General features: G+C 46.1%; 1 protein-coding gene across 3 annotated transcripts; it reads right to left on the bottom strand.

The window, feature by feature from the left end:
• Nucleotides 1–19,955: 19,955 nt before the first annotated feature.
• SLC39A3 (solute carrier family 39 member 3) lies at nt 19,956–33,438 on the bottom strand. 3 transcript variants are annotated; one of them, XM_068271189.1, is made up of 4 exons: nt 33,232–33,438; nt 32,096–32,183; nt 21,582–21,908; nt 19,956–20,822 (listed from the first exon to the last, which is right to left on the bottom strand). In XM_068271189.1, the coding sequence occupies exons 3-4, from the start codon at nt 21,786–21,788 to the stop codon at nt 20,085–20,087; spliced, it is 945 nt and encodes a 314-aa protein (XP_068127290.1). In that variant the 5' UTR covers nt 21,789–21,908; nt 32,096–32,183; nt 33,232–33,438; the 3' UTR covers nt 19,956–20,084. The 3 variants fall into 3 exon arrangements, with proteins under 3 accessions (XP_068127290.1, XP_068127291.1, XP_068127292.1); XM_068271190.1 differs by lacking the exon at nt 33,232–33,438 and adding an exon at nt 32,904–33,215; XM_068271191.1 differs by lacking the exon at nt 32,096–32,183.
• Between the last annotated feature and the right edge of the window lie 38,651 nt (nt 33,439–72,089).

Raw genomic sequence — 72,089 nt, 5'->3', positions numbered from 1 at the left:
GGCACTATGGTGGCCTCAGCAGCTGACGTTGAAGGGCATGTTGGCTGGCTGTCCATAGGTGGCGATACATGGCGCCGGACACTGCCACCAGCTGTTTCTGAGGACGAGCTCCCCCTGCTTCTTTCAGGAACTCGTCTCCTCCTACTCCTCTCTGACTCCCCCTCTGAACTGTCCCCTTGGTCATCGTGTGTCTTAGGAACCCATGTGGGATCCGTATCATGATAATCATCATAATCCTCCAGCCCAGCATCGCTTGCCTCAGACAACTCCAAAACTGCACCAACAGCAGGTACTTCATCCTCCTCCTCCTCACACGTTACGTCCATAGTGTCGCTGCCTAACTCAGACATATGAAGTGGTGTAACTTGCTTAGCGCCTTCATCTGGTTGTAACAATGGCTGTGCATCAGTGATTTCCCCACCAAATAACTCCTGCGAAGTGTGAAATGCAGTGGAAGTGGTGCTAGAAGTAGCGCTGGTGGCTGCGGAAGATGAGGTGTTCTGTGTTAAATAGTCAACCACGTCCTGACAATCTTGGGAGGTGATGGGACGTGCCGCACGAAATCACATCAACATGACCTCGCACAGACCTGCCGGGTGGCCTTCCTCTGGGTCTGCCTCTACCTGTTTTGTCCATTGTGTCCATATCGGGGGGATGAAGTGAAAGGTATGCACTGATTTGACTAATACAATGTGCAGTCACACAGGTGCAGTTAACAGGTATGCATGGAGTGGTATATCACACTGCGTGCACTCACGTAGGTAGGTGGGTGCACTGAACACAACAGGTAGGTATATGCAGTGATGAGGTGGGTGCACTGAACACAACAGGTAGGTATATGCAGTGATGAGGTGGGTACACTGAACACAACAGGTAGGTATATGCAGTGATGAGGTGGGTGCACTGAACACAACAGGTAGGTATATGCAGTGATGAGGTGAGTACACTGAACACAACAGGTAGGTATATACAGTAATGGGTATTACAATGTGCACCTGTCACACACACAGGTAGTCACTGAATATGCTGGGCCTGGCAGTGGCACACACACAGTATGAATTATCAAGGCTGTTTATGCAACACAAGTGTCAATGGGACACACAGAAAAAAAAAAAGATCACAAGAACAAGATTAGCTCTCAAAAGAGCTGTTGTGGGGTGCTATTTTAGCAATAAGAATCAGCCAGGAGCAAGCTAAGAAGCCTACAAGAGCCTAACTAATCTTTCCCTATGAGAGTCTGCCAGCAGCTGTCCCTTCTCTCACTATTGCAGGCACATGAGTGAGTGTAATGGCCGGCGGTGCCTGCCTTATATAAGGTGGGGGGAGTGGCTCCAGGGGTGAGTGTAGCCTGATTGGCAATGTGCCTGCTGACTGTGATGTAGAAGGTCAAAGTTGACCCTAATGGAGCATTATGGGGGCAAACCGAACTTCCGGGAAACCACCCGAAGTTCGCCTGGAACTGTTCGCCGGCGAAACATTCGGGCCATCTCTAGCTGCAGCCACCACCAGTGAGCAGGGTCCTAGGCAATTCCACTTTAAAAAAAGTTTCCTCAAATAAAAAACATAAACCTCATAGCGCAACACTGTATACAATTCAAAGCTTTTATTCCAGATTTGCACTTACAAGCTCCAGGGATAGGTAGCGCATAGAGTTTTTCCCGCGGGCTCTCCACCGCTCGGCCTCCCGCTGTGGCCGAATTATATCCTCAATCCCTTTGTCTGCGGGTCCGCTCCAGCCTCCCACCGCTCACTTGTATTGGAGAAAGAACGCCGTTTGCAGCTCCGCTCAATCGATTTCGTCATAAACACATGTGGAGCACGGAGCCGCGGTGGCGCTATTGCTACTGATAACTACGCTCAGGCTCTGGTTCAGGGTGGCCCATCTCCCCTCCCCTCAACAAACTTTATTAAAAATCATGCACTCCAGCATGGTTAGAAGGGTTGTGTGCTGGTTTCCACACCAGAGTGAAGATAGTAAAAAAACATTTACTTAAAAATAGGACATTTGTCCAAAAAGTAGTTAAAAATGTAATTTTATGAGGAAATCCCCAGGAGAATTTAGAGACTATGGTCATCCCATAAGGTCAGCGGTTGAGAGCCCGCAGTTCACATACCGACTTCATTGCACTAATCCAATTGGGGTGGTGGTTGCTAGTAACAGGCATGAACCCATTGCGATCAGTTTCCGTGAAGTAACTCATAGTGCAAAGTTTTCCATCCTCCTTACAAATTAAGAGGTCCAAAAAGTGAATACTAACCAAATCATGTTCCATACTTAAAGAGATATTCCAAGTGTTGTCATTTAAACACGTGAAAAAGTTGTGTAAAGAGAGTGAGTCACCTCTCCATAGGAGGAACAGGTCATCGATGTAATGCCCCCAGAGCAAAAGTTGCCCAGGGTCCGCACATCCCATTACCTGCTCCTCCCACCGTGACATAAAGAGATTTGCCAGTGCTGGGGCAAACCCTGCCCCCATGGCACAACCTCTGTGTTGAAGAAAAAACGATCCCTTATGCCAAAAGTAGTTTCTACCGAGCACATATTCAAGGAGCTCCAGTACGAAAACTTGTTGGGTTTCTGGCATCATACCTGCTTGTCCCTTGTAGTACTGCACTGCTTCAAGGGCTAAATTATGGGGTATGCTGGTATACAATGCCGATACATCTGCTGTAACCAACCTGGTCTCCTCCTCTACCCTTAAGCCATTGACCTTTTGAATCATGTGTTGTGTGTCCTTTATGATATGTGGTACAATTTGTACCATAGGTTGGAGAAACTCATTGAGGTATATTCTCAAATGGTGTGTAACTGAGCCCAGCCCACTAATGATGGGCCTCCCACATTGGAGCGATGTTGGCTAAGATTACCAAAAGCATTAGGATAATATCCTGCAGTTATATTAATGTGGAATTGAAAATGAGTGTATGTGTAATTTACCACAAGGAACAGCTTTCTACAGAGACATCAGGATATGCAGATATAAACATATGATGAATTGATGTATTTATGCAATGAAGTCGGTATGTGAACTGTGGGCTCCCAACTGCTGACCTTATGGGATGACCGCAGTCTCTAAATTCTCCTGGGGATTTCCTCATAAATTACATTTTAACTACTTCTTGGACAAATGTCCTATTTTGAAGTTAATGTTTTTTACTATCTTTACTCTGACCTGGAAACCAGCACACAACCTTTCTAACAATGCTGGAGTGCATTATTTTTAATAAAGTTTGTTGAGGGGAGGGGAGATGGGCCACCCTGAACCAGTCCCAGAGCGTAGTTATCATTAGCAATAGCGCCGCCGCGGCTCCGTGCCCGATGAGTCATGTGTTCATGACAAAATCGATTGGGCAGAGTTGCAAACGGCGTTCTTTCTCAATACAAGCGAGCGGTGGGAGGCTGGAGCGGACCTGCAGACACAGGGATTGAGGATATCATTCGGCCATACCGGGAGGCCGAGCGGGGGAGAGCCCGCGGGAAAAACTTTATGCGCTACCTATCCCTGGATTTCAAGTGCAAATCTGGAATAAAAGCTTTGAATTTTATACAGTGTTGCACTATAAGGTTTATGTTTTTCATTTGAGGAAACGTTTAAAGTGGAATTGCCTATGACCCTGCTTACTGGTGGTGGCTGCCGCAAAGTTGGAGCAATACGTGTGGGCGAGGAGAGCCTTTGAATGCCCCACATGCGACCATTAGACCATTGTGAATTGTGGTCCAACTTAATCAGTGAGTCGCCCTCTATTAGGTGCTGGTGGTGGGAATGGTACATGAAATGCTGATTGAAAGGACTAAGGCGACATACACACATCAGACCATAGTCTTTTGAAAATGAAAGATCACAGACCAATCTTACCCCCTTCCATGTAGTATGAGAGCCATACTCTACACAGTCTTTTCTATGGAGCTGAACTCCCCATCAGACAGAAATCTTTGCAAGATGCTGCACACACAGATGCTGTACAGACACAAAAGATCAGTATCTGCAAAAGATCTGTTCCTGCCAAGAATAAATTCCTGCAAATTGCAATGATAGTCTATGAGATCTGCAGATCATCATACACACAATTTAACTGACATTCATCTGCAGATCAGATCCACCAGGATGGATTTTCAGATCTGCGGATGATTGCTTGATCTGCAGATGAATGTCAGTTAAATCATGTGTGTATGATGATCTGCAGATCTCATAGACTATCATTGCAATTTGCAGGAATGGATTTTTGTCAGGAACGGATCTTTTGCAGATACTGATCTTTTGTGTCTGTACAGCATCTGTGTGTGCAGCATCTTGCAAAGATTTCTGTCTGATGGGGAGTTCAGCTCCATAGAATAGACTGTGTAGAGTATGGCTCTCATACTACATGAAGGGTGGTAAGATTGGTCTGTGATCTTTCATTTTCCAAAGACCATAGTCTGATGTGTGTATGCACCTTTACTCGCCTTATTTTGACTACAGCAAAGCCCGAGTCACATTATATGGGGCTTTTTAGTGAATTGGAAAAGTGTTTACGACATTTAACTGGACCGATTCATTTGTATGACTCGCAGTCTGAAGTAGCTGCTGAGCCGATATTACGGTTTTAGATCATATTGTAATGTGTGTGTTTGATACATTTTAACCACTTAACGACCAGCCAACGCCAATAGGTTGGCGGCTGGTCGTTTGTAGATTTCCATGGAAACGGCCGTTTCCTGTCAGTTCACGGTGGGGGGGCTCCGTGAACAGCCTGCCAGCCTCCGATCGCGGCTCGCAGACTAATTGTAAACACCCGGGGAAGAAATCCCCGGTGTTTACAGCGTACGGCGCTGCTGTCGCAGGAGCGCCGTAAAGGAGATCGGCGATCCCCGGCCTCTGATTGCCCAGTGATCGCCGCCATCTAATAGGCGGAAGCCTATCTAAGGCGGTACAGGACGGATCGCTGTCCTGTACCGCCCATAGTTAGAAGGGGAGAGAGGGCAGGATATCGCTGCGGAGGGGGGCTTTGAGGAGCCCCCCCGCTACACCAAAATAGCCGGCGGCGATCAGACCCCTCCAGCAGGACATCCCCCCTAGTGGGGAAAAAAAGGGGGGGGGGTAAGTCTGATCGCCCTGCCTGCCACCTGATCTGTGCTGGGGGCTGAAGAGCCCACCCAGCACAAATCATAAGAAAATCCTGCGGTCCTTAAGTGGTTAACTTGGCACGTTCTCCTCAAACTTCCAGTACTTTGGGATTTTGATATATTGATCGCAGAGCTGAACCAGCCTAGGCTGGTATTTGGAGAACAAATATTAAACATGGTTATATTGAGTTAAGTTATTCCATTGCTGCGAATCCGTGCCGATTCCCCGCCCACAAATTCAGATAAATTTAAGCAGCCTATAGAAGTCTATATAAGCCATCCGAATTTGTGGCCGAGGAAAAATCTAAGGCCATCATTTTGTGCATGACTGTCCGAATTCAATAGCCGCGTATATCGCGGCTAGAGGGATTCGGCTGCAAGAGGCAAGCAGCTGTGCCGCCATCGCGTCTTGCAAGACGCATGCCAGCGCACAAGTGGAAATGAGGCCTTACAGTAATTTTTTTTATCTTAATTCTGAAGTTTTCACTTGAGTGCTTGACTGCAGTTTTTTTTAGGTTTATTCAGCTTCCATACAGACAAAATGTGACCTACTGAACTTTCTATCTATTCCCTGCAATCAGAAGCATTTTCTAACCAACAGAAGTTTAAACCTTTAATTAGTTATCAGTATGGGTTAAGCTGCTAAGAAATTGATTTATAGGCTAGGACTGTTAACCATTAGTAAGAAAAGTGGAACACAGGCAAGTTCTAAAGGTATCTATACACTGGTCGATTTGCCATCAGATTCGACCAACAGAAGGATCCCTCTCTGATCGAATCTGATCAGAGAGGGGTCGTATGGCTGCCTTTACTGCAAACAGATTGTGAATCGATTTTAGCATGAAACCGTTCACAATTTGTGGTGGTGATGCTGCTCCCCCCCCGCATACATTACCTGCTCTGGCCGGCGCGACTCCCCAGGTCTCCGCTGTCTTCTTCTCCGCTCTGGTCTCCCGCATGCTTCACTTCTTTAGTTAATTTTGCATCAAGGTATCCTTTAACTAATTTACATTCCAGGCATTTAACTTCTTAAAGCATGCCTGAAGTAATTTTTAAGACTGAAAACTGACTGTATGAATATGTGCCTCCTCTGGCCGGTCCAGTCTCGCTTTCTGCCTCTCCTGGTCCCCCACAATCCTTGTTGAATAAATTTCATAATTTTGTTGAGTAGGAAGACACAGAAAGAGACTGACCTCCTCCCAATGTCTGCCCTTTGACCCCCCCCCCCCATTCCCTGCCCTCTCCCTGGCTGGTTGCCCCTCTATAGTATGTCCCAGCATAGTCCATGAGCACAGCCATGCCCATTAATTAAGGCATCTCATGAACGCAGGTTGCAGGAGCATGCATCAGGGAAGGACATGGTGAGCAGACCCAGAGGGCGAATCGAAGTCAACATGTTTTTAATGGAGGATCTGATTTTTCATGGCAAAAAATGAGCGATCAAGGCCATGGAGAATAACAGTTTTTGATTGTAAATAACAGGGAGGGAGGGGCAATGTAATTCTATGTTTATTTTTTAGAGGGGCACATGACAAAGCGGTTTAAAACCCTGACATAATATTCAATAAAAACATGTTTACCTACTTTTTATATGCCATACGGTTATCATATTTGCTTTTGTGCATAAGTATTATTCATTTAGAAGTTATAGGTTTCCAAAAGTACAGTTTTTTGCTTTGTGAGCTGACTGCATTTTATTAATAACTGGTTTTATTCATTGCGGTTTTGCAGCCAGACAAGCGTCTCTCTGTCTCCAGCAGCTTCTATGCAGTCAGGGAATGTGTCACATGTTTATATTCATGATAACCTAGGTTTTCTCTGGGCAATATTTTTTTCAAAAATGATTTTATTTTATAAGCATTATACAGGGAAAAATTAGGTGTAAAAGCAGAAAATATAATTTTTTTTTTTAATCTGTCGTAACCTCTATGTTGTACAGATGCATTGCGAGGCAATGGCAGAGTGAGGTATCTGTACAGCATTGAACAATCACCCTAGGGATCGAATCCGATCTGTGCAGCAAGCAGTCATTAACCTCCCTGGCGGTAACTCTGAGCTATGCTCGGGCTAACCACCGGGAGCTCAATGCGCAGTGGGCGTTTTAACTCACCTCCCAGAAGTCATTCTCTTTCCTGTCATCAGAGGCTCTGAATCATTCTGGTGAGATCGCAGACGGCGATCTCACTACAGAGTTACAGTGCCACCCAGGGGATGGAGGGAAAATTGCAGCGCTGGATTCCAGGGAGGTGAGTGAGGGCACGATTCCACTTGAGCGGCGTGCGTCTGCGTGATGGCTCTTCTGGGTCTGCGGGGAAAGCAGATGAATCCCATCAGCCGTGCCATGCACGGCTATGGGATCCGCAGCCTCCCGCGCCGATTCAGATGGAAAAGCCGGCCGAATCGCTAGCGGTAGCGATTCGGCCGACGTTACCATTGCACCCTATGGCAGAGTTTCCCCGCACTATTCGCCTGCGGGGAAACTCTGCAGATTCGCGGTGGTTTCCGCTCAAGTGGAAACGCGCCCTAAGTGCTGGGGCTGCTGCAGGCATTCTGGCAGCATTATTTTTTCCTGATTTTAGGGTCTGAAATGTGCAGAATAGACCCTAAAATCCTGAAATAATCATACTAACAGGGAGGTTAAAGGTGAATAAACAGGTACAGGTGCACATGGAGTTGTAGGCTAGGTAGGGCTTAGCACATCACTGCAGGGGGGGGAAACACTTTATTTTTACAGTGAAAGTATTTGCCAATTTTTTCACTTGTTTAAAAACAAATTACTTTCTAAACCTTTTTCTAATTTCTAACGAATGATTGCTGCTAATTGCTGTAGCAGCAATAACTTTTCAACAGATGCGCGGGCATGCATGAGCTCCAGTTACTGGGCATGCATGTGGGGAAGCAGAGTGGTGGCTTTAAAGGGAAGGTTCGCGCTGAACATAAAAAAAACCTGCACTTACCTGGGGCTTCCTCCAGCTCCTGGCAGTCGATCTGTGCCCTCGTAGCAGCTCCTCTCCCTCTCGGCGTCCAACGGCGACTGCGCAGTAGAGACCCGATGACGTCCCTACACCACGTGACCCCCCACCGTGGAGCGCACATGAAGCCGACCTGGAAGCCAACCTGGCGAGCTCGGCTTCTTCGCCACTGGACGCCGAGAGGCAGAGGAGCTGCTACAAGGGCACAGATTGACTGCCAGGAGCTGGAGGAAGCCCCAGGTAAGTGCAGTTTTTTTCTTATGTTCAGCGCGGATCTTCCCTTTAAATGCAGGACGTAGATTCTACATCCAAGAACCCACAGGGATGTGGTTTTGGGCATAGAATCTCCGTACTGGAACCTTAATGGATTTTAATTCCCAAACATAACAATTTGTAATCCACAAATCCATTGTTTTCTCTGTTTTAACGTCCTACCCCATTTTTCTTTCAATGCCTCACTTACTTGCAACAGAAAGCTACAACAGTATTCTGCATTAACTGTTTGGCTCTTCTGAAGATAGTCAAGTTACAAAAATACCTTCCTCATCCCAAACCAACATTGCCAAAGCCCTTCGTGCTTATTTTTGGGGCTTGGAATTTCATCAGCCTTTGAGGACCACCAATGCATGGCCTGCTGTTTGGTCTACAAGTCTTACTGATGTGACCATGTTCCAAAACATTATCCCTAGATTACAGAAAATGCTGCAAAATCAGTGTGGAAATGTTCATTCATTTTTGTTTCTCGACAGTATTCCAACTTTTTAGCACCCATTTGGCAGTCCGCTTTTGCATACTGAAATGCTCATGAATTATTAACTTAATGTGTTCCCTGGATGCCTCTAGCTAGCCAAAATTTACCAACCTGTTAAAATCAGGTCATGAATATAATCAACAATTTCAGCAGTTTGAATTTCTGAAGGCCTCTCATATCCTGCTGCACCTTAAAGGGAACCTGAAGATACCTACCCCTGCAGCCGCCCTGTGTCCACACATACCTGGAACGATCCTCTGGTCCCCCGCCGCGGCTCACTTTCTTTTTCTCCAGTTGCCATCCACTGGGACTGCATCCTTGTTCGTGCTCCAGTTGTGGGAACGTCCTGCCATGGGCCGGGAACAAGGACACGCGCAACCAGGGCTGCACAGGTGCAGTGGACGTCGACTTGTAAGTCAGCGAAAGAGAAAGTGAACTGTAGTGGGAGACTGGAGGATTGTTCCAGGATGGCACATGCACAGGACTGCTGCAGGGAGTTGGCAGAAGCCCCAAGTAAGGGAAACTTTTTATTTTTTAGGTATCTTCAGGGTCCCTTTAACTACTTTCACCTCCTGGACGTAGAAGCTACGTCCAGGAGGCCATGTGCGCTCCCCCGGCCGATCGCGCGTGTGCATGAGCGCTCCCGGCCGCGGATCGTTAGCCCAGGAATCAATGAATTGGGCCATGGTGCCGATCACTGATTCCTCTCCCCCGCAGAAAAAGCAACGGCTTCTGTCAGAAGCCTTGCTTTTTCTGCCTCTTACGTCCCCCGAAGCGTACATGTTACGATTAGAGTGACGTCATGTAAACAAACCTAAGGTTGCCATCTTGTGGCCAAAAAGTAAAACTACATCTACATTAAAAAAATAAATAGACAGTTTTACATTAAAAAAAATTACTATTTACATCCTACCCTCCCAAAAATACCCAAATAAAATGTTTAATAAAAAAAAAAAAATACAATTAAAAAACAAACACAAATATTTACTTAAAGAGACTCTGTAACAAAATGTTCAGCCTTATTTCTTCTATTCTATAAGTTCCTATACCTGTTCTAATGTGCTCTGTCTAACTGCAGCCTTTCCTACTTGCACAGTGGCTGTGTTATCTCTGTTACATGATCTAATCTTCTCTCTTCTGTCAGATCTGTCCGCTGAGGCTGGACTGTGTGGAATGTGCTGCACTGCTTGTCATTGGCAGAAGCTATACACACCCCCTCCACACTATGTGTGAGTCACAGTCTGAGCCTATCACAAGCTGGTTAGTTTACTTGTAAACACTGCCTAAAACTCTCAATTACAAGCCAGGATTGCAGCAGGGAGTGGCAGAAACAGCACAGAGGGGCCCAGGAGAACATAAGGAATAGAATGGAATGCTTTTTTTGTAAGAATTTTAGAGTACAGATTCTCTTTAAGGATCTAAACTTTTTAAATATGCATGTAAAAATGAAATATTTCTATTTTCTTTATTATAAGCTTGTAAATAGTGATGGATGCAAAAAACGGAAAAAATGCACTTTTATTTTCAAATAAAATATTGTCGCCATACATTGTGATAGGGACATAATTTAAACGGTGTAATAACCGGGACAAATGGGCAAATACACTACGTGGGTTTTAATTATGGAGGCATGTATTATTTTAAAACTATAATGGCCGAAAACTGAGAAATAATTTTCAGTTTTTTTCTTATTTTTACTGTTAAATTGCATTTACAGTAAGGTAGCTCTTAGCAAAATGTACCACCCAAAGAAAGCCTAATTGGTGGCGGAAAAAATATATAGATCAGTTAATTGTGATAAGTAGTGATAAAGTTATAGGCTAATGAATGGGAGGTGAACATTGCTCGGATGCATAAAGTGAAAACGACTGAGGGCTGAAGTAGTAGTAGGATTTATACAAATATGCTAGCCAGCCTCTCCGCTCGCTGCACACTTTTTTGTCAGTTGGATAAAGCAAATGCCATTTACTAAGTGCTTTTGAAAATAAAGAAAAACACAGAGAATGATAACTTCTCATTTGTATGTGTACATGTACTTTAAATTTTACTATTTTCGCTATTGTGGTCCTTTAACAGTGCAGCCTTGACAATCTGGTCCAGAGCAGCCCCAGCTTTGTGTGGAACTCAGGTTGTCCCTGCTAAATTTAAATTACCTAATCCCAAAGGGATTGAAACTCTTTTTAGAAATAAAAGATACCTTATATACTCGCATATAAGCCTAATTTTTCAGCACAAAACGTTAACCCCTCAGCTTATATGCGAGTCAGTGGAGCAGAACAGATGGTGGAGCAGGTTTTATTACTGGCAGAGGAGCGTAAGGATCTTGCACTAGTGATCCCGCTCTTTCCAGCTGGCTCCCTGCTGTGTCCGTGCCCTTCATCCCCTGCAACATAGTGTACAGAGTGCGCTGCTCAAGACTACCTTTGTCCCCTGGCTTGTGGAGCGGAACATGCAAGCAACGTGTGGGCTTGTGCACACCAGAGTGGTTCTGGAGCGTTTTTTAAAATGCTTGCAGGGGGGAAAACCGCTTGGCTAATGAAAGTGAATGGGATGGTGCACACCAGAGCGGTTTGTTTTTTCCACAAACACAAACTCGGGGGCTGCAGCATTTTTTAAATTTCTGGGGCGTTTCTGCCTTAATTTTTAAGTATAGGAAAGTGGAAAACCGCTCTGAAAAACGCTAGATCAGAGCGGTTTTCCAGGCATTTTTGTTACAGAAGCTGCTCAGCAACAGCTTTACTGTAACAAAATTTGAAATCTGCTACACAAAAATGCTCCAAAAAATGCTAGGTATACTTAGAAAACATGCCTAAAATCGTTCTGAAATCTGCTTCAAAAACTTCTATCGTTTTGTAGATCTACTAGAGGTTTTTGGTGTGCACTGGACCTGTCAGCGGTGCAATGATCGGGTGCTCTTCCTGTGTGGGTATCGCTGTGTCTCATATCTATGGTGCCATCTTGTGGAGTCTTGAGACACAGCTGTATCATCCTTGGGGCACATCTAACTATGGGGAGAAGGATTGACTTATACTGGGGGCACATCTGTGAAGGGGGCTATACTGGGGAGGGGGCTTATAAGCAAGTCAATCACTTTTTCCTGGTTTCTGAGGGAAAAGTGTGTACCTCGTCTTATATGAGAGCATATACGGTAAGTGCTTAGTTAAAGGAGGCGATTATGTGGGGAAATACAGTAATCAGAGGATGTAATGGATTCGACCCAATTCATTTTTTTCTCCTACGAGATACATTTTTATCTTTGGTTTAAAATAACTTTTCAGCGCTCTGCAAAAAAAGTATTGTATCTTTGTTGACGTCAATAAAGCTCAATTGTGAAAAAAGAAAAAGAAAAAAGTACCAAAACATAGGTAAAAACGAACTGTGAAAATTATCTGATTTCTTGCCTGCCGGTGGCATTTTATTGATAAGATGCAAATTATCACTTAGGAGAAAAAGTGAATTGGATTTGTTCCAGTGTGTCTAAAATTAATTAAATATATCCTTTAGGGCCCGTTTCTACAAGAAGCATGCAAATACGCATGCTTTTATTTGGGGGGGGTGGAGCATGAATTTGCATGCAAATTTGCATACATCTGTTCTTATAAGACCATTATTGCGAAAAATGTAAAATACATGTGAACACATACAAAGAAGAAGTATGTTTTTCCCAGATTAAAATGAGCCATAAATTACTTTTCTCCCATCTTGCTGTCACTTACTGTAGGTAGTAGAAATCTGACAGAACCAACAGGTTTTGGCTTAATACATCTCTTTATGGGGGATTCTCAGCATGGCCTTTATTCTCTGTAAAGACATTCCTTGAAAAAGATTTATACAATGATGCTGGCCAGCCTCCCTGCTCGTTGCAGAATTTTTTGGCAATTGGACAGAGCAACTGCCATTCACAAGTGGTTTTGAAAATAAAGAAAACCCTGAGAATCCCCCATGAGGCGATGGGCTAGTCCAAAACCTGTCGGTTCTGTCAGATTTCTACTACATATTGAAAGTGACAGCAAGATCTGAACAAAGTAATCTATGGCTCAGTTTACTCTGGAAGAAAGCTAGTTCTCATTTGTATGTGTTTAAAAAGTATTTTAAATGTTACTATTTTTGCAATAGTGGTCCTTTAACCATTTATGCCACACGGACGTGAGCTTCACGTCTGCAGCAGCAGCTGCTAGAGCCGCAGGGACATGCTAGCCACGTTCCTGCAGTTTGGGGGGTTTGCAGGCGATCATGCGGGCAAATGCCCGCGATCGCGTTGTTACTGGTAGCAGGGGAGATTGGCTGCAGGGGACAAAAGTCCCCTGTGCCAATCCATACATTACCGCAGAGAATAAACATTTATTTTGTTCAAAAACAGTTTTTATCCATACATAGAGCCGCCGTGATCTCCGCCGGTTTCCACTGCCCGATCATTAAATTTATGAATGGGAACAAAGTTCCCGTTCATTAATCTCCCCGCCGGCACTGTGATCGCAGGTTTCCATTGAAACCTTGCATCACATCCCTAGTTACAATGTAGCAATACATTGTATACTATATAGTGTACTTGTACACTACATAGAATTTTGCTCAGCTGGGGTATCTTGTGGCCAAATAGTAAAATACACCTACTGATTTTAGAGGAAAAAAATATTAATATCATCTATGTCAAGAGGGCCTTTAATTATTAAATAATGGGATATAATTTTAACGGTGCACTAACCGGGACAAATGGCCAAATAAAATGTGTAGATTTTAATTATGGTAGCATGAATTATTTTGAAACTATAATGGCTGAAAAACGTATTATTCCCATTATAATGCATTTAGAATAAAACAATTCTTAGCATAATGCAAATTTGCATGTGTAATCACTAATTTTTTTCCATGTTTCTAATGACATTAATAAAAACAAGCACAAAAATTTGAATGTAAAAACACCATGCAGAAACTGACAAGACTGCTGCGCAGATTTTATCTGCATACAAAATGGCCCATTGAAATACATTGCTATGCGAATCTGTGTGCAGAAAATGCACACTAATTCACATGTAGTGGAAATGGGCCCTTGATTAACTGAAAACAGATGCTACTTTATGAATGACCGTTTTTTTTCAATATCAATATGAAGATATGGCAAATTATTATTTTTAAATCAACGACAGTACAAAATACATAGTAGAAATAGCTGGAAATGGATGAAAGTTTATGTAATGTAGAACAGAATCTTTTTGGTAAGCATGCCCTTTCTCATGAGGTAGTAATGGCAAAATCAACAATGTGACTGAGGCCTAGTGCACACCAAGCGTTTTTGGTTTTCAAAACCGCTGCCGCTTGTGAAAACGCTTGGCTAATGTATCTCAATGGGATGGTGCACACCAGCGGTTTGAGGTTTTTAGGAAACCGCAAACGTGGCTCCTGCAGCATTTTTGCGGTTTGCAGATGCATTTCTGTCTCAATGTAAAGTATAGGAAAGTCATAGAATTTAGCTAGGTTATTTCGGGGGTATAAATAACTTGTTCTGCCACTGGAATGTGGCAAATCAGCTTGGAATTTAATGCTGAAGATAGCTGCATAATAAAGAGGAGGTAAAAAAATTCAGCTTCAGACTGTTTAAAGCAAACCTATGTCTTTAAAAAAATAAGCGTTGGATGACCCAGAGGCTACACCAATTCTCCTGCACCCCAATGATTCTCACCTGTACCCTCTTCTTTGTGGCCATGATACTGTCTGTGTACATGCGTGGCCGCATGAAGTAAAAAGCCGTGCATGAGAGGCTCTATGCAACTGGGAAGGTACGGGCTGTGCCTGTGCAGTGCAGTTGTGCTCATACGGATAGCATCGTGCCCGTGGGAACATATTTGACAAGCTCTTGTTGAATATGTTGAGAGGGTCCCATTGCTGGATTGGTGGTCACCAGGAGTATCTGGGAAGCCTCTGGAGGCTTACCACTACTGAGGTAAGCATTCCATTTTCTTTCTATTTTTACCTTCATGTACATGTTAAAGGACACCTGAACTTAAGAGGGATATGGAGGCTGCCATATTTAATTTTCTTTTAAATACCTGTTGCCTGGCAGTCCTGCGGTTCCTCTGCCTCGAAAGCTAGCCATATATCTAGCAATGATGGGCAGATTCAAATCTCTGTCTAACTGAATCTGATTCGAGAAAGATCTATCAGCTGCCCATACACCGCAGGCCAATTCCCGATCGATTTCATGCTGAAATCGATCCGGAATCGGCCTGGCGACGCTGCATCCGACCATCTCGCTGGTTTCCCCCTATAATGTTAAGTGTCCCCACGGTGCCCTGTGCATGTTATACATTACCTGTCCACAATGCCCTGTGCATGTTATACATTACCTGTCCGCAACCTTCGCTTGTCCCCGCTGGCTCTGGGCACACTCTGTTCTACATACGTGCACTCCACGTGGTTGCCTAGTAACGTGGCCATGTGTATGATGTCTGACGTGATATGTGCACCCTTACTAGGCAACCAGGAGGGGTGTGCGTGTATGGAGAGTGTGTCTGGAGCCAGCGGGGACAAGCAGAGGAGGCAGACGGGTAATGTATAACATGTACCGGGCACCTGGTGAGGGGGGGGGGGGGGAAATGGGGGACACGACACACTTAACATTAGGGGGGACAGTGCCGGGGGTTTTGTCGCATTCATCCCGAAATTGCATGCAGTTACTGCCGCACACCCGATCGAGCAAGTTGGCCCAACATCTTGCAGCATGCGCGATTGACTTAGGCGACCAATTTCATCCTGAAATTCGTCGCATTGGCGGTCGGGCATACATAGTTACATAGTTATTTTGGTTGAAAAAAGACATACGTCCATCGAGTTCAACCAGTACAAAGTACAACTCCAGCCCGTCCCCCACATACCCCTGTTGATCCAGAGGAAGGCGAAAAAACCCTTACAAGGCATGGTCCAATTAGCCCCAAAAGGGAAAAATTCCTTCCTGACTCCAGTCGGCAAATCAGATAAAATTAGGCATAGTCTAGTAATTGTAGCCATGGATGTCTTTCAACGCAAGGAAAGCATCTAAGCCCCCTTTAAATGCAGGTATAGAGTTTGCCATAACGACTTCCTGTGGCAATGCATTCCACATCTTAATCACTCTTACTGTAAAGAACCCTTTCCTAAATAAATGGCTAAAACGTTTTTCCTCCATGCGCAGATCATGTCCTCTAGTCCTTTGAGAAGGCCTAGGGACAAAAAGCTCATCCGCCAAGCTATTATATTGCCGTCTGTTGTATTTATACATGTTAATTAGATCTCCTCTAAGGCGTCTTTTCTCTAGACTAAATAAACCCAGTTTATCTAACCTTTCTTGGTAAGCGAGACCTTCCATCCCACGTATCAATTTTGTAGCTCGTCTCTGCACCTGCTCTAAAACTGCAATATCTTTTTTGTAATGTGGTGCCCAGAACTGAATTCCATATTCCAGATGTGGCCTTACTAGAGAGTTAAACAGGGGCAATATTATGCTAGCATCTCGAGTTTTTATTTCCCTTTTAATGCATCCCAAAATTTTGTTCGCTTTAGCTGCAGCGGCTTGGCATTGAGTACGACTATTTAACTTGTTGTCGATGAGTACTCCTAAGTCCTTCTCCAAGTTTGATGTCCCCAACTGTATCCCATTTATTTTGTATGGTGCTAGACCATTGGTACGACCAAAATGCATGACTTTACATTTGTCAACATTGAACTTCATCTGCCATGTATGTGCCCATATAGCCATCCTATCCAGATCCTGTTGCAATATGACACTATCTTTCTGAGAGTTGATGATTCTGCACAATTTTGTATCATCTGCAAAAATAGCAACATTGCTCACTACTGCATCTACTAGGTCATTAATAAATAAATTGAAGAGCACTGGACCCAGTACAGACCCCTGTGGGACCCCACTGCTAACAGTCTCCCATTTTGAGTACGATCCATTGACCACAACTCTTTGTTTTCTGTCCATTAGCCAGTTCCCTATCCATGCACACAAACTCTTCCCCAGTCCTTGCATCCTCAACTTTTGCACCAGACTTCTGTGGGGAACAGTGTCGAAGGCCTTTGCAAAGTCCAAGTATATCACATCTACAGCATTCCCAATATCCATATTAGCATTCACTACCTCATAAAAGCTGAGCATGTTAGTCAAACAGGACCTGTCTTTAGTAAACCCATGTTGATGCTGAGAAATAATACTATGAAGTCATGTATAATATCTCTTAGTAACCCCTCAAATAGTTTGCATACAACTGATGTTAAGCTTACAGGTCTATAATTTCCTGGATCAGATTTTTTTGTCCTTCTTAAATAATGGGAAAACGTGGGCTGTACGCCAATCCACTGGGACTCTGCCAGTTGCAAGAGAGTCACAAAAGATAAGATAAAGGGGCTTAGCTATAACTGAACTTAATTCCCTTAGGACCCGAGGATGCATGCCATCCGGGCCAGGTGCCTTGTCTATTTTTAATTTATTTAGTCTTGCCTTTACTTCTTCCTGCGTTAAGTATGTAATATTACAGTTAGAAGATTGAGACTCTTCTGCCTCTGTAATTTGCAACAGTGCTGTTTCCTTTGTGAAGACAGAAGCAAAATAAGCATTTAATAACTCTGCCTTACCTTGGTCATCCACCATTGAGTTCCCACCCTCATCTTTTAGGAGTCCTATACAGTCAACCTTTCTTTTTTTAGAGTTGATGTACTTGTAAAACTTTTTTGGGTTAGATTTGATATCCCTAGCGATTTGATTTTCAGCTTCGATCTTTGCCAGCCTAATTTATTTTTTTACAATTTTTATTGCACTCCTTATAATTGCTTAGTGCAGCCTCGGTCCCCTCCTGTTTTAGGACCTTATAGGCATTCCTTTTCCTCTTCATTTTATCCCTAACCTTTCTATTCATCTATAGAGGCCTTTTTTTATTCCTAGACATTTTGTTTCCATATGGGATATACATACTACAATATTGATTGAGAATAAGTTTAAAAGCTTGCCATTTCCCTTCAGTGTCCTCCCCTTGTAGTACATTATCCCAGTTCACCAAACTTAGTGCCTGCCTAATTTGATTGAACTTTGCTTTTCTAAAATTCATAGTTTTAGTGGTCCTGCTGCCCCGTGGCCTATCAGTCACCAGATCAAACGTTATGTTGTGATCACTATTTCCCAAATGTTCGTGAACCTGCACATTTGATACATTATCTGGTCATTAGAAATGATCAGATCCAGTAACGCATTCCCCCTAGTTGGTTCAGTTACCATTTGAGTCAAGTAATTGTCCTGTAGTGCTGCCAGAAATCTGCTGCTTTTACCAGAATGGGTAGCCTCAATACCCCAGTCAATGTCTGGAAAGTTGAAGTCGCCCATAATTATGACCTCATTTTTACTTGCAGCTTTTTCAATCTGCTGTAGTAATCGCAGGTCTGCAGCTTCATTAATATGAGGTGGTCTGTAGCATACCCCAATAAGCAATTGGCAACTTTTATTTCCACCATGAATATTTACCCAAACGGACTCCACATCTTCGCAATCTTCTTCCATCTCATCGTTGAGGACAGCTGTAAAAGAATTCTTAACAGAGACAAACCCCTCCACCTTTTTTCCCTGTTCTATCCTTCCTAAACACATTGTATCCTTTTAAATTAGCTATCCAGTCATGGCTTTCATCCATCCATGTCTCGGTTATTCCCACAATGTCATAGCCTTTGTCATTCAGAATGAACTCTAGTTCGTCTATTTTATTTGCAAGGCTCCGAGCATTGGTTACCATGCACTTTATATTTTTACCACCACATTTACCAATTTTGTTTACATGAAATGGGCTACTTGAAGTTTTACCAACCTCCTTAATCTTTACACTCCTTACATCTTTATACATACACTTGGCAGCACAGATTTTCATTCGATTATAATAATCGTATCAGATGGACGATCACCTGCCAATTCTCCTAATGTATGGCTACCTTAATACTTTTAGCCACAGACCCTGAACAAGCTTGCAGATCAGTGCTCTGACTGAAGTCTGACTGGATTAGCCACATAGTTGTTTTAAGGGTGTGATCCAGATACTACCGTACTGCAGACAAAAAAAAAAAAAAAGTCAGCAGGTGCCAGGCAGCTGATATTGTTTAAAGGGAAATAAATAGGGCAGCCTCTATATACCTGCCCTTCAGGTATCCTTTAAAGTGACCCTGCAGTGAGGAGTATGGAAGATGCCATGTTTATTTGCTTATAAAAATGCCAGGTGCCTGGCTGTCATGCTGATCTTATAGCTTGTTCCTCTCACTGCATGGTCACTGTAAAACAGGATGGGATGAGCATCCTACAATAAATGACATACACAGTTACAATGTATACAGAAAAGTAAGCAGCATTCTTTGTTTAGTCAGGAAGGTGTCTACACTGAGGCCAACTGGCTATAGCGACCCATGGCTTCTGGTTTTCCCTGGGTAAAAATTAGTGAGGCTGTGAAAGATTACACCTGATGGATGTGTGTCCATTATCAACCTAGTTAAATTATCTAACTAAAAAAAAGAGAAAAGACCGAGAGCCCAAAATAGTGTAGTATGTTTTTGTAGGGGATGAGATTAATGAAAGTAAGTAATATACTCACAAGTCAGGGTTGCCTCAAGAGCAACCACTGTAAACGCAGGTGGGGAGAACAAGCCTGTCCTCACTCAGGAGTAAAACGTCGCTCTCTGTGGATAGAGGAATTGTAGGGCGGGTCACCCTTCCACCAAGGGTGGACTTCTGTATGTAAGAAGGTGTACAGAGGCGCCGGAAGTATAAAAGTGGCTAAAAGGTTTTAAAATGTTTTGGTCGCGGTGGTGGACCGGCCGACCACAAACGGACAACAAGGCTGTTGTTTTTAAATAAATATACATAAAATTTATTCAGAAAGCTCCCAGCAAATAGTCGCAACGCGTTTCACGGGTAGCAACCCGCTTCTTCAGGCAATAGTGTGCTGTTGTTGCTCCTGCCCACTATTGCCTGAAGAAGCGGGTTGCTACCCGTGAAACGCGTTGCGTTTTTATGTATATTTATTTAAAAACAACAGCCTTGTTGTCCGTTTGTGGTCGGCCGGTCCACCACCGCGACCAAAACATTTTAAAACCTTTTAGCCACTTTTATACTTCCGGCGCCTCTGTACACCTTCTTACAAATTATCTAACTAAAAGGTATAAGAAATAGAGGTTTGACATAAAATGAGTTGTCTCACTATGAAAGGTATATGCATACTTCTGACAGTAATTCTCCCTACTCCACCATCTACCATTTAAAAAAGACTAATACTGCTAAAACAGCATATCCAAGTACTAAGAAAAGCACTTTAAGCAAACGATCATATTTATCCTCAAACTCCTTTGCCAGAATTTCAAAAAATGTGACAAAAACAAAAGTTCCGGCAGCAATTCCCTGTAACAGTACAGAAGTAATACTACTTGCCAGGTTCTGATTGCTCTCAATGGCCATTCCCACTGCAATGCCTATAGGAATCATTATACTGACCAAAGTAGCCATCTTTACAGTGTCTCTCATTGGAGTATTAGATTTTGCCATGTTTACTCCCAGTGCCACAGCAACTAATGTCTCATGAATTAAAACGCCAATAAAAAGGTTTAGCACCTTATCTCCCTGATCCTGCAAGCCTAGCGCCAGACCTTCAAAGACAGAATGGGCACAGAGTGCAAACACCAAGCTGAAAAGCCGAAGCGGTCCGGACCTGGATAGTTCTTTGATATTTATGTTGTGGGAGTGGTGGCTGTGGCCAGTCTCATACTGATTGTTGTCTCGGTTGGAGGATATAAATGGGCTTTCATATTCAGAGTCACTGCCAACATCAGATCCAGCATTAAGGGTTTCCAAATCATAGAATGAACGTTTCTCCTTTTGGAATGTTAAAATTGCTTGTTCCACAAACACAGTGAGGAAAAATCCAACCAGCATGATGGTTTCTGCCAGCGGGTAATCTGTTGTGATATTAACAATTTTCAGCACTTCTTCAAACTAAAAAACAAAATAATTATATTTTAACTTTGGCAGAGCAAAATGAAGACAAACACATACTAATTAGGGCAACAACATGCTAAGTATGTATTCGGGTTAACGCAATAACTACAATAATAAAAATGCAACACCAGGACAGTTATTAATAGCTAGTGTCTCTCAAGAGTTCTTCCAAAGTAGACAACTATCAAACAAGGCTGTTCTCAGCCATAAGCAGATAAAAAAAAAAGGGCTGTACAGCTTCTTTTCTGATGTGATAGTCTGATTGTAATTAAAGAAAACCTGAACTAAAAACAAAATGAGAAGATAAATAATTGTATCTATATGCCTACTCCTAAAAAGGATCTTCCTGGAATACCAGTGGGTGGAGAGTAGTGGGGATGGTCCTGGCAGATTAGTTCAGTTGCGGCGAAGCGCAACGGGGTCAAGGCACCCATGCATTTAGCAGTGGACATCCGAGTCCCGGGCAATGTAATGGCAGAGAGCAGGGGACCCCGGAACTGTACCGGCTGCCTGGCACTGTAGCACTAAAGAAATGGAAGAGATGTGGTGGACATCCAGAATGTATTGTGGTGTTTGGCAATGTGGCAGCAAGTGCGGCCCAAAACCATGCAGGAACTTGTGAAAAAAACTGAGAAAAGAAAAATCGCAGCATGACCAGATTACCAAGCCTTTGGTTCTCCTTAACACTGCAAAGAAACTGCAAGGTGAAGTTTCAAATTCCTAACAGAAGATTTAACAAGTGAAAAGCAGTTATACCTTTTCTCTCACAGCAGGAAGCAAAGCATTGAAACATGTAGCCAGGAAAACTCCTCCAGCAAAAGAGTTGCACAGGGCAAGGATTCTCTGTGAACGATACGTTTTCTCACTTTCTTGTGCCATCAGTTTTACAGGTCCCAGAGAACCCAGCATCATCAACACAAACACTGCCAGTAAGCACAGCAACTTTGCCACTACAAGATTCATGGTGATGACCCGCTTGCTTGGAGATAAAGAATGATGTCAACGTCAGGCTGAAGCAGTGACAGCAGATTCAAATAAAGGAAAGACAATGAAACTTCTTGACATGATGGTCAGGTAGCTAAACTGAAAAACAAATATAGCATAGGATGAGGAATAAATTGAATAAAATGCAATACACATGTTCATGGAAATAAAGTGTCACATATTACTTTAAAGCAAACTTAAAGTGTTAAAAAAAAATGCTTACCACTGTAGAGGCTTCCCTGATGATCAACCGGTCCCCTTCCCACGGCGACCGGGGCCCTCATCCTCTTCACAACTTTCCTTAAACTCAAGGTGACCAAATTTTTTATGGCTTATTCTCTCCCAGTGTTCAGGTGACTTGCAATAATGCAACATGCCAGCAAATAGCAGCAATACTTCCAATTGTGATGGCCCAGGCTTGCGGCATGTCAACAGTTATCAGCAACACTTGAAATATGAGGGCTCAGGCTGGCGGCATGCCAAAGATAACTGCAACAAAGTTAAAGTGAACCCGAGTTGAGAGCTCCTTTTAAGCAATACCAATTGCCTGGCTGTTATGCTAATCCTTTGCCTCTAAAGCCGCATCTACATGCGTAGATGCGGCCGCGATGTTCCTTATCAATCGAGCCGCTGATGCGGCTCGATTGATAAGATCCGACAGGATGGATCTCCCCACCGCCGATTCCCTGCTCGCTGCCCGCGAGGGGACAATAGCAGGGAATCGAGCGGAAGATAAGTGGCGCGGGGATGAGCGGGTATTGATTCCGGCGCACGCGCGGTGAGCGGGGACGCGGAAGAGGCGATCCGGCGGTTAATCGAGCCGCCGGATCACTGCCTCATCTACACGTGTAGATGAGGCTTAATAGTTTTAGCCATATACCACGAACAAGAATGCAGCAGATGTTTCTGACAATATTGTCAAATCTGACAATATTAGCTGCATGCTTGTTTCTGGTGTACTTCAGACACTACTGCAGCCAAATGGATCCGCAGGACTGACAGGCACAATGGGTATTGTTTAAAAGAAGAAAAATATGGCAGTCTCCATATCACTCTCACCTCGGGTTCACTTTATCCACTTGAGGACCACAGTGGTAAACCCCCCTAAAGACCAGGCTGTTATTTTCATAATTGGCCACTGCAGCTTTAAGGCCAAGCTGCAGGGCCGCACAACACAGCAAACGAGTGATTTCCCCCCCCCCCCCCCCCCTTTTCTCCCCACCAACAGAGCTCTCTGTTGGTGTGGTATGATCACCCCACTTGTGTTTATTTATTTTTTTTATAAATATTTATGTTCATTATTTTGTACTGATTTTTACTAATTCTGTTTTTTTATTTTTATTTTTTTTAGAAATCCCCTCCCTCCCCCCAGCCGGCCAATCACGCGATCGGCTGTCATAGGCTTCTGCCTATGAGAGCCGATCGCTCTCTTGTCCCCCAGGGGGAAAGCCGTGCCACACGGCTGTCCCCAGTACAGCGCTGCTGCTGATCGCAGCTGACTGCGATCACGCCATCTAACAGTCTCCCGAGTGGAGACTGAAGGTGGGGCGGAGCTCAGCCCCCTGAGAAGGAGATGCGCACGCGATCTCCTTCAGTAGCCGTCTCCAGGACCTAACGCCAATTGGCGTTAGGCGGTCCTGGGGCTGCCGCCGTGGCCACGCCCATTGGCATGAAGCGCCCGTAGAGTAGTTAAGGAAGGTGTTGTGCAGCAAAGCAGCACAATTACTAGATGTGTAACAGTCGTGTCGCCTATGAACTCACAGGGCTCCACAATGCAATTGTGTAGAGCCACTACGTTATATCCTGCAAAGCTATACATGGCTGTTTCTGCTTGTGGATTAAACTTAATATGACTAAATTAAAGTACAATATGACTGGTGAGAGTTGCGGCTGCCTCACATCAATAAGCTGCGTTACTAATTCCGTCTTCAGTGAAGCAAACACATCTGGCCTATAGCAGTAGGTGCGTATCACATTCAGCTTGTCGGATCTTCCTTCAGAGCACCATAAGAGGATGGAATACTGGTGCATGTGCAACAAGAAGAACTTCTACAAAATTTGCAACTTCATTCTGCTGGAAATACGTGTCCCCGCGAGTTGCTAGGAGGGGGAATAGCATTAACACCACCCCAGTCTTTCAGGAGGCGCAGAGTGAGCGTTCTGTCGGCTTCACCCGGCACCAAAATTTGGCTGTGGCGATTTTAAAGTGAACCAGAGACGAAGCACCCTCATGTATTTCACCATGTATATCAGTGAAAAGATTAGAGAAAACACCTACCCTGCTCTCTGTTTCATCTTTCACTGCTCAACCTGTTTGTTATCAGCCCTGATAAAATCCCTGACTGAGCATTCAGTCTGGCTTTGCTCAGGAATCATTATAGCCGAGTTTGTCTTCTCTGATGTCTTTTCAAGCCCAAGCCTACCCCCTTCTGGCTCTGCTTTCCTGTTCTGTATATTTTCAGCATCACAGAGAGCTGTTATGACTGTGATTGGAGGAGCTGCTAATATAAGAGTATATTGAAACATTTTTTTAATCTATATTTGTTAATCATAAGAGGTTTTTAGAAATGGTGATTTCATTTTGCACACAACACAAGACAAGACAAATAACATTTATATCGCGCTTTTCTCCTGGCGGACTCAAAGCACACAGCCCAATAAATAATATGCTTTTCTAATGAACTGTGTTTTGCATCGAGTTTTAGTAGAAAAACACAAAAAACGTCACTCCAGAGCGGCAAAAATACCAGGTATTGTATTTATTTTGTAAAATCTATCGGGGGATATGTTTATTTTGTGCCACAGCGTTCATCTCTGGTTTCCTTTAAATGTATGCCCCCCCCCCATCCTATGCTATACCAGCCAGCATGGTCCATGACATGAGGGGACCATGCAGGAGAGGGCAAACACAGGGAATCCAGCGCAGGAGGTTTGGGCGCAGCCGGTGCCACCATAGACCATAATAAGAATTACGGCTATAGCGGCACACAGTGAGCAACTTCTGCGCTGTCAGAAGACGGAGCTGAAGTAAATTTAAAACACTGTAATTCGGCTGCCAGCAATCGCTGGAAGCCGAATTACATCATTCCCCACCATTCACGTCGACCTAGTGGGGAATAGTAATTAACGCCGCCGGGAGTTGTGCAGGAGCAGGGTTAGCCATATACCGGCTATATCCTGCGCCCAAGTCTCCAGCGACTTTTTAATAGGTACGTGGAGAGGGACAGAACACTTTCCCCTCTCTTGCAAAACCCCCTCTTCATGCCAAGGACACAAGGCTCATCCCCACCTTTAGTGCCCAGGAGGAGATGGGGGTAACTACCCCATGCATGTAAAGGACCTGGGGATTTATAGGGGAATCTGTGAGCCCCTTTTAATAAGAGGCCCCCACAGATGTCCCGCGCCTTCCAGGTAAATAGGTGTAAAGGCTCACTTTTTACCCTCTACCTATTCATGGTTATGTGAAAAATAACCTTGATTAAAAATGTTTTCATCTGTTTTCTTTGTGAAGTAATCTTCTGTATACTTCTTTCTTCTGTACACTTCTGTCTTCCTCCTTATTTTTCACCTGTCATCTTGCTTGAAGATCTACCCTAAGCCTGTGCTCCCCGACACTACTTCTACTGCAACCGACGTTCACTGTCGCTACAGAGCCAGACCCCCGACATCCCGTCCATCTGCTACATGCCAGGCTCCCCTGTTACCATTACTACCCGCCTAGGGATTCTGAAGAGGATGGTCACTGGACCAATGGGGAGCCCTGGCAAAACCTAAGAAAGATGGCTCCGGTGTTCAGTATTAGGAGTTAGAAGAGGAAGTGGCAGTCCTGGCAGTGTGGCTCAAGCCTGCAGGGAGCGACAGTGCCGGGGGGAGGAGGGTTGGCCTAGCATGGAGCACACTAATGTTGGGTGAGTGCAGGGTTGCAATGGACCACGCGTCCATACGCAAATTGTGAATATGCACCCATCACCGTAAGCGCTCTGCGCATGCATGGTCGATATTTTGAGAGCTGCCTACAGTATATGCAGAAAGCTCACGCTGACGAGCGCATAATCATAACGTGCGTACGGATGGACGTATGGGCCACACATGCACAGTTGCGTACAACTCCTGGCCGGGTTGTGCAGCTTACGAAGCCACCAGCGGGAGAATGGAGGGGACCCAGAAGATAGCCTATGGGGCTAGAGGAAGCCCCAGGTAAGTTCACTATTCCATTTTTGGGCTCTGTTCACAGTCCCTTTATCAGTAGGGATGATCAGTTAGATGCAAATATTTAAGAATTCATGTGAAATTGTGCTAATTTTTTTAATGCAAATGTATGGAGCTTGAAAATGTACTGTTCAAATGGAGCAGAGTTGGGTTTTGATTGGTCCATTTTCAGGCTGCATGATGATATAAGCAATGGCTACCCGAAACCATCAAGCTTTAAAAGAAGACCGTCACAAATGCATGATTAGATGGATGTGTATATTGTTTAAGTTAATATTTATATTATCTTTTTTTCCCAAACCAAGAAATATGAAGAGAGAATCAGTGAATTTTATATTCTCAGTTGGGTTACTATACTCTGTTAAAGTTTGAGGAAAAAATAAAACTTAAAATTCTGCTTGACTTATGTAAACTTTAATTTTTTTTTATTGAATTGTATAGTTTTCCCCTCAAGTTCTAAAAATAAACACGTGAGATGATTACTTTTATGTGTTTTAAAGTAGAATCTCAGATTATTTCATACTCCCTCTTCTCGATCGGTCATCAGTGTTTGATACTGTTGACCACACCTTACTCCTAGAGATGCTTTTATCTATAGGTATAAAGGGCCTCGCTCTCTCCTGGATATCTTTCTATCTCCCTGGAAGGTCTTTCACAGTCTCTTATGCTGGGTACACACTATGAGATTTTCCGATCTATTCCCTATTAAAGTTAACGGAAATCGATCGGAAAATGCTCGGAAATCGATCGGAAAGCAAATCGGACATGTTGGAAATAATCAATCTGACAGTAAATCGACCATAAAATCTCATAGTTTGTACCCAGCACATCTCAGATCAGGTCTCATCTTCCCATCCTTTATCTGTGGGGGTACCTTAACCTCCATGGCGGTCAATTGATTTGCGGCCGCGGGTGGCTTTTTCGCCTATTTTTTTTTTCATGTAGCTAGCCTAGCCCCCCTCCCTGCTCCTTCCCTCCCACCCTTCCGATCGCCGCCGGCGATCTTACCCATCAGGAAATCCTCTTTCGGGGCGGATCGGCGGCGAGCAAAGTGCTAGCTGCGTGTAACAAAACAAAACAAAAAAATATGCAAATCGGCCCACCGGGGCCTGAGAAATCCTCCGCGGCGGCTTACCCCGAACTCAGTTCTGGATAACCGCCAAGGAGGTTAAGGCTCTGTACTTGGGCCCCTCCTCTTTTCCATCTACATGTTTGGTCTTGGCAACTTAATCAACTCATTTGGGTTTCAATACCCCTTATATGCAGACGATACACAACTGTATCTCTCGGCCCCAGACCTTAAAGAGGAGCTGTTAGGTATAGGGTCTCAGAGAAAATAAACACATATATCAGTAGCTAAACATTGGCTGTACTTACATTACATATGCATTTCACTGTCCACGTTTGGATTTCACAGAATCTTTATATAGTATTTGCAGAGAATGATGCTCCTGACAGGTCATGGCAGGTTCCATCTTTGTCTGTCTCCTATGAAGCCAAATGTGTCGTCATGTCCTGCCTGCTTCCTGATGATTAGACTCACACAAAAGATCGGTAATGATAAACACTACTGTGCAGTGAATATTGATTAGCCATGTGGCTGGGAACAATAGTGGACTCCTGCAGTGTACTCTGCCGGGAGTTTTTTCAGTGCTGTGGGCTGCTGCTTTTGTAACACGAGCCCTGTAACTTATCACTAGCAGCCGAGGGGAGGGCCCCAGAATGCTTTGCTGTATGGTATGCGGCTCTCGGCTTCTTAAGAGCTTGGGTCTAACAGCTTTGCTGATAAGCACACATCAAAACTAAGGGCTGGTTCAGACGGGCGTTTTTGTGGCGTTTAACGCAGCGTTTCAGACGCAGCGTTTTTTGGGATCTACTGCCATCCCATGCAAGTGAATGGGAGCGTTAAGAGCAGGCTTTTGCAGGCTTTCATGAAAGCCTGGCAGTAGATCCCAGTGTTGTGTCTAGTCTCAAAAGCAACATGCTGCTTTCAGAGGCAGTAAACGCGAGGAAACCATAGCAGAGGCCAGAACTGCTAGCCTTGAACGCTTTTCAAAAGCTTTCAAAAGCTAGCTTTTAAACGCTGGCGTTTGAACGCAATGCCAAGCAAAAGCTCAGCAGACGCCCGTGTGAACCAGCCCTTAGAGAGATTTTTAACTTCAGTAGTGCCTTTTTGGCTTCCTTCTAAACTGTTTAACACAGGAGAATAGAGGTTTAAATTAGCTTTTGCAGCCTGACAGTTACTCTTTAACTCCCTCCTCGCATGTGCTCCTGACTGCTTGTCTGCTATATCTTCTCATGACCTCTCGCTTCTTAAAACTTAATATAAAGTAAAACAGAACTTATTTTTCCACTCTGTTCACTTCCCTGGCTGATGTAACAATAAATGTTAACACCCCTATAACGTCAGTTCCCAAAGCACAGTGCTTAGGGGTAATATTTGACTACTCTCTTTTATTCCTCACATTTACTCCCTAACCAGCTGCTGACAATCTTCAACTCAAAAACATCTCTTATCCAAACTTTTCTCACTCAGGACACAACTAAAATGTTAATACATGCTCTTATAATATCTTGTGTGGACTACTGTAATATACTACTTTGTAGACCACTGACTAACACTGGCACCGCTCCAATCTGTACTGAACTTGGCTGCTCATCTCATTTATCTTTCTTCTCGCCCTTCCTCTGCTGCTCCTCTCTGTCATGCTCTTCATTGGCTACCATTAACCAGAGGATCCAGTTACAACGGTAACTTAGGACTAGTGCACGCCAAAATCGTTATTGCAGTTGCTAGCGCTTAGCTATTTGCCATAGCGATTTTGTGAAATTATTTTCAGAGCGATTTTTGAATTAGTGTTTTTGCTCAAGCTGAATTGCTCCAAAAAATGTTACATGCATTGCGTTTGCAATTTTAGAAAAATCACAATGCTATTGTGGGAACACCCTTATAGGATTTCAGTAGCCAAGAGCTTTTCAAAGCGCTAGTGATCTGAAAAGCACTCAGAAGCGCTCTTGGTGTGCACCACCCCTAACAAAACTCTCCACAATCTCTTCTGTGTAAATCTCCTCACTAGTTTTCAGATACCAACCCAACCGCAATCTCAGATCTGCACATGACCTTCTTTTGTCCGTCTCTAGAATCACCTCCTTGCATTCACATATACAATATTTTGCACATGCTTCACTCCTCCTCTGGAATCCCCTGTTACAACAAATCAGTCACTCTCCAACTTTTCAGATCTTTAAATGTGCCCTCAAAACTCCCTTTTTCCTTCAAGCATATGCTCTACCTTAGGCTAGTTACCCTTTTGTCCTCTTGCAAAGTTGTACTCCAATTAGATAACCTAAAACCACCATATAGTTTAGATTGTAAGCTCACAAAGGCAGGGCTCTCTCACCCTTTTGTGTCTCGGAATTTTTTACACATTTATTAATATTGTCATTGTACCAACCAGGGACGGATCTAGACCAAGTTGCGCCTGGGGCAAGGTCAGGTTTTGGCGCCTAAAGGTCAGGTTTTGGTACCTAAACTGCCATTCCCCATCCAGTTTTGGCGCCTAAAGGTCAGGTTTTGGCGCCTAAACTGCCATTCCCCATCCAAATTTTGCCGCCTTTTTAAGAATTCAAAACTGCGCCTTGGGCAAGATACCCGCCTGCCCCCCCCCCCCCCCCCCCCCCCAAGATCCGTTCCTGGTACCAACTCTGTATTTCGTATATTGGTGTATACCATTTCCTGTATTATTTTGTACCCCATGATTGTTTCTTATTTTATACAGTGCCACAGAATATATTGGCCCTTTATAAATTAATAACAACAATAGTAAACTCAGTCCCCAGGTCTCGGCCATGCACCTATATGAATATAAAACTTTATACTACTACAAGGTACGTATAAGATAGAACTGGGTCTCATATTTTTAAAGTCAGTTAAAGGACATGATTTTAAAAGCAGGAAAAGAAAAAGCGCTCTAAGCTATTGTGTAGATATGGTGTAGGGCCCTATCCAGGACAGGCCTCACTTTGAGATGTGGCTGTGCTTGGCTAACTGCCTGTAGTGGACACTTAGTAGCATGAACCCGGTTCCCAGGCTGTAGCAGTAGAGGCCAATAGCTGAGGGCGCTTTTTCTTTTCTTGCATTTGTACATGGATACAGAGCTGCCCAGCTTAACATCATGCCTGATCGCTGCTCTCACCTAAGGAGACTATTCAGCTCCTGCCATACAATGATTTTTAAAAGCACACCTTAAGTGAGAGGGATATGGAGGCTGACATATTTAGTTCCTTTTATACAATGCAAATTGCCGATTGTCCTGCTGATCCTCAGTCTCTAATACTTTTAGCTCTAGGCCCTGAACAAGCATGCTGATTAAATGTTTCTGACTAAAGTTTGACTTGATTTCCCGCATGCTTGTTTCAGGTGTGTGATTCACACACTACTGATGCATGAAAGATCAGCAGGATCCCAGGCAACTGGTACTGTTTAAAAAGACAAACATGGCAGCCTCCATATCTCTCACTTCACCTGAAATAAGTAAAAAAAAAAAAAAGTAAGTTTCACATATCTGGGGCTTCTCCCAGCCCCCTGCAGCCATCCTGTCCCGTGCCAGTACTCAATACCACCGACTTGCAAGTCGACGGCCACTGTGCCTGCGCGGCCCTGGTAGCACGCATCCTTATTTACGCTCCCGTGGCCAGGAGCATCCTGCACAGGTACAGTACGAGAAAATCTCCACTGCGTCTGTGCAAGACCATCCCAGCAAAAGGAGCGCCTATGAGGACACGCCGCAGTAAGGCTAGGTCCACACTAGACCCGGTTGCAGGACGGACACTGCAGTCCGGATCAGGGGAAGTACCCACCGTACTGCAAACTGATGAAAGTGCATCAGTTTTGCATCAGTTTCCGTTCAGGTTTTTCCCTGACAGAAAACGTCTCCATCATTAAGGAGTGGGAGGATTTTTTTGGGCCAATCATAAAGCTCAGGCTATCCGTTTTAACATCCGTTTTTTGCCTGTGGAGCTGGAGATGCGTTTTCTCATTACTTTCACTACCCCTGCGTGTATCCGTGGTCCTGATCCGTTGCGTGAAAATGCAGCAGATCCGGACCTTCCGTTCAGGTTTTGAAAACGGATCCCCGCAAACGCAGACGGATCCGTTTTTTACTTGGGTGAGGCTGGCTGCTATTTTCAACATTAGTATCCGGGACTTCGTTTTTCATCAGGTTTGAAAAACGCAGCCACGGATACGTTTCCGGACCTAGTGTGGACTGGCTCTAAACGGCTACTGCAGAAAGGGAAACTGAGTTGCGGTGAGGGACCGGTGGATCGTTGTGTACCGGCACAAGCACAGGATGGCTGCAAGGGGCAGGGAGAAGCCTCAGGTAAGTGAAACTTTTTTTTATTTTTTTTTTACTTATTTCAGTTTCCCTTCAAGTATGAATTAAAAAAAAAAAATCAGTAGTACCAGCGGTTCCCCCAGGTGTCATCCCCCTAATACTGCTGTCCCTGGTTCCCCAACAGAGTATTTGCACAGAGAAGCGAAGGCACACTCGCCTATCTGGTCCACATGCTCCTTATTTGCTTCCATGATCTCCCAATGCCCATACCCTGGAACCCGGCAGAATGTATGAGCTTACGCAGGGTCACAAGTATGGGTACTGGGAGATGACCGAAGAACACAGATGGGAGTGTGCCAGCTAGACGGGAGTGTGGCTTCACTCCCCCGCACTAATAATACTCTGCAGGAGCACCAAGAAGAGCAGTATTAGTGGGAAGGGGGAGGGGGTGAGAACACTGCCTGCCCAATCACAGTGATTGAATCTGCTAGCATATTGTATGGGCACTTTCCTTCTGTTATGACAGATGTATCCCTCAGACAGTAGGCAATGCCTTTACTCACACTTCATTCAAGCTGTCTTGCAGAGTGATTTCCAAGTCCTATTCAGGTCTGCCTGAAAAACCAGCAAACATGACAGCCAACTTTGGCACAACAATTCACAAAATCCCTTTTTGCAAACTTAAAGCAAGACTGAACTGAAGATTAAAAGTCAAAATAAACATACACATGTCATACTTACCGTCTAATCATACTTGCAGTCTAATCATCAAAATCTTTCTCCTCTCCTGTGTCCTGTTCGTCCACTGTGATCAATGGAATTCTCCGTCCTGCATTTTGAAAATGGCCATTACCCATAACAACTTCCTGGTCAGCACACTGTTAAACTGCAATATCGCTATCTTGAGCCATAGGAAAGCGTACATGTGAATTTGGCGCTGGTACACTTGGGCGCAGGATCCAGCTGTTATATGGCTGGTCCTGCTTCTGCACAAGTCCGGGGCGTTTTAATTACTATTCCCCCTCCAGGCCGCCATGGATAGTGGGGGAATGAAATAATTCGGCTTCCAGCGATTGCTGGAGGCCGAATTATTGTGTTTTTTAAGCAACTTCGGCTCCGTCTTCTGACGGAGCCGACCTTTCTCACTGAGTGCCGCTATAGACTGATTCCCATTACAGTCTATGGCGGCGCTGGCTGCGCCCAAAGGTAGCAGCGCTGAAAAGCACTGCTCCGATAGGAAAACACGGACATTACCTTGCTCATCAGTTGAAACTGACAGCAACTGATATATAACAGACGACTGATATATATCAGTTCTCACAAAATCTTGTCAGAACTGGAAAGAATTATTGTTGTAAGAAGAAAATGGTGAGCTTCTGAGACTGATGGCCAGGTAAGTATGTCATATTCATTTGCAGTTACATCATGTGTTTATTTTAAATAATTTTACTCGCTTCAGGTTATCTTTAAAATTATATATACTTTTCCAAAGTAAATTGCAGAGAGGATGATACTTTGATTTTAACTGTGATTGGTAATGTAGATTTACCTTTGACTTCATCTTATTTTAGCTTTAGTTTCCGTGCAGGTCAGCTATTGTTGTAACTTGCTCACATTTTCCAGTAAATAAGGAAACTATTTTTTCAGTATATCTGGTTGTCAGAAAGGTAGCATGAATTCAAAGTTCCGAGGACGCTACACATTTTAAACACGTAAAAGCACCAGAGACCGCAGTAAACATGCCTAATAACAGATTCACTTGAACTAATTTCTCCTACTTCATCCGGAGAAGCCCACAGATATTCTACAACTGGTGTCAATCACAACATGTACACACAACATGCAAGAGTAGTGGCAGATCCAGTTCAGTCACCTACATATATAACGCTGCACAGATTCAGCTGTGTGGGTTGAGGGGGAGGCTGCAGATCCGGTCACGTGGTATTTCGTTCCTGACAGATTACACCTCCGCTCCGCTTACGGTAACGCTTGTTGTCAAGACTCTTTTGCTGATTGGCTGCGTATGACGGAGTAGGAGAAGCCTGTCTTCCGATTGGTAAAGATGCTCAGCTTCATCATCCTGGTTACAGATAGCTGAAGTAGCACTAGCATGTGTAAGAACGGTCCGACTTGCACAGAAACAGAGATATTAGTTCCGGAAATGATTTTGTCAGCCGTGGAGCTGTTCCATTTGCAAGTGCTGAATCATTTGGGGGGAGTGCAAAACTACAGAATGTATAGTTGTGTGGACAAATTGGTACAATACAATAATACAATAATATTTGTAAAGCGCTTTTCTCCCATAGGACACAAAGCTCATAGTTGTGTCTCAGATTAATACAGGGTTACAGGCTGGGTTGTGTTACAGAGGACATAGTCAGATGTTCATGAATGCCAGACTGAAGAGGTAGGTTTTCAGTTTAGACTTAAATGCTTCCAGGGATGGAGCTGCCCTGATTGGGCGTGGCAGGGAGTTCCAAAGTGTAGGGGCAGCATGACAAAAGGCTCTGTCTCCAAAGGTTTTGAGGTGGACTCTGGGGGTGACCAAGGTGTTACGTCCTTTTGATCTAAGATTGTGGGGGGTGTGATGCAGTTGCAACAAGTCCTTCAGGTATCCAGGGCCCAGATTGTGCAAGGATTTGAATGTCAGTAAGCCAATCTTAAACAGAATTCTCAATTTTATCGGTAGCCAGTGGAGTGAGCACAGGGTTGGTGTTGTGTGGCAATGGCGGTGTTGGCTCGTTAACAGCCTTGCGGCAGCATTCTGTACTAATTGCAGGCGGGGTAAGTCTTTCTTATTCAGGCCTGTGTAGAGGACGTTGCAGTAGTCTAACCTTGATGTGACGAAGGCATGAACTAGGGTTGGAAGATCCTCTGAAGGAATTAGGTGTTTAATCCTTGCAATATTCCTTAGGTGAAAGAAGGAATGTTTCACAACAGCTGAGATTTGATTCCTGAAGCTTAATTTCCCATCAATCAGTACTCCCAGGCTGCGCACACAGTCTGAGTTGTTCAGGTCTGAGCTCCCTATCCTTAGCGGTGTTGGTTGAGACTGGGGCTGCTACACAGATCTGCACCTTAATTATCTATGTTGTTTCAGATCCATTGCTTGTAATGTACTGATCACTCTAAAGACTCATACATATGCCTGACTGAAGCTGGCTGAGGCGGTAGATAACTACCTCAGGCAGCTATAATAGATAATGATTCCGGGTTCTTGATGTTGTGACAAGGCAGTGTCACTCAAGTCATAAAGCAATATGCAACGCACATTATGCAACGCACATTTATTGTGCACTATTCCACATAAACATCCGACAATTGTTTCGGGGGCCACGCAGGGTCCCCCTTTCTCAAGGCATGTGGCATACCTCAGCTGACAATTGAACGTGTGTACGGCACCCGACACCCAACCTTCAAGCGATCTGCTGGACAGATCTACCCAACCCCAGCGATGCCAATCCCCTCCCCAATCCCATTGTTAGCGCCAATCCCCCACCTGCCGCATGACATCATGCATGTGCTGCTCGTCCTCCCCCTACATTGCAACACAGTGCGTCCTTAGCTACACAGCTGACGTGTGTGAAGCATGGCCCAGCGATGTTGGCCAAGGGATCAGCTTCTGATCCCCGACGGGCAACATCAGTTGGGCATGTGTACGGACTCTCATTCAAAGTCCTGCTAAAGTCTGGTTTTCTGGTTGAACTCAATGGATGTATGTCTCTTTTCAACCCAAATAACTGTAAAGTCGGCTAAGGCAGCCGATAATGACTGCCTCAGGCTATAATCAGGCGTGTGCACAGTAGCCCCCAACCCGCAAGTGATGCCAGGCAGCCACACATCAACTTGGCCGAGCCACGGCTGATTGCATTGCGAACGCAGTTCCCCTGCCCACTGCGTGAAGTCAAGCACATGACACTTCGTCGTCCCTCCGCCACCGCATACCAGCAGAACGCATGCTCAGTTTCACGGGGGGGGGGGGCAGTTATTTCTAGTTACGCCCCTGCCCCCAACTGTCTGCTTCCTCCTCTTCCGTTCCCTCCAGACCCCAGAGACAGACCACGAGCAAAATCACATCCATGGTCCCGCGCCACTCCACTGCAATGCTGATTCAGAGCTTCTGCCCTCCCTGCACATACTAGAGGTCTGGCTTAAACTGATGAAGCAGTCATGTATGGATATTCGAGCGGCTGCTTCGCTTCATCAGGCTGGGACAGACCTCTAGTATGGGAAGTGCACACCACTCGAGAGGAAGACAGAAGCTTTGCACTAGAGCAGCGCAGGACCATGGATCAGGTATGCCCACCTCCGGGCCAGGTGCACACTGTCACTTGCTGTCTGTTTTTGGTGTCTGCTTGTAGAATTTGGGGAAACTTCCCTTAGATTAGGGGCACATATGGCTGTCTATACTGGGGAGGGGAGGTACCTCATACTGGTGGAACATCTTGCCATCTACTCATACTGGGAGTACATATTCTGGCTGTCTGTACTGGGGGGAAGCTACTTAATACTGGGGACACATCTAGTTATACTGGAGGGGGAACCTACCTGCTACAGGGGCGGGCTCAATTCGGGGAAAGGGAGGATGGGGACAGGGCAGTTTCTAGGCTACACTTGCACCCAGAACGAGGGTGTCAAAATTGCGCCCCCTCCCCTTGGAGCCAGATATAGGCGCCCAGAGTATAAGTTAGCCAGGTCTAGTTGCACCTAGTATAGGTAGCCAGCTAGAGGGCCCCCCGGTGTAGGTAGCCAGGCATAGGTGCCCCAGTATAGGTAGTGAGTATAATCGCCTCAGTATAGGTTAGCCAGGTAGGTGCTACCAGTATAGGTAGCTACTAGTATAGTTGCCTCCAGTATAGTTTAGATAGGCAGGTGCTCCTGGTATAGGTTAGATAGGTAGATGTCCCCAGTATAGGTTAGCTAGGTGGGTGCCTCTAATATAGGTAGCCAGTATAGTTGCCCCAATATAGGTTAGATAGGTAAGTGCCCCCAGTATAGGTTAGGTAGGTAGGTGCCTCCAGTATAGGTTAGATAGGTAGGTGCCCCCAGTATAGGTTAAATAGGTAGGTACCCCCAGTATAGGCTAGATAGGTAGGAGCCTCCAGTATAGGTTAGATAGGTTGGTGCCCGCAATATAGGTTAGATAGGTGTAGGTGGCCCCCAGTATAGGTTAGATAGGTAGGTACCCCCAAAATAGGTTAGATAGGGAGGTGCCCCCAGTATAGGTTAGATAGGTACATACCCCCAGTATAGGCTAGATAGGTAGGAGCCTCCAGTATAGGTTAGATAGGTAGGTGCCTGCAATTTAGGTTAGATAGGTAGGTGGCCCCCATCGCTGCTCACTTACCGCTGGTCTCTTCTGCATAACCGCTGATACAAGCTCTACTTCCTGATTAGCAGGAAGTAAAACGTGTATCAGCGGCTATGCAGAAGAGACCAGCGGCAAGTGAGCGGTGATTGGAATGCAGGGAGGTGAGTTGCTCTATACATCGCTTCCCTGTGCTAACTCTGCAGTGGAGGGGGGGACATGGAGGGCGGCCCGGGGAGAGGAAGGGAGGGAGAAGTCGGGCCGCCCTCCCCGCAGCCTCGGCTCCCCCCTCCATCATGTCCCCCCCTCAGCACGGCCACTCGGCCTGCACACCCCTAGAAACGGGGATGGATGGGGACATACTTAGGCATTTTTTGCTGGGAAACCTTGTCCCGGACCCGTTTCCTTGCCTCTGCCTAATGCAGGCCTAGAAACATTCATGTGCTTTTCACTGAGAAAAGAGACACAAGACACACAACAGGTACCATCTACTGTACCTGTTGAGAACTGTAGTAATTTGATAGTAATATATTCATACTAGTGTACATAAAATAGGACCATCATACAGTGGGATGCGAAAGTATGGGCAACCTTGTTAATCGTCATGATTTTCCTGTTTGAATTGTTGGTTGTTACGATAAAAAATGTCAGTTAAATATATCATATAGGAGACACACACAGTGATATTTGAGAAGTTAAATGAAGTTTATTGGATTTACAGAAAGTGTGGAATAATTGTTTAACTACCTAAAGACCGCCCCACGCCAATGGGCGTGGACGCAGCGGCAGCCCCAGGACCGCATAACGCCAATTGGCGTCAGGTCCTGGAGCCGGCTATTGAAGGAGATCGCGCGCAGGTTGCGCACGCATGTCCTTCCTGGGGGAGCGGAGCTCCGCCCCGCCTTCAGTCTCCGAGCGGCAATCGCCGTCTATTTACATGTACGGCGCTGTGATCGGCAGCAGCGATGTACTGGGGACAGCCGTGTGAAACGGCTGTCCCCTCCATAGGCTGGACAGCGATCGGCTGTCATAGGCTGAAGCCTATGACAGCTAAACACCCTGATTGGCTAGCGGTGGGAGGGAGGGAGGGAGGGAGCAGGGGAAAAGAATTAAAACAAGGCTATTTTTATTTAAAAAAAAAAAAAGGAAATAAATATTTATATAAAAAAACAAAAACAAATGTGGAGCGATCAGACCCCACCAACAGAGAGCTCTGTTGGTGGCGGGAAAAGGGGGGGGAGATCACTCGTGTGCTGTGTTGTGCGGTCCTGCAGCTTGGCCTTAAAGCTGCAGTGGCCAATTAGGGAAAAAACAGGCTGGTCTTTAGGGGGTTGTTTAACACTGCGGTCCTCAAGTGGTTAAACAAAATTAGGCAGGTGCATAAAAAAAAAAAAATGAAATCAATATTTAGTAGTTCCTCCTTTTGCAGAAATTACAGACTTTAAACGCTTCCTGTAGGTTCCAATGAGGGTCTGGATTCTGGTTGAAGGTATTTTAGACTATTCCTCTATACAAAACATCTCTAGTTCATTCAGGTTTGTTGGCTTCCGAGCATGGACAGCTCTTTACAACTCACACCACAGATTTTCAGTTATAGTCAGGTCTGGGGACTGAGATTGCCATTCCAGAACATTATATCCCAAAAAATCACTGCGCATGCTCATACCCTGTAAGATAAATCAAAAAGCGCACATAGTGCCCAGCATTGTCTTCAACAGACTGAAATGTGCACCCTGTGCTGCACTCCTGGGGGTAGTGCCACCACCTCAGATAGGGATCAGAAAGTCGCTTTTCCCCCTTTGTGGGAGCACTCACCAGAAGCGCGTCTTTCACCAGTGCATATCAAGCCTCTCTCAGTCAGCCAAGGAGAAGACCACGATGTAAAAGCAGATCCAGTTTAATGTAAAACCGCCAGGTTACAGAGATAGTGCTCGCTCCAGCCGCGGACAAACGGAGCAGCACATTACCATCCGGCTTCCTTGTTTCCTGGTCGTGACGTCAGCGCGCTCCTCCGACTCCGCCCTACGCGTTTCGTTACAACGTAACTCATTCAGGGGCTGGAGAAAGCCAGCCAACGTCGCATGTAAATACCATACCGCGCCTCCTCCGTCATCGGGACCGCCCGCAATCCCGCCCTCTACTTGTTGCTAGGCTCCCGGTAACGTGCTGACTGCATTTCTCCGCGGTATGGCAACTTAAAATAACAACATAAAACCATTATAAAATCACCAATCAGACACCTACTAAAACATTAGCATTAGCTGTGACATTTACATATCTATCAGCAACAGCCCAAAAACAGTGGACAGGCTCAGCACTACATCGTACCCTCCCTCCATTCCACAGCGGAATCCGTATACTCAAAATCCGATTCTCACTTCAAATGTTAATGTTAATGAGGAAGCCCCTGCTTTTTTTCACAAGCCCCGGTATCGGCAAGACGAATGGTATGTAGAGCCCTACCCAACCCCGAAGAGTGTTCGGAAAAGAGAGCTAGACGGGGAGTCAGGGGAGGAAGGAGGTTACAAGAAAAGAAAGGAATAGCGAAAGGGGAAGTCATCTTTAATACAAGTGGTGTGAAGTTGGAGAGATCTGAAATTAAATTACTGGATAAGGGTTTGAAGTATGCCCCTAAAAACGCTTTGAATAAATTTGAAACGTTCATCGATGTGCAGAAATTTGTCCGCAAATTGAACTTAAAGAGATATTTCTTGGATAAAGAAGGCCCTACAAATAGAATGAATCAGGTTGGAGATTATGTCCATACAAATATGAGGAATAATTCGGTGTTCAATCCTTCTAACAATGCTAGCAAACAGACCATCGAAATTTTTAAAAATCTGGTGATTGGGGACTTGGAGCGGATGCAGCCCCCGCGGGTCAAAAATTATGACCGTGAGGTCTGCAAGCTGCTCAAAGACAAGGAACTCATCATCAGACCAGCTGACAAGGGGGGGGGGGGGGGGGGTGGTTATTGTAAATAAGGATCAATATTTTACGGAGTTGGATAGACTGGTAGGTGATGAAACGGCTTACAAAAAATTGGATGGGAACCCGGTCTTGGTTTATAAGAGGGAACTGATTGGAATCTTGAAGGAGGGTCTTGATGAGGGATTAATTAATGAGAGAGAATTCGAGCATCTTGTTCCTAAGCATCCTAGAACCCCAATTATATACCAGCTTCCTAAGGTGCACAAATCTATAACGTCTCCTCCGGGTCGTCCCATTATTAATGGGATTGACTCTATCACTTACAGAATTGGTAAGTATCTGGATTTTTTCTTGCAGCCCCTGGTGAGTTCGTTGCCCAGGGTCCTGAGGGACACTTCCCACACCCTGCAAATTCTGGAGGGTGTGGAGGTGGGGGAGGATGTACTGCTTGTGACAGCGGATGTCGCTTCTTTATATACCAGCATTACCCACCAAGGGGGTGTGGGAGCAGTTGGGAGGGCCCTGGGAAAAAGTAACATCTTACCGGGAAAACAGATTGAGTTCATACTTAAATTATTGCAATTTGCCCTGTCCAGGAATTACTTCTGGCATAGAGGGGATTTTTATGCACAGATTAAGGGATGCGCCATGGGGGCCCCGTATGCACCGGCCCTAGCAAACATTTTTATGTCGGAGTGGGAGGAGGAAGCTATACGGGTATCCAAGGGGGAGGTCACGGAATGGCGTAGGTTTATAGATGACCTCTTTGTGGTATGGAGGGGCTCGGTAGAGGAGTGGACTAATTTTTTGAAAACAATTAACTCCTTGTATCCGGATATAACACTTGAGGCAACAATCAGCTTTTCAAGTGTGGATTTTTTGGACCTGACCATCTATAAGGAGGGTGGAAAACTTTCCACTCAGTGTTTTTTAAAAAAAAACTGACCGTAATGGGTTTATTCCCACGGTTAGTTGTCACCATCCCTCGTGGATAAGAGCTGTCCCCAAGGGCCAGTTTCAAAGGGTCAGAAGAAACTGTACTAAGGAATCAGATTATCATAACCAGGTGTCTGTTTTGGCACAAAGGTTTGTGGATAAGGGGTATGACTGTGGGAGAATGGGGCAACTTGAGGAAGAAGTTGCGGGGATGACCAGAAAAGAATTGATAGAGGGAAGGGGGGGGGGGGGAGAGAGGAGCACCCCCGGAGCTTCCCTTTATATCTACCTTTAATACTCAATACAAACAAGTTGAAAAAATTATGTTCAAGCATTGGCCAGTTTTGCAACAGGATGCTCGACTGAATCTCATTGTCCCAGATAAACCAAAGTTTATTTATAAGAGGGTGCCTAATTTAAGGGATTTATTAGTGCCGAGTTGCGTTGATCCGCCCGTACCTACTAATGTCCCCTGGCAAAGACCGGGATTCCATGTGTGCAGGAGTTGCTGCATCTGCAGGGACACGTTAAGTGTCTCTGTGGATGTGATTCACTCTAATCATTTACATAAGGATTTTAGATTAAAACAATTTATGACATGTTCTTCCACATATGTGGTCTATGTCCTGACCTGTGGGTGTGGCCTGCAGTATGTGGGAAGAACGACGCAGCCATTGAAGAAACGTATTTATCAGCATATGTATAACATTAGGAAGGGGTATAAATGGCATAGTGTTTCAGCTCACTTTGCGGACAAACATGGTAAGGATCCAGGATGTCTGAAAGTTGTTGCGGTAGAGAATGTGCGTTCGCATTGGCGGGGGTCGAATAAACTGCAACAGCTTTGTAGGAAGGAAACGGAATGGATCCATAGGTTAGGGACTCTTTCTCCAAAAGGTTTAAACATTGAATTGGATATTAATTGTTTTATTGCTAATGGATGAGTTAATTGTTATATGCACTGATTGCACTTTAAAATTGTTATATGCACTGTACATGCACTGTTTGCACTTAAGTTCACTAATGTGTGTTTTATGAATTTGGGGAAAATAATATATTGCCCATGCTCACTGTTATGGTATGTTAATTGATTGTAGTAAGCGGAAAGATATGTTTATCTGCCATGATACAAGAATTCACAAGCACTGTCACTGTATATAAGATGGTGATGAGTGTGTCAATGAGGGGTAAGGGGGTGATATTAGTGACTATATGTCAACTTAATGTAATGGAGGTGAGGAGGATGTGTTAGGTTGTACTTCGTATGATTACAAGCACTGTCACTTTAAAGAAATAAGGTGATGAATGTGTCATATATGGGGAAGGGGAAGTGATTTACATTAGTAGATATTGATATTAATGTTTCCAATAATTTGTAGGGGATATTGGAGATTGATTTGAGTCAACGGGGTGGTTGTGTATTTACAGTATAATTGCACGCAAGGGTGATAGGAGTAGTATAATGGATAATATGTGGGAGGGTATGATTACATTTGCACAGGTAGAGGGTGGGCTATTTGAAGTGAGAATCGGATTTTGAGTATACGGATTCCGCTGTGGAATGAAGGGAGGGTACGATGTAGTGCTGAGCCTGTCCACTGTTTTTGGGCTGTTGCTGATAGATATGTAAATGTCACAGCTAATGCTAATGTTTTAGTCGGTATCTGGTGATTTTATAATGGTTTTATGTTATTTTAAGTTGCCATACCGCGGAGAAATGCAGTCAGCACGTTACCGGGAGCCTAGCAACAAGTAGAGGACGGGATTGCGGGCGGTCCTGATGACGGAGGAGGCGCGGTATGGTATTTACATGCGACGTTGGCTGGCTTTCTCCAGCCCCTGAATGAGTTACGTTGTAACGAAACGCGTAGGGCGGAGTCGGAGGAGCGCGCTGACGTCACGACCAGGAAACAAGGAAGCCGGATGGTAATGTGCTGCTCCGTTTGTCCGCGGCTGGAGCGAGCACTATCTCTGTAACCTGGCGGTTTTACATTAAACTGGATCTGCTTTTACATCGTGGTCTTCTCCTTGGCTGACTGGGAGAGGCTTGATATGCACTGGTGAAAGACGCGCTTCTGGTGAGTGCTCCCACAAAGGGGGAAAAGCGACTTTCTGATCCCTATCTGAGGTGGTGGCACTACCCCCAGGAGTGCAGCACAGGGTGCAGATTTTAGTCTGTTGAAGACAATGCTGGGCACTATGTGCGCTTTTTGATTTATCTTACAGGGTATGAGCATGCGCAGTGATTTTTTGGGATATACTGTTTAAAGTGAAGTGACTTTTTCGTTGTTGTGATCCCCTGAGTGTGTGTATAGTATCTCCAGTGGAGCGCAGTGTATTCCTGAGGCATTCCAGAACATTGTAATTGTTCCTCTGCATGAATGCCTTAGTGGATTTTGAGCAGTGTTTAGGGTCTTTGTCTTGTTGAAAGATCCAGCCTTGGTACAGCTTCAACTTTTTCACTAATTCCTGGATATTGGTTTCCAGAATCTGCTGATACTGAGTGGAATCCATGCATCCCTCAACTTTGACAAAATTCCCAGTCCCTGCACTGGCTACATAGCCCCACAGCAGGATGGAACCACCACCATATTTTACTGTAGGTAGCAGGTGTTTTTCTTTGAAAGCAGTGTTCTTTTTCCTCCATGCATAACGCCCCTTGTTATGCCCAAATAACTCATCAGTCCACAGCACCTTATTCCAAAATGAAGCTGGCTTGTCCAAATGTGCTTTAGCATACCTCAAGCGGCTCTATTTGTGCTGTGGGCTTCCTCTGCTTCACTCTTGCATACAGCATCTTCTTGTGTAAAGTGCGCCGAATGGTTGAACGATGCACAGTGGCTCCATCTGCAGCAAGATGATGTTTTAGGTCTTTGGTGCTGGTCTGTGGGTTGACTCTGACTCAGTGGCGGACACAGCCAGCAATGGGCCCCTGTGCAAAATACCAATTGTGGGCCCCTGACAGGCAGTTAAAAGTATTTCTGAGGCCGAGAAATATTTCTTGATGCATACATGTAACATTTGCATTATACTGGTTACTGAACAAAAGCAAAACGTAACCCCAATCCAGCATCAAGACAGAGCATAACATGTCAGGCTCTGTCTTTTATACTTGAAAACACACCTGTGGTGAGAGGGATATGGAGGCTGACATATTTATTGCCTTTTAAACAATGCACATTGCCTGGCTGCCCTGCTGATTCTCTGCCTCTAATACATTTAGCCATAGACCCTGAACAAGCATGCAAATCAGATGTTTCTGACTGCAGCGTGGAGCTGACTGGTGCAAATTCAAATCAATCTAGGACTGACTAGCCAAAGATGGTGCAGTCTGCAGTGGCAGTATGCAATCTAGACTACCTGGCTGGAACCTAGTACAGAGGGTGAGTAAGCTAGAAGGCAGGAGGTCTAGTGAGAAGACAGGACAGTGGATTGTAAACGGGGTGACTTCCAAGATGTTTTTGGCGGGTGCTATGCAAGTGCTAGATCCACTGCAGGGGCAGCTGACCTGCGGCGCGGTACGCGCACCGCGGGTCAAAAATTTGACTTGTCCGTGCACTGGAAAGTGGGCGCGGTAATGACGGGTCATGAGCAGGGCCAAATATTCATGAACTTAGCAGCAGTTAGTAATTCACTGACAGTGGACATCAACAGGAAACTTTGAATGAAGCCCCCTCTCCTAATAAAAAATGATATCCTACTTACTATACATATAGCAGAGATTAGATTGTAAAATCCTCTGAGGACAGTCAGTGACATGACTGTGTACTCAGTTAAGTGCTGCAGCAGATTTCAGTGCTATATGAATACATCATAATAATAATTTGGTAGGACATTAGACTATGCCTATGGTATTAGATATTAGGTATTAGATTGTGACTTCTTCTGAGGACAGTCAGTGACATGACTATGTACTCTGTAAAGTGCTGCAGAAGATGTCAGTGCTTTCCGACACTGTCCGACCATGGTGCTTGATCGGTCGGATCAATGGCCTCCGGTCTGCCTGCGCCTGGACACTTAAGGTGGGTGGGCTAAACAATTGCCAGGGAGGGTTGGTTGGTATTGGCTAAACAAATGCCAGGGAGGGTGGGTCCGTGGGCTAAACAAATGGGAGGGTGGGCTAATAGGTAGGTAGCCTGGTGGTAAGGTTGGTTTAATAGGTAGGTAGCCTGGTGGGAGGGCTAATAGGTAGGTAGCCTGGTGGGAGGGTAGGCGGGCTAATAGGTAGGTAGCTTGGTGGGAGGGAGGGCGGACTAATAGGTAGGTAGCCTAGTGGGAGGGTGGGCAGGCTAATAGGTAGGTAACCTGGTGGGAGAGTGGGCTTTAGATAGGAAGGTAGCCTGGTGGGAGGGTGGACTGATAGATAGGTAGGTAGCCTGGTGGGAGGGAGGGTGGGCTGATAGGTAGGTAGCCTGGTGGGAGGGAGGGTGGGCTGATAGGTAGGTAGCCTGGTGGGAGGAAGGGTGAGCTGATAGCTAGGTAGGTAGCCCGGTGGGAGGGAGGGTGGGCAGGTAGGTAGGTTGCCTGGTGGGAGGGTGGGCAGGTAGGTAGGTAGCCTGGTAGGAGGGAGGGCTAATAGATAGGTAGATAACCTGGTGGGGGCCCCCCTCCCGGTATGCGCGGCGGAAGAGCAGCAGATATAGGGAGGCTCCGGCAGGTTTAGTGCAAGCGGCATACAGAGGAGAGGAGACAGTGTGGACCAGGCGGTTGAACCTCTAGCGCCTGCTTGAACCGCCGGAGCCTCCCTATCTGCCGCTCTTCCGCCGCGCATACCGGGAGTGGGGCCTGAGGTGAGAGAGGGAGGATAGGAGTCGGGCCCCCCAAGGGAAATATAAAGTAAAATTAAAAAAAAACAGCAATACTTAATAGGCCCCTAAAACAATGGAACTTCAGGGGCCCTCGTGCGCTGGCACGGCCTGCACGGCCGTATGTCCGCCAGTGCTCTGACTGTTCTCACCATTCGTCACTTCTGTCTACCCGAGATTTTTCTTGGTCTGCCACTTCAAGCCTTAACTTGAACTGAGCCTGTGGTCTTCCATCTCCTCAATATGTTCCTAACTGTGGAAATACACAGCTGAAATCTCTGAGACAACTTTCTGTATCCTTCCCCTGAGCCATGATGGTGAACAATCTTTGTCTTCAGGTCATTTGAGAGTTGTTTTGAGACCCTCCATGTTGCTACTCTTCATACAAAATTTAAATAGAATGGAAACTTACAATCGACCCCTTAAATACTCTTTCTCATACTTGGATTGACCTGTGTATGTAGGTCAGGGGTCACTGAGCTTACCAAGCCAATTTGAGTTCCAATAATTAGTTCTAATTTCAATTTTGGAATCAATAAAATAACAACAGTGCCCAAATTTATGCACTTGCCTAATTTTATTTAACCTGCCTAGCGTTCTGGACGAGCTGAGGTCGTCCAAAGAAAACTTGCTGGAAATGTTCTGGACGAGCTCAGCTCGTCCTGCACTTTCCCCTCACGCTGTGATCAGCAGCGCTGCAGCAGCCTCTGAAGGCTGCTGCATGCTTCTCCCTAGGGAATCCCTAGGGAGAGAATGTGCTAGGGCGAGCGGGGGGATCCCCCTTCTGTGCGGGGTATTTTGGGCTGGGGGATCCCCCTCTGCGGGTGGGGGGATCCCCCTTCTGTGCGGGGTATTTTGGGCTGGGGGATCCCCCTCTGCGGGTGGGGGGATCCCCCTTCTGTGCGGGGTATTTTGAGCTGGGGTAACCCCCTCTGCGGGTGGGGGGATCCCCCTTCTGTGCGGGGTATTTTGGGCTGGGGGATCCCCCTCTGCGGGTGGGGGATCCCCCTTCTGTGCGGCGTGCGGGTGGCCTCTACCCCTCCCCCCCATCCTCGCTCCCCCCCCCCCCCTTCCCTGTCTAAGCCCTTTGAGCAAATAGAACTACTCACCCAGGGGCCCTCTCCAGCGCAGCACTTCTTCCTCCATCGCAAAGTCCCGTCTGTTTACAGTTACATTACGAGACTTGGTGACGTCACCAAGTCTCGTAATGTAACTGTAAAGAGACGGGACTTTGCGATGGAGGAAGAAGTGCTGCGCTGGAGAGGGCCCCTGGGTGAGTAGTTCGATTTGCTCAAGGGCTTAGACAGGGAAGGGGGGGGGGGAGCGAGGATGAGGGGGGGGAGGGGTAGAGGCCACCCGCACGCCGCACAGAAGGGGGATCCCCCCACCCGCAGAGGGGGATCTCCCAGCCCGAAATACCCCGCACAGAAGGGGGATCCCCCCACCCGCAGAGGGGGATCCCCCAGCCCAAAATACCCCGCACAGAAGGGGGATCCCCCCACCCGCAGAGGGGGATCCCCCAGCTCAAAATACCCCGCACAGAAGGGGGATCCCCCACCCGCAGAGGGGGATCCCCCAGCCCAAAATACCCCGCACAGAAGGGGGATCCCTCCACCCGCAGAGGGGGATCCCCCAGCCCAAAATACCCCGCACAGAAGGGGGATCCCCCCACCCGCAGAGGGGGATCCCCCAGCTCAAAATACCCCACACAGAAGGGGGATCCCCCACCCGCAGAGGGGGATCCCCCAGCCCAAAATACCCCGCACAGAAGGGGGATCCCCCCACCTGCAGAGGGGGATCCCCCAGCCCAAAAGTGAGGATCGAGGGGGGGAGATCGGGAAGGAGGGGACATCTGGCACCCTATACTCCTGGCTACACCTGGCACCCTATATACCTGGCTACACACTTGGCTACCCATAACTGGCTACACTCCTGGCTACCCTGACATCTGGCTACACTCCTGACATCTGGCTACCCTGACATCTGGCTACCCTGACACCTGGCTACATGTGGCTCCCTATACACCTGCCTTCACATCTGGGTCTTATACTCACCATTGGCGTGCTGATCCCTCGTCACGTACCTCTGATAGCTTCCCCAGTGCCGTCTTCCATGTCCGTGTACGGATTTTGCTTCTCCCTCAGCGATGACATGTCCCCCGCCGATCGGCGTTGATGACACCACACAGGGTCACACAGCGTCAACATCTCACTGCAAACATTTTTTTTTAAGTTGAATTCAATACAATAACCTGTATTGAATTCAATATTTTTAAAAAATTGATTGTAAAAAAAAAAAAAGGTTGAAAATTATTGGAAATTACCGTATATTCCGGCGTATAAGGCGACCCGGCGTATAAGACTACCCCCCAACTTTTCCTGTTAAAATAAAGAATTTGGCATATACTCGCCGTATAAGACTACCCCTTTTCACAACATGCCTCCTCCATCCTCCTGGCCCACCCCTGTATACACCTTTGGATATTACTGCGTGCCGCAGTCATCCAGGGGAGGGAAAACAGATCAGGGTGTGATTTTTTTTTTTTTTAAGAGCGGGGTGTCAGTATTGTGGCAGGCAGAGCTTACCGGGTGCAGCAGCCTTGAAAGATCCGCTCGTGTCCTCGGTCCTTCTATGTCCTCCACTGTCCCCCGCATCATTTATCTCCACGTCCCCTGTGTTTGAAAATTCAAAGCTGCAATATAATAGCATCTTAGGAGCAGCCGCTCGCATGGATAATACGGCAGCTTCCTGATTCCGGGTCACCTGACTGGTGACGTGCATAGGAAGAGGAAGACACTGAATTGTGGAGCGCACGTCACCAGTCATGTGACCCGGAATCAGGAAGCTGCGGTGTTACCCATGCGAGCGGCTGCTCGCAAGATGCTATTATATTGCAGCTTTGACTTTTCAAACACAGGGGACGTGGACATAAATAATGCGGGGGACAGTGGAGGACATAGAAGGACCGAGGACACGAGCGGACCTTTCCGCCAAGGCTGCTGCACCCGGTAAGCTCTGCCTGCCACAATACTAACACCCCGCACCTGACACCCGGCGTATAAGACGACCCCCCACTTTGCAGAAGATTTTCAGGGTTCAAAAAGTCGTCTTATACGCCGGAATATACGGTAATTGAACCACTTTTTGCACGGAAATCCTGGGGAATCAGAACGCCAGGGAGGCTACACAATTATTGCACACTTTCTGTAAATCTAATAAACTTCATTTCACTTCTCAAATATCACTGTGTGTGTCTCCTATATGATATATTTAACTAACATTTTTTATCGTAACAACCAACGATTTATACAGGAAAATCACGATGATTAACAAGGTTGCCCAAACTTTCGCATCCCACTGTACGTGAGTAGTATATCTGCATTATATATTTTACTCTCTTTTGATGATACAGATGTGCAATCCCCCACTATGATATAGAGGATTATGACTGGGCTCACACTACGATGGGTTTGTGCAGTCCCGGTTGATTGCATGAACCTCTTGTCCAGGGTATCTCTGTTGGTTGCATCAGACATGTCATTACATATTTGCTATTATGACATGTCCACAGTAGAGCTTGCTCACCTGTACACACAGTGAGTCAAAGACTTAGAAGATGGCCTGGTGTTAAGAAGGGCAGCAAAGAAGCCACTTGTTTGTCCCTCTCAGCCCCCCCCCCCCCCAAAAAAAAAACAACATCAGGGAAAGGCTCATATTTTAGTTTTAAAAGTGTCGGGATTGGATTGCTGAGGACTGCGGTAAAGTGATTTTCTTTGATGATGCCCCTTTCCTAATGTTTGGGGCATCTAACAAAATTAACCACTTAAGCCCTCAGTCGTTTTCACTTTATGCATATAACGATCTGCTCAGCTGTCTGCACGGGCCGACAGCTGTTTGTCCATTCTTTAGGTCTGAATGCTACAGGTCTCTGGAAAAGAGACCTGTCTTCGCTTTGCAAGTTTCAGAGTTGCTCTGCTGAGGAATTTGCATACACTTGTCATGCAAATTGCCTAGCTGCCTCCTCTGATGGCTTGCAGTATAAATACCATTTTCTCCCAGAATCCCTTGCTGGTCATGATGGTTTGTTCCTGCAAACTCTCCTGGAGTGTCAGCCTTGCTGTCGTTTGCTAAGATTATCTTAGAGTAATTCCTGGGGACTGCACTAGGCATCCCTTCTAGTGCAGTCAGGTTGTATTATCTGCATTGCCTTGTTCTGTCTCTCTGTCTTGATTGTCTTGTCACCAGCGGCGGTCGACAGGAAATCGTTCTGTCTGTCTGGGAGTGTAGGCCAGAGCTGCGGTTGCTACTGGCTGCTCCATCTGTCTGGATTGCATTCGCCCTAGTGGTAGTGAAAGTGCTTCTTTCTGTATTCTGCCTTAGGGGTGCTAACCAGAGCAGCGGTTGCTACTGGTAGCCCCATCTGTTTGTCTGTTTGGATCGCATCCGCTCTAGCGGTAGCAGCAGTGGTTCCTTCTGTATTCTGCCTTAGGCCCGGTTCACATTAGCGGTTGCTATCCGGAATCGCCGTGCCGGAGCCGGACCGCATGTGGACCGGACGAAACGGACGCACGGCATAGCAATGAAAGTCTATGCGACCGTTCACATGCGTCCGTTTCGTCCGGACCGGAGCCGGACCGGATCCGGACTCCGGCGTCCGTTCCAACATGCGCTATTTTTTGGTCCGGCTGGTCCGGCTGACGTATCCGGACCGGAGCCGGAATGTTGCATCCGGCCAATGGAAACCAATGAGAACCGGAGAGCGCACAACACACTGGCTATAAAAACCGGATGTTATACCACACTTCCTATGCTGACTCTATGGTATGGTGGCCATTTTGGATGGGGACCACATGGCACCAGCGTTCACAGAGTGGAGCAGCAGTGACTTCATGCTGGAGCTGTTTGGCAGCAACATGTCTGACGATATGTCTGATAACGAGGGGGTGAGGCCCTACACATTAGAAGACCTCATCCTACAGGTGCAGCAGGTACCAGCCCTGTGGGACAAGGGGGATGCGGACCACAGCAACATCAAAAAATGCAGAGGCCTGTGGAAAAAAATTGCCAAGCTGTATGTGGAGGACTTTGAGAACTTGAGCAAGAGACAGCAAGGCACAGAGGGTATGTTGACTAGAAGTTTTTGGGGGGGCTTGTGGTTAGCTTGTGATGTATTCCACTTTTGCTATGGATTTGTGTCACCCACGTGTTGCCCACCCACCCGTGGCCCACCCACCTGTTCCCCACCCACCTGTACCCCACCTGTGATGTATCCCACCCACCTGTGATGTATCCCACCCACCTGTACCCCACCTGTGATGTATCCCACCCACCTGTGATGTATCCCACCCACCTGTACCCCACCTGTGATGTATCCCACCCACCTGCGATGTATCCCACCCACCTGTGATGTATCCCACCCACCTGTACCCCACCTGTGATGTATCCCACCCACCTGTACCCCACCTGCGATGTATCCCACCCACCTGCGATGTATCCCACCCACCTGTGATGTATCCCACCCACCTGTACCCCACCTGTGATGTATCCCACCCACCTGTGATGTATCCCACCCACCTGTGATGTATCCCACCCACCTGTACCCCACCTGTGATGTATCCCACCCACCTGTACCCCACCTGTGATGTATCCCACCCACCTGTACCCCACCTGTGATGTATCCCACCCACCTGTACCCCACCTGTGATGTATCCCACCCACCTGTACCCCACCTGTGATGTATCCCACCCACCTGTGATGTATCCCACCCACCTGTGATGTACCCCACCTGTGATGTATCCCACCCACCTGTGATGTATCCCACCCACCTGTGATGTATCCCACCCACCTGTACCCCACCTGTGATGTATCCCACCCACCTGTACCCCACCTGTGATGTATCCCACCCACCTGTGATGTATCCCACCCACCTGTGATGTATCCCACCCACCTGTACCCCACCTGTGATGTATCCCACCCACCTGTGATGTATCCCACCCACCTGTGATGTATCCCACCCACCTGTACCCCACCTGTGATGTATCCCACCCACCTGTACCCCACCTGTGATGTATCCCACCCACCTGCGATGTATCCCACCCACCTGTGATGTATCCCACCCACCTGTACCCCACCTGTGATGTATCCCACCCACCTGTGATGTATCCCACCCACCTGTACCCCACCTGTGATGTATCCCACCCACCTGTGATGTATCCCACCCACCTGTGATGTATCCCACCCACCTGTGATGTATCCCACCCACCTGTGATGTACCCCACCTGTGATGTATCCCACCCACCTGTGATGTATCCCACCCACCTGTGATGTATCCCACCCACCTGTACCCCACCTGTGATGTATCCCACCCACCTGTACCCCACCTGTGATGTATCCCACCCACCTGTGATGTATCCCACCCACCTGTGATGTATCCCACCCACCTGTACCCCACCTGTGATGTATCCCACCCACCTGTGATGTATCCCACCCACCTGTGATGTATCCCACCCACCTGTACCCCACCTGTGATGTATCCCACCCACCTGTACCCCACCTGTGATGTATCCCACCCACCTGCGATGTATCCCACCCACCTGTGATGTATCCCACCCACCTGTACCCCACCTGTGATGTATCCCACCCACCTGTGATGTATCCCACCCACCTGTACCCCACCTGTGATGTATCCCACCCACCTGTGATGTATCCCACCCACCTGTGATGTATCCCACCCACCTGTGATGTCTCCCACCCACCTGCGATGTACCCCACCTGTGCACATAAAACATACACAATGACCAATTATTAAACATCAATTTATTGTAAAAAATTAAGACATTTAAAATCACTTAAAAACTTGAAACTCCAAAATAAACACATTTCAACAAAACATATTAAAAACCAAACATTCACCCTCGTCCTGGTGGTGTGGTAAAATAAAGTCTCAGTTGGTCCCTGTTCCGCAGTGACACTACCCTTGGCCTGGTTGCATACCTCCGCAGGGGCATTAGTGGAAGCACATTCGGGGGTTCCGGAGTCTCTCTTTCCTCCTGCCGCACAAAGTTGTGGAGGATGCATGCTGCCTTCACCACGACAACTGCGTTGCCCGGTTTCAGCAGCATGGGCGTGTGGAACACCCTCCACTTTGACACCAGGATCCCAAATGTGCACTCCACCATTCTCCTTGCACGGCTCAACCGAGCATTGAAGTGTAGCTGGCTGGCATCAAGTCCCCTGTCTGGGTACGGACGCATTACATGGTCGGACAGGGCGAAGGCCTCGTCCCCCACAAACACATAGGGGTAGGCTGGTGCCCTTGTCCCAGGCCAGGGTCTGTCACGGGGGAGACGCAGTCTGCCTTCCTCCATCAGCCGGCAAAGGGTCGTACGCTGGAAAATTCCAGAGTCATTGGAACTACCGTACGACCCCATGTCCACGTACACAAACTTGTAGTCCGCATCTGCCACTGCCATTAGAACAATGCTAAAGTATTTTTTATAGTTGAAATAATGGCTGCCACTCCCCACGGGTTTCTGAAGCCGGATGTGTTTCCCATCCAGTGCGCCAACACAATTAGGAAACTTGCACTCGGTCCAGAAGCCCTGGGCGATCTCCTCCCATTTCGTGGTGTCCGGCACAGGCATGTATCTGGCCCTCAGTCGCGTCCAAAGGATCCCCGAAGTCCTCACGACGATGCCTGCCACCGTGCTCTTCCCAATACGAAATGTGACATGTAGCGATGTATATGTTTGTCCAGTTGTGATGTACCTACAAGAGAAATAATCGAAATCAATTTTTCATGTCGTTACAGGAGAAAGGTTCAAGACAAGGTGGCGCAATATACGTGATGCATACGTGAAATGGCTACGGAAGAAAAAACTTGCCGAACGAAGTGGCAGTGGCGGGGGAAAGCGACAAAAAGACTACCAATTTGCCAAGCAATTGTCTTTCATCAATGCAAGCCTGGAACCTAGACTGTAAGTACCACTACTGTGGGCAGGAACTGAGGGAAACAGTAAATTCGGGCGCCTGAGGCTAGTGGACAAATCGGGCGCCGCCATTCACTCCTATAATAAATATCGTTTAATGGGCGCCCGATAGGAAAAAAGGGCGCCGGAGAAAAATAACGTTTTAAAAGCGGCGCCCGGAGACTTAATGTTTTATTACTGTTTCTCATGATTACACATTATTTAATGATTTATACATTTTTAAATTTTATTTTTAAACAAAAAACAGTACAATATTTTTTTTTAAACATTATTTTTAAACGAAAAACAGTACATTTTTTTTAACATTATTTTTAAACGAATAAACTAACAGGGGGGTCTTAGGTTTAGGCACCAACAGGGGGGTCTTAGGTTTAGGCACCAACAGGGGGGTCTTAGGTTTAGGCACCAACAGGGGGTCTTAGGTTTAGGCACCAAAAGGGGGGTCTTAGGTTTAGGCACCAACAGGGGGGTCTTAGGTTTAGGCACCAACAGGGGGTCTTAGGTTTAGGCACCAACAGGGGGGTCTTAGGTTTAGGCACCAACAGGGGGGTCTTAGGTTTAGGCACTAACAGGGGGGTCTTAGGTTTAGGCATCAACAGGGGGGTCTAGGGGTTAGGGGTAGGTACAGGGAGGGTTACTTAGTATTTTTTTTTAAACGTTATTATACGTTTCACTATTTAAACGAAAGATTAACGTTCTTACAATTGCCGATTTAATGCACATTATTTAATGATTTATAACTTTATAAAACATTAATTTTAAACGAAATACAGTACAATACATTTTTAAACGTTATCCATGCTTATCGTTAAAAACCCGGCGCCCTTTTTTCCCAGCGCCCCTTTTTAACGTACGCGGAACTGAGAGCTCATTTTAGCAGACAACTACCATGACTTCGGCCATGTATTGCTATAAACTGGCCTCAATTCCCATGGCTAGCGAACTTTTCTCACAAGCTTTATCAAATGTTTGGTAGAAACGGTTGATAAAGTGTTTGCTAGTGTTTGCTAGCTCTGTGAATTGACGCCACATGCTGTTTGGCACACCAATAAATATTGTTTTTATCTACAGGACTGAAGACAATTTGGAGCAAGAGGAACCGACCCAGGAGGCACGGTTCAGCAGTGAGGAGAGCTTGGTGGATGATGACGTCGCCGATGTAACCTATTTCCCCGAGGAGAGGAGTAGGAGGAGGGAGTCCTTAGCTATCCCAGCTCTCTCCTTTGATGATGACTTGGGAGAAGAGAGCTTGGATGTTGAGGTTGCAGGACCGAGTGTGGAAGAAGCTGCACCTCCACAATCGACCGCTATGGAAGCTCCAGGGGAACAAGAACAAAGTGAGGAGCACCGAGAGACTGCAGCACAACCAGCGCGCAGGGCAACCCCGACACAGGCCAGAGGACGGGAAGATGCTGCCACACCACCAGTGAGGACCACCCCACCAGTGAGGCGTCGAGGTACCCTCCCCCCAACAAGGAGAGAGACAGAGTCCGAGATGTCCGGGGCTGTCTCCGGACTTCTCGGGATTCTTCAGAGCCACCAAACTCTCATAACCCGGCAGTTGCAAGATGAGGACAGGGGCCATATCATGGAGCAGTACAAGTCCCACATCACTTCACTGCAATGTGAGCTCGACGCTGTACATGGGCACTACAGGGACGAGCTTAAAATGATGCATGAGATGCACAGAGGAGAAATCGACCAACTGCGTGCGCAGCATCATCAGTCGGTGGGCCAGCTGCAGAACATGATGCAGCAAATGCATCAACAAAGCAAGGAACTACTGAAATTGCAGGCACACCCGTGTTTTCACACTGTGATGTCTCTAATACCATATTTGGAAAAGGTGCCTTCCCAAAACATGATGGCGTGCCATTCCACTTTGCTGGAGGTGATCAAACAACACATGGACACGCCATTATTGCAACCACCAATTTTTAGACCCCCACAACCAACAGCGGTGCCCACCTGGCAATCATCACAGATGTACACCGGCTACAGAGGCAGTCAATATGGGCCACCGCTGTCAGGGTCCAGCTCATCCACGACCAGCACCCAAGAGAGTCCAGATTTCCAGGCAGCAACTCCCACCTTTTCTAGTAGTGGTGCCGATACAATTTGAAAAAAAAAGTCAGATTGTTCCTGGACATGCTCCTCTGAATACCTCCGATCCTCGGAGGAAGGATACCATCACAGGGCTTTTTAGCCCAACCTTTTCCCTGCCCCATCTCCTTCAACCAAGGTTCAGAGGTGTTCAGATGACCATGTCAGGGAACTTTTGTTTTTGCTGGACTTGAACTTTAGGGCCTGGTGTCCCCGAAAGACACTACCTGGGTCACAACCTTGTGCCTGTTGCACTGCACCTGTAGTCCTGCACCTGTGCCTTTGATTCCTCTTGTTCCTTACTTTGTTGTTCCTAATCACTTGCACAAGACCCTTGGAGCCATGAGTGAAGGACACCTTCACTGGTCGGTGAGAGGCCTAGCCTTTTCACTGACCTGTGTCCTTCATCCATGGCTCAGAGGGTCCTGTGCCAGTGGTTAGGTTTTTAAAGCACTTCAATTTTAGGGCCTGGTGTCCCCGAAAGACACTACCTGGGTCACAACCTTGTGCCTGTTGCACTGCACCTGTAGTCCTGCACCTGTGCCTTTGATTCCTCTTGTTCCTTACTTTGTTGTTCCTAATCACTTGCACAAGACCCTTGGAGCCATGGGTGAAGGACACCTTCACTGGTCGGTGAGAGGCCTAGCCTTTTCACTGACCTGTGTCCTTCATCCATGGCTCAGAGGGTCCTGTGCCAGTGGTTAGGTTTTTAAAGCACTTCAATTTTAGGGCCTGGTGTCCCCGAAAGACACTACCTGGGTCACAACCTTGTGCCTGTTGCACTGCACCTGTAGTCATGCACCTCTGCCATCGGTTCCTCTTGCTCCTCACTTTGTTCTTGTTCCTTAACCACTTGCACAAGACCCTTTGAACCATGGATGAAGGACACCTTGACTGGTCGGTGAGAGGCCTAGCCTTTTCACTGACCTGTGTCCTTCATCCATGGCTCAGAGGGTCATGTGCCAGTGGTTAGGTTTTAGAAGCACTAATAATTTAGGGCCTGGTGTCCCCAAAAGACACTACCTGTAGTCCTGCTCCTCTGCCATCGGTTCCTCTTGCTCCTCACTTTGTTCTTGTTCCTAATCACTTGCACAAGACCCTTGAAACCATGGATGAAGGACACCTACACTGGTCGGTGAGAGGCCTAGCCTTTTCACTGACCTGTGTCCTTCATCCATGGCTCAGAGGGTCATGTGCCAGTGGTTAGGTTTTTAAAGCACTTCAATTTATTAGGGCCTGGTGTCCCCGAAAGACACTACCTGGGTCACAACCTTGTGCCTGTTGCACTGCACCTGTAGTCATGCACCTCTGCCATCGGTTCCTCTTGCTCCTCACTTTGTTCTTGTTCCTTAACCACTTGCACAAGACCCTTTGAACCATGGATGAAGGACACCTTGACTGGTCGGTGAGAGGCCTAGCCTTTTCACTGACCTGTGTCCTTCATCCATGGCTCAGAGGGTCATGTGCCAGTGGTTAGGTTTTAGAAGCACTAATAATTTAGGGCCTGGTGTCCCCAAAAGACACTACCTGTAGTCCTGCTCCTCTGCCATCGGTTCCTCTTGCTCCTCACTTTGTTCTTGTTCCTAATCACTTGCACAAGACCCTTGAAACCATGGATGAAGGACACCTACACTGGTCGGTGAGAGGCCTAGCCTTTTCACTGACCTGTGTCCTTCATCCATGGCTCAGAGGGTCATGTGCCAGTGGTTAGGTTTTTAAAGCACTTCAATTTATTAGGGCCTGGTGTCCCCGAAAGACACTACCTGGGTCACAACCTTGTGCCTGTTGCACTGCACCTGTAGTCATGCACCTCTGCCATCGGTTCCTCTTGCTCCTCACTTTGTTCTTGTTCCTTAACCACTTGCACAAGACCCTTTGAACCATGGATGAAGGACACCTTGACTGGTCGGTGAGAGGCCTAGCCTTTTCACTGACCTGTGTCCTTCATCCATGGCTCAGAGGGTCATGTGCCAGTGGTTAGGTTTTAGAAGCACTAATAATTTAGGGCCTGGTGTCCCCAAAAGACACTACCTGTAGTCCTGCTCCTCTGCCATCGGTTCCTCTTGCTCCTCACTTTGTTCTTGTTCCTAATCACTTGCACAAGACCCTTGAAACCATGGATGAAGGACACCTACACTGGTCGGTGAGAGGCCTAGCCTTTTCACTGACCTGTGTCCTTCATCCATGGCTCAAAGGGTCATGTGCCAGTGGTTAGGTTTTTAAAGCACTTCAATTTATTAGGGCCTGGTGTCCCAGAAAGACACTACCTGGGTCACAACCTTGTGCCTGTTGCACTGCACCTGTAGTCATGCACCTCTGCCATCGGTTCCTCTTGCTCCTCACTTTGTTCTTGTTCCTAATCACTTGCACAAGACCCTTGGAGCCATGGATGAAGGACACCTTGACTGGTCGGTGAGAGGCCTAGCCTTTTCACTGACCTGTGTCCTTCATCCATGGCTCAGAGGGTCCTGTGCCAGTGGTTAGGTTTTTGAAGCACTTTAATATTAGGGACTGGTGTCCCCGAAAGACACTTGGGCAGCTATGCCCTGCAACTCTTCCAGCACAAAGTTGGTGGTTGGTGTTCCTTAAAACTGACCGGGCTATACCATAGATATGTTATTTTTTTGTCTTCCATGTTGGAAGAATGTTTCCATGTTGGAAAGTGGTTGTTTTTGCAATAAAAAAAATTTGTTTTTACATACCTCAGTGTGATGAGTAGTTGTTCTTGTGGTGTGACTGCTCTCCTGAACGTGGTATCCTTCTTCCTAAGGTCATCCTTCACCATCTCCAAAAGGGTATCAAACCTGTCAGGAGATGGAAAGGAAGAAGCTGTAAAGTATGTTGTGGGACAAGGTGTTGGGTGGAGGATGGGGGAGGTGTGTTTACAGAGGTTTGGGAGTGTTGTGGAGGGTGGGGGTGTAGTGTATAGCTAGGTATACAGGGGTGTGGGGGTCAGGGTGGTGTGTTTAGCTAGGTATACAGGGATGAGGTGTTGTGGGGGTGAGGGTGGGGTGTTTAGGAATGGTGGGGGTTGGTGTATTTAGGCCTATATACTTACAGGGGAATAGACATCCGAGTGTAGCTGTAGAACTTCTGTGGGTGTCGTCTGAGGTCCCGGTAGAGGGCCTGGAACTCTCCCTTCCTCTGCCTCCTGGCTAGTAGAGGGTGCACCCACCATCTCCTGCGAGGAGCACGCCTTCTCCCCACATAGTAGTAGGTAAACAACAGGAAGGAGAGAATTCCCAGGTAATAAGCGTAAAAAATGACTGGATCCATGGTCCCAACTGCTGTCTCTGTATCCAAGGATGGTCTCCACACGTCCAGCTGTCTCCAACAATGACCCCAGAGCTTCTGCTGACCTCCCAGAACCCCAGGTATTTATACAGGTTGTTATCTCTTTAAAAATCCGGATCCGGACCGCAACCGTGTTCATACCGCACGGAAACCGTATGCAACCGGACCGGATCCGGACCGGATCCGGACAGGAATCGTACGGTTCAGGTCCGATCCGGCTCCGGTGCGGTCCGAACATCCGGTGCGGTTTTCGCAAAACCGCAAGTGTGAACGGGGCCTTAGGGGTGCTAGCCAGAGCAGCGGTTGCTACTGGTAGCCCCATCTGTCTGTCTTGTCTGGTACGAATGCTTGCTGTAGGCTCGGTGAGATAACCGTTTAGCAAGCGTTCGCGTTCTCTATTTCATATTTGTGTTTCATTGGTTAGTTAGGGTGGCACGCTTATCACTGGGCGCCAAACGCGCGGTGATCGTGTCGTAAATGCGTTCGCTGTTGCGAATGAGTGCGGTGTTCGCGTTTAGCTAGCATTTGTTATTTTCCTTGATGTTCTGATTGTTTTTGCTTGCTGTGCCTTTTGCTACTCTCGTGTTCTGTCCTGCTCGGTCTTGTGTCTGTTGGCAATCGCCAGTCTTGCGATTGCGTTCGTACTTTGTTTCTGCGGATGTGGGTTCACCGTTGCTGGGTGGCGACTAGATTGGTGAACACACATTCATTCTGTCTCTGTGCTCTTTCTCTACACTTGTGCTCTGTCTAGTTCGGTCTTGTGTCACTATTGGCAATCGCTACTCTTGCGATTGCGTTCCCACTTCGGTTCTGTTGTGTGTTCACCGTCGCTGCGTGGTGACTAGATTGATGGACACACATACATTCTGTCTCTGTGTTCTCTCTCTTTTAGGGCCATCTTGCCCTGCATTGCTTACTCGTACAATTCCCATCTGGCATCTGTGGCTGTGCAGAGGCTGTGCTCGTCTGCACTCCACAGCTCCATCTGCCGGTGGGAATTGCCCTCTACAGGTGCATCGCACCCAAGCTGGGTTCTATCAAATTACACGCTTGTGGAGGATTTCCGCAGTGTCAGCGCGCGTCCTGTGCACTGACAGCGGAAATAGTTCCGCAATCGTTACAATGCATCCGAGCAATGTTCACCTCCCATTCATTAAGCCTATAACTTCATCACTACTTATCACAATGAACTGATCTATATCTTGTTTTTTCCGCCACCAATTAGGCTTTCTTTGGGGGGTACATTTTGCTAAGAGCCACTTTACTGTAAATGCATTTTAACAGGAAGAATAAGAAAAAAACGGAAAAAAATCATTATTTCTCAGTTTTCGGCCATTATAGTTTTAAAATAATACATGCCAATTAAAACCCACGTATTGTATTTGCCCATCTGTCCCGGTTATTTCACCGTTTAAATTATGTCCCTATCACAATGTATGGCGACAATATTTTATTTGGAAATATAAGAGCATTTTTTCCATTTTGCATCCATCACTATTTACAAGCTTATATAAAAAAAAAAAATTTAAATAGATATTTAAAAAGTTTAGACCCTTAGGTAAATATTTGTGTTTTTTTTTTTTTTAATTAAACATTTTATGTGTGTAGTTTTGGGAGGGTGGGATGTAAATGGTGTTTGATTTGGGGAAATATATGTCTATTTTAATTTTTTTTTACTTTCAGTTGTAGTTTTACTTTTTGGCCACAAGCACAATATTGAGTTTGTTTACATTGCGTCACTCTACGCTTAGAGGGACATAGGATTCAGAAAAATGCGAAGCTTCCGAGAGAAGTTGTCGCTTTTTCTGCAGGGGAGAGGAATCAGTAATCGGGCACCATAGCCCGATTCACTGATTTCTGGGCTACCGAATCCGCAGCCGGGAATGCGCGTGCACGCGCGCGATCGGCCACGGGAGCGCGCATGTTCTCCTTGACGTATAAATACGTCAAGGAGGACAAAGTGGTTAATGGCCAGAGAAGAAAAGGTGAGTGCTGCCATCAGTTCAGTCTCATGCCAGCAGTAAAGCATCCCGAGACCATACTTGAGCTGCTTCTCATCCAAGGAAGTTGGCTCACTCACAATTTTCCTAAGAACACAGCCGTAAATAAAAAATAGTACCAAAACATCCTCCAACATCAACTTCTTACAATCATGTAAGAACAGCAACAGTTTGATGAAGAACAGTGCCTTTTCAGCATAATGGAGTACAGTGCCATAAGGCTAGATTGATAACCAAGTGGCTCAGGGAACTAAACAAGAGGTGGGTGGACAAACTAAAATCCACAAATTCTGACAAACTTCAAGCATTGATTATGAAGTAATGGGTTGCCATCAGTCAGGATTTGGCCCAGAGGTTAATTAAAAGCATGCCAGGACGAATTGCAGAGGTCTTGGAAATGAAGGGTCAACACTGCAAATATTGACTCTTAGCATAAATTTCATTTCCTGCAGTTTCTGACAAGAATGCAGAGTGTATAAAGATGCCTCATGACGTTCATTGATCAGCCTTGCCAGATTGCTAGTCAACAAGTGATGAATGCTTGCTTTCAACTCCCTGACTGTGCTTCAAGACACCATTCAATTGTGTACCAAGCATCTTTCCTCCCCCCCACCCCCCTTCACATAGCAGTATATGCTGTCCAGCTATAGCTAACAGCTTGTCTGCACAGCACTCGTTACTTCAAATGTCGCCTTAACAATCAACAATTGTTAAGGGTGACATTAATTTGCAGGGTGTACAAGGTTTGAGCCTCTCTGAGAAAAGACTGCTTATACAGGACAAAGGGGTGCTGTGTAGAAAGCAGGATATCTGAAGAATGAGGTTCACGGAAACAAACAAAAAAAAAGGGTATATCTTGACTAATACAAAAATACCGTATAAAAAAAGACATCCAGAGTTCAGGCACAATTTAACTTGAATTTAAAATGGTGATTAAAAATCCAGGTTTGGTGGACCAGTGAAGTTTTCTACTTCTTAGTAATTCAGACCCATTGTGTTCTTTTCATCTAATTTGTATGCACCAATGATATGGAAAAACCTTTACAATTCAAATACATTCTGTATTTCCACTGTTTCTGAATATTTTTTTTGATTGCTTGGATAGTCAGATATTTTCATTTAGAGGAAGAAAGCCGATAGCACCAATCTGCTTCAAGTGCTTTTATTCCTTCCGGAAATCAGGCAGATACAGAAGGAAATCCCAGGACACCTAGGCAAGGGGTGATGGTACCAAACAGCTAAGAGCTGTTTCTAGTACAGATTACGCTACAAGAAACAGCTGTTAGCCGTTTGGGACTTCCTCCCCCCTCGTCACCCCCTGCATGGGCATCCTGGGATATCCTACTGTATTTGTATGTGCCCGATTTTCAGAAGAAATAAATGCAGTTTAACCGCTTGAGCCCCTCTATATTTTATCATGAATAGATATGGGAAGTGGGTGATCACGGTGATGGCCTTATCTTTCTGCTGTAATCAAGAGTAGTCAGGATGAGATACAGTATCTGCACTGTTTAACTGGACTATCTGAATCACAAATCTAGTTAGGCAGAATAATGCTGGGTACACACGGTACGATTTTCCGTGCGATAGATGGATCAGATAGATAAAATGCGTCATGTTTGATATTGCTCCCGATCGTTTCCACACTCAATTTCTCATAACGGTGAATGGAAAAAGTTAAGAAAAACGAATTAAGATAAGAGAATCGAGTGCAGAATTGAGTGCGGAATCGTGCTGAAAAACGATTTGGTCGCAAAATCGCACGAAAAAACGTAACGTGTGTACCCTGCATAAAACATTAGTGAACACTGCCAGGAACCGGCCCTACGGCACGCCTGCAGAAACGGCTCCCGATGGAGGGTTTGACCAGATCGCGAGGGGAGCAGCCGTATTCAAGCTAACACAAGGCTGTCCCCCCTCAAAAACACTTCTCACTGCCACCACTAGATGCAGCTAGACACTCCAACAATTCCCACTCTGCTGTTGAGTGGCCTGAACTCAGTCCTGCGTGTCCGTATTTGGGTCAGCTTTGCGCTTTAGGCCAACTACGGGAACACCACACACACAATACAATCACACATAGCAAGGCACAATCAGGCACTGAACTTGTAACGCAAATCACACTGCAGTCTCTTCCCAGACTATGAGTTTTAGCTAGTACAGCAGAAGTCAAACTTATTAAATAAATATTTAATATTCCAGAAAAAGTGGAACAGTGCAGAAAGTAATATATACAAAAGGTTTACAAAAACAAGGTAAAAATTACAAAGACACACAAGACAGTTTGCAAAAATAAAAACGAGAATCAAACAATACCAGTACGAGGTCTAACTTGGTCGTGGGAGGGCACAAATTTCTGATTCGATCAGGATCATCTCTAGCTATGCGCTACCTCCAAGAGAAGATGATTTGTGACTGTCTTAGGCTGACTTATATAATCCGAGTTGTGGGGGGTACAAGTCCAGATATAATTTAATTTCCTCAGAAGGTTCGCACAGAACTCTTGTCATATCCTGGCTGGCTATGATATGCAAACTTCAAAGGTTCCTGTCCCACTTTTGAACTTTGCAGACTTCAGTTAGTCCGATTGTATATTGTGTCAACAGGGCTGTTTACATGCATACAAAGTTCAAAGCAATGCAACACCTTTTCAGCAGATTCAGGACAAAAGAGGGGGTCGTTATGTAATTACCTGTTTCCTTGCTGGAGACCGCAGTGTCTAGCGGAACTGAATGCTAATGTACTTCATACTGCCATACCGACAATCACATTAGCAGCTTCCTTGAGCCTGGTGACAATTATACCCCCCAAAGCCAGACTTGCTTTTAGCAGGAATACACATATGACACAGACAGAAAATGAAACATGGCTTCAAATAGATACAAGTTATACCAAATGGCCGCTGTATTATATGCAATATCACAAATGGCTGCTATGTTATGACAAACACTATTCTCATTTTTTTTAATCTTGGGTCTGTGTTTGGCAATCTGCATTCCTGGAGTTCAGTTTTTAGCATAGTGGATGTTTCCTATTAACATTTGTAAGTGTACTGTTAGCAAAATGGAATCTTGCTGTTCAGCCTACGTCTTATTTCAGACTCTTGTGAAGTGTCTAGCATATGTGGAGTCCCACTTGTATAATAAACTAAAAGAAAAATGTAAAGGCTGCAGGTGGTCTCCTGCAACAACCCTCACAACAGACTTAAATATCATCATCATCATCATCCAAATACCATGGGTGCATGTGGCAGTGAAGGTGAAAAAAAAAAAATGAAAGTACTCATCACTAGAGATGGCCCGAACCTCCGATTTTCGGTTCGCGAACTTCCGCAAAAGTTCGGTTCGCGGAAACTTTTGTGAACCGCAATAGGAAAAATCTGGATTTGACACAAAGCAGCGTTTTATGGGCAGAAATCACAATGGGCTTGATTCACAAAGCGGTGCTAACTGTTAGCACGCCTGTGAAAACCCCCTTAGCACGTCTAAACAAGCTTTTCGCGCATAAAACTTTACGCGCGTAAAACTTTATGCGCGTACTGCACAGAGCACAGGGTGCACCGCACGAAGTGCCCGTTAAAGCCTATGGGACTTAGCGCGCGTGAAACTTTACGCGCGTAAAACTTTACGCGCGCAAAGTTAGCGCACAATCTGATTGAGAAATCCGGTGCTAACCTACTTAGCACCCTGGTTAGTGCGTCTAAAGACTTTAGACGTGCTAAGTAGGTTAGCACCGCTTTGTGAATCAAGCCCATTGAATGCTAAATAGCAGGCCTAAAATGCTTTAAAACATCTTGCATGTGTATACATCAACCAGGTAGTGTAATTAGTGTACTGCTTCACACTGACACACCAAACTCACTGTGTAACGCACCACAAACAGCTGTTTGTGTAGTGACGGCCGTGCTGGACTACTGTGCACCATGGCGAGATTGCTCTTCCTCACTTAGTGATGTCAGGTTAGGTAATGTCTGACTGCCTTATCAACTTTCCATGGTTCTTTCTCTACCATTGTTAAAGCTTACATCTATATTTTTTTACATTACATTTTCTGCTTGCGGTTCAGGACCTGCAACGAGAATCTATTATGGAGGGCAAATCTGCCATTGTGACCACGGGTAATGGCCGGGGAATCCTGGTTCTGTTCCGGTCCGGAGTTGGAGCCTAAGAAACGGCTACCACCACATACATCCTAGGAAGGCAGAAGACATGGCATGCACGTCCCGAGGTAGTGACCAAAAATAACAATACAGGACTCGGAGGAGGACTTTCGAGGCCCTGCTGTATTTGAAATGAATTAACTTTAAATCCTTTAACGAGAATCTGTTATGGCGGACAATGATGACACCACTTGCCTTTCACGAGAATCTGTTCTGGAGGGCAAGTCTGCCATTGTGACCAGTGGGTAATGGCCGGGGAATCAGGGTTCGATTCCGGTCTGAAGTGGGAGCCTGAGACCCATGCGGTATAAGTAATGTACCTGCCCTGACTGTGCTTTGCAGACCAGGCATCTGTGGTCAGATGGACCCTTGACCCAGCGGGAGACAAACCAATTCGAACGCATTTGCCAAGAATGTGTTATGGAGGGCAAGTCTGCCATTCATTGAACTGTGTGAAACTTTTGATGGTACTTTCTCAGTACCATGGTGACTGACCAGGGGTAATGGCCGGGGAATCCTGGTTCGATTCCGGTCTGGAGTGGGAGCCTAAGTAACGGCTACCACCACTACACATCCAAGGAAGGCAGCAGGCACGCTGTGGGCAAAGGAGCAGGAACGGCTACCACCACACATCCAAGAAAGCATGCATGTCCCAAGGTAGTGACCAAAAATAACAATACAGGAGGACTTTCGATGGCTTGCTGTATTTGAAATGAATTAACTTTAAATCCTTTAACGAGAATCTGTTATGGTGGACAATGATGACACTACTTGCCACAACAGCTAGGTATATGCAGTGATGAGGTGGGTTCACTCAACACAAAAGCTAGGTATATGCAGTGATGAGGTGGGTTCACTCAACAAAACAGCTAGGTATATGCAGTGATGAGGTGGGTTCACTCAACACAACAGCTTGGTATATGCAGTAATGGGTATTACAATGTGCAGCTGCCTATCACACACACACACACACAGGTAGTCACTGAATGTGCTGGGCCTGGCAGTGGCACACACACAGTATGAATTACAAAAGCTGTCTATGCAACACAAGTGCAGTAATGGGTATTACAATGTGCAGCTGCCTATCACACACACACACAGGTAGTCACTGAATTATTATTATTATTATTATTATTTATTAGATTTATATAGCGCCAACATATTACGCAGCGCTGTACAATAAATAGGATTACAGACAATCATAACAGGGTTGACAGAACAATACAGGTAACAGACCATAGATACAACAATACAGGTAATAGCAATAAGATACACAACACAATGCAGATAATAGTACAATGCCAGATCATAAACTGGAATGGTAGTGGTAAAAAATTACCAGTTCCAAATTCTGGGTAAAGTGCACATAGTCAAGTATGATACACAAGGGAAGAGGGCCCTGCTAAAGGCTTACAATCTAGAGGGAGGGGCTGGTGACACAAAAGGAGGGGGTGCATCAAGAAGTTATTGGCAGAAGGGATTAGGGTAGTGTTGAGTTGATGTAGGCCTCCTTGAAGAAGTGAGTTTTGAGTGCTTTTTTGAAGGTGTTGAAGGTGGGAGCGAGCCTGATGGGCAGCGGGAGAGAGTTCCCCAGGATAGGGGCAGCTCTAGTGAAGTCCTGCAGTCTGGCATGGGAGTGCGAGATGCGTGGGGTGGTTAAGAGGAGGTCGTTGGAGGAGCGAAGTGGGCGGCCAGGTGTATATCTGCTGACCAGGTCAGAGATGTAGGTTGGGCAGGACTTGTGTAAGGATTTGTATGCCAAACATAGGATCTTGAAGCTGATTCTGAAGTGAATTGGAAGCCAATGAAGGGATTTACGTAGGGGAGTTGTGGAGACAGAGCGGTGGGAGGAGTAGATGAGTCTGGCTGCTGCGTTCATGAGGGATTTTAGGGGGGCGATGCGGTTTTGAGGAAGGCCTGACAAGAGGGAGTTGCAGTAGTCCAGGCAGGAGATGATGAGGGCATGGACAAGGAGTTTGGTAGTGTCTGGGGTCAGGAAAGGCCGGATCTTGGAGATGTTGCGTAAGTGGAAATAGCAGGCTCTAGCTACGGTTTGGATGTGAGAGGTGAAGGCGAGGGCCGAGTCTAGGGTGACACCCAGGCAGCGGGCTTGTGTGGTTGGATGAATGATTGTGCCATTGACAGTGACATAGAGGTCAGTGGGGGGTGAAGCAGCACGGGGCGGGAAGATTAGGAGCTCAGTCTTATCCAGGTTTAATTTTAGGAACCTGGCAGACATCCACGATGAAATAGCTGAGAGACCAGAGGATACCTTCTCCATGGTGGTGGTGGAGAGGTCAGTGGTATGGAGGTAAATCTGGGTGTCATCTGCATATAGGTGATAGTTGAAACCCAGAGAGGAGATGAGTTTTCCGATGGAGGCGGTGTAAATGGAGAACAGCAGGGGACCAAGAACAGAGCCTTGGGGGACCCCAACTGAAAGTGGGAAGGAGGTTGAGGAGGAACCATTGAAGGAGGTCTTGAAGGAGCGATTTGAGAGGTAGGAGGAAAACCATGCTAGGGCACGGTCTTGGATACCCACAGATTGCAGGGACTGGAGTAGCAGGGAGTGATCAACAGTGTCGAATGCTGAGGAGAGGTCTAGGAGGAGAAGGATAGTGTATTTTCCTTCGGCCTTGGCAAGCGTGAGGTCATTGACGACCTTGGTGAGGGCAGTCTCGGTGGAGTGGCCTGGCCGAAATCCTGATTGTAGGGGATCAAACAGGGAGTTGGAGTCAAGGTAATGGGTCATGCGTTGGTGGACTAAACGCTCTAGGAGTTTAGATGCAAAAGGGAGTAAGGAGATGGGACGGTAGCTGGATGGAAGTGAGGGGTCTAGTGAGGGTTTTTTAAGTAGGGGAAGTACAGTGGCCTGTTTGAAGTCAGAGGGGAAGGTACCCGTGGATAGGGAGAGGTTAAACAGAGTGGTGAGGACAGGAGCCAGAACAGGGAAGTGAGGACGGAGGCATTTGGATGGCACAGGGTCTAGAGGGCTGGAGGTGGCAGGAGAAGTGGCTAGGAGACGGCTGACTTGGTCCTCTGTGATAGGAGTAAAGGCAGTGAGTGGTGGGTGGGGTGGGGAATAGGTATTGGTGGGGGAGGAAGAGGTGGTGGAGTGGAGGCATGAGATTTCCCGTCGGATGCTGGCTATTTTGTCGGTAAAGTGGGTGGACAGATCAGTGGCTGAGAGAGCGGAGGTGGGGGGAGGAGTGGTGGGGTTAAGGAGGGAGTTGAAGGTGGCGAAGAGGCGCCGAGGGTTGGAGGCTTGGGATCCGATCAAGGCAGCAAAGTATTTTTGTTTAGCATCAGTTAATGCGGTATAGAACAGCTGCAGGTTGGCCTTGTACGCCAAGAAGTCGGAGTTGTTGCGGGATTTCCTCCATTTGCGTTCATAGGCGCGTGTCTGTTTTTGGAGGTTGCGAGTGTGTGCATTGTGCCAGGGCTGGGGGTTGATGGAACGGCTGGGGCGGAATGTGGGGGGTGCAGCAATGTCTAGGGCTGCTGAAAGGGCCTGGTTGTATTTGGCCACGGCTTGGTTTGGGCAGGTAACGTTTGGGAGGGTGGATGTGAGGGAGTGGAGGGGGTTGGCTAGTGCAGTTGGGTCTAGGTTATGCAAATCTCTCTGCCAACGACCTGAGGGTGGTGGAGGGTTGGGGGAGGATGTGCTGGGCCTGGCAGTGGCACACACACAGTATGAATTACAAAAGCTGTCTATGCAACACAAGTGTCAGTTAGATCAGTGGGACACACAGAAAAAAAAATAGATCATAAGAACAAGATTAGCTCTCAAAAGACCTGTTGCGGGGTGCTATTATAGCAATAAGAATCAGCCAGGAGCAAGCTAACAAGCCAAGAGCCTAACTTTTCTTTCCCTGGGAGAAACAGTCTGCAGCAGCTTGCCCTTCTCTCACTATAGCAGGCACACGAGTGAGTGTAATGGCCGGCGGAGCCTGCCTTATATAAGGGGGGGTGGGGGGAGTGGCTCCAGGAGTGAGTGTAGCCTGATTGGCTACAATGTGCCTGCTGACTGTGATGTAGAGGGTCAAAGTTGACTCTAATGGCGCACTATGGGGGCAAATCAAACTTCCGGGAAAGTTCGTGATCGCACGCAACCACCCAAAGCTCGCCTGGAACCGTTCGGGCCATCTCTACTCATCACCATAAACTGAGTTTGGCCTGGTGCACACCAAAACCCGCTAGCAGATCCGCAAAATGCTAGCAGATTTTGAAACGCTTTTTCTTATTTTTCTGTAGCGTTTCACCTAGCATTTTGCGGTTTTGGGAAGCGTTTTTGGTGTAGTATATTTCATATATTGTTACAGTAAAGCTGTTACTGAACAGCTTCTGTAACAAAAACGCCTGCAAAACCGCTCTGAACTGCCGTTTTTCAGAGCGGTTTGCGATTTTCCTATACTTTACATTGGAGGCATGTCTCCGCAATCCCCAAAATGCCTCACCCCGGGAGTATGCGTTTCAGCAAAATGCCTCCCGCTCTGGTGTGAACCACCCCATTGAGACACATTGACCAAGCGTATCCGCAGCTGCAAGCGGCTGCAGAAACGCTCAAAAAGTCGCTCGGTGTGCCCCAGCCCTGCGAACACATATTACCAATAATTAAATTAAATACTGAATGCGAGTATAAAACCTAATGTATGCAATCCTATATGCAATAGTGTATTTAACCACTTCACAACTGAGGGGGTTTCACCCCTTGAGAACCACTGCAATTTTCACCTTTCAGCGCTCCTTCCATTCATTCGTCTATAACTTTATCATTACTTATCACAATGAAATGAAATATATCTTGTTTTTTTCGCCACCAATTAGGCTTTCTTTAGGTGGGACATTATGCCAAGAATTATTTTATTCTAAATGTGTTTTAATGGGAAAATAGGAAAAAATGTGGTAAAAAATGCATTATTTTTCAGTTGTCGGCCATTATAGTTTTTAAATAATGCATGCTACTTTGATTAAAACCCATGAAATGTATCTGCCCATTTGTCCCGTTTATAAAACCATTTAAATTATGTCCCTATCACAATGTTTGGCGCCAATATTTTATTTGGAATTAAAGGTGCATTTTTTTCAGTTTTGCGTCCATCCCTAATTACAAGCCCATAGTTTATAAAGTAACAGTGTTATACCCTCTTGACATAAATATTTAAAAAGTTCAGTCCCTAAGGTAACTATTTATGTATTTTTTTTTATTGCAAATTTTTTTTTTAATTAGAAAAAAATAAAATAAAAAATTGTGGAGTGTGGGAGTTAATGAGTTCATTTTTAGTGTAAAACTAATGTATTTGTATATGAAAAATGCTTTACTATTTGGCCACAAGATGGCCGCAGTAACTTTTTGTTTATACGACCTGCAAGCGTCGGAAGGACGCTTGCAGGAAGTGTTATGAGGCTGGGAAACTTTTTTTTTCACAATGATCGCGCTGCTTTTCATAGAAGCAGCCGATCATTGCCGGGGCTTAGATCAACGAACGGTTTTTCCCGTTCATTGATCTCCGGGCGAGCGGGCGGCGGCGTGCACGAGCGAGCGGCGGCGGCGTGCACGAGCGAGCGGGAGCACGGACAGCGGCGGGAGGTGCGGATATCTCCTTCCCTGGTGTTGAAACTGTGGAAAAAGGGACGGAGATATTCGCACCTGTGGGGGTACAGTGGTTAAAGAGGAACTGTCATGAAAATCTTAAAATTTAAAAACACATACAAATAAGAAGTACATTTCTTCCACAGTAAAATGAGCCAAAAATTACTTTTCTCCTATGTTGCTCTCACTTTGGGCTGGTGCACACCAGAGCGGTTCTGAAGTGTTTTTTAAAACGCTGGCGGGGGGAAACCGCTTGGCTAATGAAAGTGAATGGGCTGGTGCACACCAGAGTGGTTCCTTTTTCCACAAATGCAAATTCAGGGGCTACAGCATTTTTCTAGATTTCTGAGGCGTTTCTGCCTCAATGTTAAAGTATAGGAAAGTGGAAAACAGCTCTGAAAAACGCTAGATCAGAGCGGTTTTCCAGGCGTTTTTGTTACAGAACCTGTTCAGTAACAGCTTTTACTGTAACCATATTTGTAATCTGCTACACAAAAGCGCTCCAAAAAACGCTAGGCATGTTTAGAAAACGTCCCTAAACATGCCTAGGATCACTGAAATCTGCTTCAAAAAACCTCTAGCGTTTTGCAGATCTGCTAGAGGTTTTTGGTGTGCACTGGGCCTTATAGTAGGTAGTAGAAATCTGACATTACCGACAGGTTTTGGGTTAGTCCATCTCTTCATGGGGGATTCTCAGCATGGTCTTTACTCATTATAAAGACATTCCCTGAAAAAGATGTATACAATGATGTTGGACAGCCTCCCTGCTCAACATACACATTTGTGGCAGTTGGACGGAGCAACTGCCATTCACTAAGTGCTTTCAAAAATAAAGGAAACCCTAAGAACCCCCTATTAGAAAATGGGCTAGTCCAAAATCTGTCGGTAATGTCAGATTTCTACTACTTACTGTAAGTGACAGCAACATAGGAGAAAAGTATGGCTCATTTTACTCTGGGAGAAACGTACTTCTTATTTGTACGAGTATTAACCACTTTACCCCCACGCGTACGCATTTCTCCGTCCTTTTTTCCATCCTTTCACCACCAGAGACGGAAAAATGCGTACTTTCCGCGCTCCCGCCACTGCCCGTGCTCCCGCTCGCTCTAGCGCGCACTCCCGCTCGTAAACACGCCGCCGGCCGCTCGCCCGGAGATCAATGAACGGGAAAATCCATTCCCGTTCGTTGATCTAAGCCCCGCAATGATCCGCTGCTTCTACGATAAGCAGTGCGATCATTGTGAAAAGAAAAACGTTCCCAGCCTCCTAGTACTTCCTGCAAGCGTCCGGAAGGACGCTTGCAGGTCGCATTAAACAAAAAGTTACTGTTGCCATCTTGTGGCCAAATAGTAAAACTACACCCTAAAGCATTTTTCACATACAAATAAATTAGTTTTACACAAAAAATTAACTCCTTACCTCCCACACTCCCCAATTTTTTTTTTTTGTAATTAAAAAAAAATAAATAAAAAATTACAATTAAAAAAAATACATAAATAGTTACCTTAGGGACTGAACTTTTTAAATATTTATGTCAAGAGGGTATAACACTGTTACTTTATAAACTATGGGCTTGTAATTAGGGATGGACGCAAAACTGAAAAAAATGCACCTTTAT

This window comes from Hyperolius riggenbachi, chromosome 1, assembly GCF_040937935.1.
Source record: "Hyperolius riggenbachi isolate aHypRig1 chromosome 1, aHypRig1.pri, whole genome shotgun sequence".
NCBI classification, from domain to species: domain Eukaryota; kingdom Metazoa; phylum Chordata; class Amphibia; order Anura; family Hyperoliidae; genus Hyperolius; species Hyperolius riggenbachi.
This window is presented reverse-complemented; position numbering and strand designations above follow the sequence as displayed.

What these genes read in the sequence shown, in the direction of transcription:
- SLC39A3 (XM_068271189.1), bottom strand. Translation starts at nt 21,788, where the DNA reads ATGAATCTTGTAGTGGCAAAGTTGCTGTGCTTACTGGCAGTGTTTGTG. An exon ending in TTCCTGCTGTGAGAGAAAAG is followed by an intron (nt 20,823 to 21,581) that starts GTATAACTGCTT and finishes TTTGTTTTTTAG; the next exon opens with TTTGAAGAAGTGCTGAAAAT.